The 72,089-nt window shown below is 41.4% G+C and overlaps 4 protein-coding genes across 6 annotated transcripts in view; 1 reads left to right on the forward strand and 3 right to left on the reverse strand.

The window, feature by feature from the left end:
- Positions 1–287: 287 nt before the first annotated feature.
- gpm6aa (glycoprotein M6Aa) lies at positions 288–32,055 on the reverse strand. Its single transcript, XM_084041275.1, has 7 exons — positions 31,698–32,055; positions 11,872–12,064; positions 11,294–11,450; positions 9,720–9,873; positions 9,118–9,194; positions 7,135–7,200; positions 288–2,702 (listed from the first exon to the last, which is right to left on the reverse strand). Exons 1-7 carry the CDS (start codon positions 31,732–31,734, stop codon positions 2,550–2,552), a joined length of 837 nt encoding a protein of 278 aa, XP_083897401.1. The 5' UTR covers positions 31,735–32,055; the 3' UTR covers positions 288–2,549.
- An 8,813-nt stretch (positions 32,056–40,868) lies between these two features.
- On the reverse strand, positions 40,869–47,744 carry spata4 (spermatogenesis associated 4; the record flags this gene model as incomplete). The annotated part of the gene is made up of 6 exons (XM_084042174.1): positions 40,869–40,991; positions 41,692–41,766; positions 42,639–42,859; positions 43,022–43,140; positions 44,251–44,380; positions 47,644–47,744. The coding sequence occupies 6 exons, from the start codon at positions 47,742–47,744 to the stop codon at positions 40,894–40,896; spliced, it is 744 nt and encodes a 247-aa protein (XP_083898300.1). The 3' UTR covers positions 40,869–40,893.
- A 1,430-nt stretch (positions 47,745–49,174) lies between these two features.
- On the reverse strand, positions 49,175–57,195 carry asb5a (ankyrin repeat and SOCS box containing 5a). Of its 3 annotated transcripts, none has more exons than XM_084041185.1 (7): positions 56,914–57,195; positions 54,585–54,664; positions 53,606–53,713; positions 52,634–52,784; positions 51,789–51,923; positions 51,233–51,416; positions 49,175–51,108 (listed from the first exon to the last, which is right to left on the reverse strand). In XM_084041185.1, exons 1-7 carry the CDS (start codon positions 57,131–57,133, stop codon positions 51,051–51,053), a joined length of 936 nt encoding a protein of 311 aa, XP_083897311.1. In that variant the 5' UTR covers positions 57,134–57,195; the 3' UTR covers positions 49,175–51,050. The 3 variants fall into 3 exon arrangements, with proteins under 3 accessions (XP_083897311.1, XP_083897310.1, XP_083897312.1); XM_084041184.1 differs by having other exon boundaries at positions 51,225–51,416; XM_084041186.1 differs by lacking the exon at positions 56,914–57,195 and adding an exon at positions 56,050–56,418 and having other exon boundaries at positions 51,225–51,416.
- Positions 57,196–59,695: 2,500 nt separating this feature from the next.
- Positions 59,696–72,089, forward strand: part of ctso (cathepsin O) — a 25,881-nt gene continuing 13,487 nt past the window's right edge. The window contains exons 1-5 of the mRNA XM_084085797.1: positions 59,696–59,937; positions 63,541–63,643; positions 64,835–64,959; positions 70,199–70,366; positions 70,575–70,696. Coding sequence (XP_083941923.1) covers positions 59,728–59,937; positions 63,541–63,643; positions 64,835–64,959; positions 70,199–70,366; positions 70,575–70,696 — 728 coding nt within the window. The 5' untranslated portion in view covers positions 59,696–59,727. The remainder of the gene's footprint in view (positions 59,938–63,540; positions 63,644–64,834; positions 64,960–70,198; positions 70,367–70,574; positions 70,697–72,089) is intronic.

Raw genomic sequence — 72,089 nt, forward strand, 5'->3', positions numbered from 1 at the left:
TCTAGACTACTGGTTCTCAAAGTGAGGTCCGGGGACCACCGTTTTTTTTTTTTTGCATTTCAAAGATGGCAGATCTACAAGCTCACAATGCGTGGATCTTGTACTGTACATTTTTGAAAAATATCAAATCTTGACAAAATATTTTATTGGTGTTTTATTATAATAATACCTCAGCTACTAATAATAATACCTCCAACTATTTATAGTAACGATACCTAAACTACTAATAGAAACAAGAGCTCCACAATAGAACAAAAATACACCAGAGACATTGAGTATTTATTAACAAGTACACAAGTGAATTTTATTTATGCAAGCAGATTTGATCGTACAGGTCAAATAAGCCACTTCAAGCTGTTGGCACATGAATGTACAAAACAGATTCAGTTTAAAGCCGGCTACTAAGCATTCTTAGTGAAAGTACAAAAAGACTAATACAAGGAGGAAGCTGAAAGCGTATACTTTTTTTTCAGATCATTACCGAGTAAGCAACGTTGGTACAAGTATTAGTTTCTTAAGACATGTTTGAGAGCTCATCACAAACTAAAGAGACACAACTCAAAGACTACAGGCTCTATTAACAGTAGCATAATGCGGTTAGCAGGGACGGGGGTAGGTTTTACTGCACATATAAACAAAGGGTTGATCCAGCAAGACAGTCAAAAGTGTAAAAAATAAACAATTGAAAGAAAATGACTTTTTGAATCAGAAATACTATACTTATTAATGCATGTCCATGCCACGAAAAACATCTAAACTGACACTCGTTATACCTAACAGTACAAGTTATCCAACTCGGAGTTGAACACCAATGATCTTACATCTAGAGAGAGAGAGAGAGCACAGAAATGGTCAAATAAGTGCAATAAACTAGCTTCTTTTTTAGTTTAATTATTTAGAAATACTGACAAAACTGACAAAATATTGCCGGGCAATGAAAAGGCCAGGCCATTGTATTATGTCTTCTGGCGTCAGTGGGATGTGTTAGCAAAACAAACCGGAACTGGTTACTGGTCATGGACAAAAAAGTACTGGTACTGTGACACAAACGTTTCTCACAGCTCATTACTCCACCAAGAAGTGCCATTACACCCAACACTTTTTTTTTATCACCAAGGTTTTGTGATGTTTTTTTCTTTTTTCCACTGAGACCGATTAGGATGGAGAGTTTGACTGACTCTCCGTGATCCATCTTATGCTTAATTTATACCACGCCATGCTGCTGTGTCTCACGCAATAGCAGATCTACAACCTTACAACCTGTCACATAACAACGCATTGTGAGCATGTAGATCGTCTGTATTTGGTGCGCGACACCGGCATGACAAAGTGTAAATCATGCTTTATTCTCACAGGTGTTGTCCTGAAATTCAAGTGCTTCACATATAGGTACGCTTTTGATATATCAATATTTACAGTGCAGAGATCTGCAAAGAAGAGAAAAAAAACACTGGATTCATACTAGTATTATTTATAAAGTTCAACTTTTTAGGAAATTAAAAAAGGGGTTATGAAAGCATGTTTGCGTGTGCTTTTTGTGGCTCATGATTAAAGACAATGGAATCATTCACAGTCCTAAAATACATTTTAAACTGCTGCCATTCCCCTTGTATTACAAAATAACCCATAAAGTAGTTAATCGACGATTACTGTCTTTGATATTGATCATTGTTGCCTGTTTAACAGGCTTGGCACAGCTAGCAAATACCATTGGTTTTCCTCTATTAATTTGGTATCTATTATTGTATTGTCTTGCTATCATTTAGAAAAAGAAAATGGTAAGATTTGAATCCCTTTCTCATCAAAGTGATTTGATCCCTGGGAATAGCATATTTAAAAGGCTTACGTTGATTTATAGTTGCCTTGTGAGATTTTTAATATTTGAGTCATATTTGACTCCATAACTTCCCACCCCGTCTCATACAGTACATAGTTCTTCATCATGAATCTCCACAGGAACACGGATATGAGAGAATGTGCTTGGAACCCTTTTAAGCCCCAGTTGACCCCCTCAGAAATCAGCAAAAAAATAAATACACTGAACAAAAGAAGTGTAAATTTGAATCACATACAAAATTGAAAAAGTAAATATACTGTATATGCAAATTGTAGAAGAAAAAGAAAATATTGCCGCTACTTGTGACACTAATATTTTCTGAACTTACAACCTGATTAAGAGAACTGGTCTTCGGTTAGAACAGAAGATAAAAAAGGGCCATAATGATGATAATAATAATAATAATAATAATAGCACAGTCCATGAGAGAGGTAAAGGGGCTTTCATTTTTTTCATCTTGAAATGCTGTTTGTGGTGGCGGGGGGAGGAGGAGGGCTTTATGTGATGTCACCCCACCCCCACGCCAACTTGGTCATGTGACGCACCGGTGACATCAGCAGTGGCTGCGGGCCCCGCGTGCCATCCCTCCCCATGTTTGTCTGGAGGGGATGGTAGAGAGAGAGAGGAGGAGAGAGAGTTGTGTAGAGAGAGAGAGAGGAAGGAAAGGGTGGAGGGGGGTTGGAGAGGCAGGGCCAGGCCTCATGCTGGACATTTAGGTGTAGGCATTGAGCCGCTCCTTGGAGCGAGTGGAGTGGATGTCGTGCAGCTCCTGCTCTTCTTTCGACTTGATGTCCTCGTATTTCTGCATCCGACAGGCGTCCTTCACGTACGCCCAGTTGGCTGAGAGAACCATCAGGTAGTGAATCTGAAGAGAGAGAGAGAGGGGGAGAGAGAGAGAGAGAGAGAGAGAGAGAGAGAGAGAGAGAGAGAGAGAGAGAGAGAGAGAGAGAGAGAGAGAGAGAGAGAGAGAGAGAGAGAGAGAGAGAGAGAGAGAGAGAGAGAGAGAGAGAGAGAGAGAGAGAGAGAGAGAGAGAGAGAGAGAGAGAGAGAGAGAGAGAGAGAGAGAGAGAGAGAGAGAGAGAGAACACACTGGTGATGATGACCTACAAGGCAATGAACGGCACCCCTTACCTTGACAAGATCCACTCCTACACCTCTTCCTGCATACTTTGATCAGCTAACAGAGGACATCTGTCCCTCCCTTCCCTATGACACCCTTGCCAATACTAGACTCTTCTCCCTCCTGGCTCCCAAGCTGTGGGTCTCTACTGGTTGCCTATTTTGATATATGCTAGTTATGCTAAGCAGATATTGATTGATTGAATTGATTGATTGATTCAATACTTTATTAGCAGTTTGCAGAAGAAAGCACTGGAAAGTACAGTTCAATGCAAGCTAAGAGGATCTAAAACCCAAGAAAGACTATGGCTTGTTTCCATTGGGGTCCTTTGTACTCAATTCATAGAGACATTTAATGACAGATATACACTACTATGCAAAATATCATAAAAACAGTTGACATGTTATGTATGTTATTTAGATAGTCTTACTGTATACTAAATAAGAAAAAGAGGTTGCACATCAACAATGGGTTTTCTCAGTGGAGTGCTAGACCCTATTTCTGGTAGAGGAGCAGGGAGGGGGCGTGGGAGCGGTTTCCTGTTTACCAGTGTTGCCATGTCTGCTTAATTTTGGGCTTGTTTTAAAAGTGTTGTTGCTTATTTGGTCTTGCTTCCTAATGTTTTTTAAACCAGTGGTCCCCACATTTTTTTCATGTCAAAGACCCCTAGATATATTTGTCCGCGGACCCCCATCTGAAAATATTTTGTGCCAGGGACCCCCTTTGATTTGTGATGTTTTTTTTTCTCAATATTTTTAGAAAATGGCAGATCTACATGATGCGTTGTGAGCTTGTAGATCTGCTGTTTTCAAATGGCGGATGTAAAGTGGTAAAACCTTTTTGGGCTTGTTTTCATAGACCAGGCCGCTTATTTCTCTTTCAAAATCTGGCAACACTGCTGATTACCTGCATTACACCTGCATTAGCCTACTAGGGAGGAAGTGGTCAGGTATTGAATTAAGGCAGCACACAGAGAAAAACTCAATGGCGCCAGCCTGTAGGGGGCAATGGCGCCGTCCTGGAGAGGGGCCAGGAATAAGGTGAATATATCAAAAATAGGAATTGAAAAAATCCTCAAAATGTAGCACATCCAACATTTCAAGTCGATGGTACTCACATTTCCACTTTTTCATTGGTGTGTGCCAATAAAAAAGAGGAAATGTGAGTACTTTGTCCTCCATTGATTTGAAATTTTGGATGTGCTACCTTTTGGGGATTTTTTCACCTTTTTTGTGGACAGTTTGCTTGTCAATGTTATTTAGATAGCATTTTGTTTAGACAGATGCTCGGTTCGGTGTTTACCTGGTATCCCAGTGTCTTTGGACTGTAGCACCTAATTTAATATTTGTTTTGCATTCTATCTACTTGACCATTTACCCTGTCATTTGTTGACAGGGTTCATGCCATTTACTCATGTCTCCTGAATTTAAACCCTTCTCATCAAAACATTTAATTCAATTCTCATAATCTTATGTTGTCTAGATTTAATATCGTTTCATATGCTATCTCACATATTGTCATCTATTTCTTCTCAAGATCTTTTCCAACCTCCACATTATGATTAATTTTAAATCGGCATGTGTAGGCTACTGTAAATCTCATTTTAATTGAACAGCGGACCATCATCAGTGGACCAGCAGGTGGCAGTATTGTGCCAAGTTTGGTCTTTATCTCATTGTTTCCATGGCAGCAGAGTGAATGTATTGTATTTTAACGGCCACTCCTTTCACCAGCAAGCATCTTCCTTTAAGAATACTTCTTATTGCCTATATTACAGTAAACAACTAAAGCAGAAAAGCAGAAATACTACTACTACTAATAATAATAATGAATAATAATAACCTGGGCAATTATCACTCACTGATACATTTCTTGATGAGCCATCTGTTAGATCTGATGAGTTTTTCTTGCATGGCTGAACATGAAGCCACTCTGCACTGATTTAGTGTCCAGTTGTGTGAGGCCAGCTGTCTGATGTCGCGTGTTGCCATGTGTCTTTGTTCTATTCTTTAATTGTCCCCATCGATGGTGTTTAGATTAAAAGAGATGTCAGCATCTCCCCACATTTTGCACCATCATCCTCCTCTAAGGAGCACAATTCTGTTTCTCAGAAAATGGCTCCTCACAAATTAATGAGCGATGTTGGCAACAAGCTCTCAGCCTTTCTTTTCCCAGTTTCCATGACAACACTGTGACATGCCCAGCGCCTTGGAGAGAGAGAGAGAGAGGGAGGGAGGGAGCGAGGGGAGCGAAGGAGAGAAAGCCCCTCGTCTTTTCCCTGCGCCAAAATGCTTTCACTCTGATCCTACAGCTATCCACACAGGCAGCCAGAAAGCCAACAGTCACCCCTCCCAAAACATAACAATCATCACAAAGCTAATCCCACCGTTACATTTGTTTATAAAACTATCACTTCCCATCACCATCACCACCATCAATTTGTTGTCACCCTAAAAACCATGTCTTTGCCCACACGAAGAACAAGGCATATTGCATTCGATTATATGCTGATTAAATAAACTTTACACATTAATTATTACAGATTACACATTAGTTATTAATTAGTTATTCCCTGATGTATACAGATGTGAGGAAACAGATATACACACACATTATACCTTGAAACTATTTATTTTTGTATCCGTCAACAACGCTTTAGAAGGTAACCATTTAACCACTTTCAACCTGGCGTCCCTATTGTACGCATGTTATAGACAAAATGTTCAAACCTTTTCAAAAATAGTGAAAATAGCACGTCTACAAGCTCACGATGAGTCGTATCATCAGTTATCAGCTATTTGTGCGTATGGTAGGGTGGTTACAGGCTATTACTAGTGCATTCATGACTACAAATGACCAAGTAATGAATAAAGATTGCATAATGTTGTTGTATAATGTCTAATGCATAATATACCAGTAAAAAAAAGAAAAAAAAATAGCCTAATGCAGTAATAACTCCGGCTAGGCCTGCCTTGTCGTCAGGTTGATGGTCCTTGACCATCGTCGCGCCACCTGTCTCGCCTACACACTTCAAGGACTTTATTGTTGATTTATAATAACATATTTTTGCTGTTTCACAGTTGACGCTGTGTTGGTCTGTCGTTATTCATTTGTGGTTGTGTTTTCTAATGGTGAAAAAGAAGGGTTATGCCAGTACCAACAGGGGTACATGTCATATTTTGAGTATATATTTTAGTTTACCCGCTCAGTCCTCTCGGTTTATTGTTATTAATACAGCCTCAACAGTTCATCATTAGTAATACATGTAAGTGATGGATAATATTGACAATTATAAAATTATTATGCTATATTAACTGTTTTTTTCATATATTTTACTCACATACTTGGCCTGTAATTAAAAGGCTCACTCTTTCTTTTATTGAGTCATTAACCATAAACCATGGATGTTTAATGGAACATGGTGTAAGTAATCGTGTGTACTAAGTACTGAATGACACAATTATGCTTTTAATACGATTTTGTGCAGGAGGTTGAACCAAGAACAGTACAGTAACAATATAACACAATAACTTAACATACTGTACATTGGAGAAGGCCTACATTGTAAAATACAGCACTTCAACTTTTTTTAAGAGACAGTCTTCATTCTGTCATGTATGCCCCCTGGTATGTTCTCTGCTCAACATTACTGTACCATGTGACTTGAGTTGAATACACGTGAAAAAAAACTGGGGGGAAAAACTGAAAGATATCATTCCAGGGTATGGATATTTGTACTGTATATATTTTCATCTTTTCAAGTACTAATTATTTTATCCAGCTAGCTTCATTTATACTCCATTGCCTGGAGATGTGGCCGAAAACAACTGTTAATTTCGGCAAGCAACATTGTCGTGCTATGGACTATGAATTAAATGTATTCATTGTGTTGAGTACCTACAGTGTAAATACACACCCTTACAACCACCTGAGCAGATGTCAGTCCAGGTGGGAAGTAGGACTACTTAGAACATGAACTGTGTTTATGCCATGTGACATCAACCGTATGATATTTACGCATCCACAGTTCTTAGCGTTGCAGATATATAAACAGCAATCTGTGTGTTTGATATCAACCCTAATCTATTTACATATCCATAGTTCATAGTGTTACTATAACAAAGATGTGTGTGTGTGTGTGTGTGTGTGTGTGTGTTTTGTATTGTTGTGGTCTCACCATAGCGATGACAGCAGCTCCTGCTCCGGCCAGAGCACAGATAAACAGGTGGAACGTCATGTCCAACTGTAGACGAAACACACAATACATTATTATTACTAGCCTTCTTAATCTACTCTGATTTACTAGTCTGTGAAGCTCAACATCCACGTTCACAGTTGTTCACACAGTCCTATATCCTATTAAATCCTATAATTAACTGTAAACGATGCTGCCCAGTGTTTCATTATGAATCTACAGTAAAGAGTAGTGATTTCTGTCATTATCCACAGCCTGGTTCATACTGTACTTTGTCGTGCGGCGGTGTCAAGTGGCGAAAATAGCCGATCTACACGCTCCACAAACGACTCACAAGTTTGTAGATGGGCTATTTTGGAAAAACTTTAAAGTTGTTTCAAATGTTTTAAGATCTTCGACTATAATGACAGGCCTATAGGGTGAGTAGAGCACAGCACAGTGCTAGTGTAATGGAAAACCTTTCAGACTTTTACATGTGCATGCATTACAATATCATGATCTGTATATGAAAAGAACATTGATATTATTGTCACAAGTGGCATACATACTCGTTAACCGTTAAAACCCGGTATACTTCGTTGACTGGGGTCCCCCAGGAGTATACAAGGCCCCTCCTTTTTTCGCTCTACACCAAATATCTTGGGATAAGAAATTTGGCCACGCTGCAATGCGTAGATCTGTTATTTTTTGCCGAAGGAACGATAGGGTTCAAGTGGTAGAGTTGTATTGTCCTACATTTCTTGCCAAATTGGTAGTACTGCTGTATGTCTATAAAACACATCTGTGACATTTTTGTTTTTATTCAACCGAAGGTCTGTTCAGTTTCACCAAAATTATTTTGGTTTCCCAAGCTCCACATCTAACTCTAATGCAACAATACAAGGCTGTTTAAGGATCCTATTCGCATTCATTAAAGCCACTGCCTGACTACAGATAACTACGTATTTTGGAGTATTATTATTAGACTCTGTGACATATTTTGTCAGAGAGTCTGACAGCCAACAACAGCATTTAGCTTCCGTCAGTCTTATCTCAAACTGAAGGTTGAATTGCAATTGAGATTACCTGCAAAATGTTTCTGATGTGACATCACAATGAGGGGACATTTTGACTGGCTTGGGTTATTTTAATCACATAAAAGAATATAGGGAAACGGCAAGAAGAACAAGCTTTGTACTTTTACAGCACTTAGACTAACATGATCTTTAACAACCAAATCCAATGCCTGACCAGACAAATGTTGCTTACCATAATACTCCCCCTTTATAGGATCCTTCACCCATTTTCAAACTAATCTTCATATAATTGATGCTGTCTAATGTTCATTATAAGATGGCATATAATGTCTGTCTACTCACTCTGCATCTCAGAGGTGGGGTGTGGACAATTCGAAACTTGCCTGGCTACCAGTGACATCATCATTGTAATTTCAAACTCTTTTTTTTTCAAGTTAATGCAAGAACATCATCATTCATTTTTACGTCTGGAGACTCCAGACGTCCAGGACAGGCTTCAGATTCACTGTATGCCCTTGGTGATGTCGACCCCAGGCAGGGTTTGAACCCACAATCATCTGCACGAAAGGCGTGTGCTCTAACCGCTACGCTTGGGCGGCCAAGTTAATGCAAAAAACTTCCAGTAAGAGAAAGGCTGTAGTTTCTATTGTAATCCCCATTGAGGGGATGTGGCAGTGGCACGCAGACTTCTGAACTGCCCACAGCCCACCTATTAGACACAGAGTGAGTTCTAATAAATCTTGCCATCTAATAATGAGTATTAATAATAATAATAATAATAATAATAATGGATTTTATTTATAATGCACTTTACATTTACAAGAAATCTCAAAGTGCTAGAAATCTCAAAGAGGACCAAGTATAAGATTAGGTTGAAAACGGGCGAAGTGGTCCTCTAAGTAACAATTTATTCATTTACTGTAGTTGTTTTATTGTTATTTTCACCTACCTCGTTGGATTCACACATCTTGTAAAACTTCTCGGATCCAGCGCAAACAGTTTTGGCCTCAGCAATGGGAACGATTCCTGAAAAACAGAACACTCAGGTTCTGATCAACAGTACAGCATCCCTTAAAGTTCAAGTTCACGGCTTTGTAATGTCCGATGTGAAAAAATGAGGGTAATTAGAGCACATGATTTCTACCAATTAAACATCCACAGCCGACAGTCAACTTTCGAGATGATTTCCCTTTCTCTTGTGCAAAACCTGTTCTTATTTTAAATTGGCAGCGTGCCTGCTTCATGCTCAAACACAAACATAACAAGGATGACTAGCTAACAATATAAACAATTAGATAAGTAGGGCTGGACCAACAACAAGACAGATGGAGAGAGAGAAAGACAGACGGACAGAGAAACAAGAAGAAGATGAGAAAAGAAGAAAAGAATCAGAGAGAGTACGTTGAGTAAGAGAGAGTCATTGAGAATGTGGATGAGTAGAGAGAGAGAGATGCAAAACTAGCCTAGACAAATCATCGCCAAGAGTACAGTCTGTGTGAGAGAGAGAGAGAGCGACAGGTCCACAGGGACAGTTGAGGACAGCCTCCTCACCATACTGGCGTGGGTCCAGGCAGAGTTGTGCTCCCTCCAGCACCGTGGTGTTCTGACAGATGGTCCAGATGTTGAAGTACATGAAGACCGGCAGGGACGTGAAGGCTGTCACTCCCAACCAGGCTAGCATGAAGATGTACGTCAGCATGATGAACTGACACACACACACACACACACACACACACACACACACACACACACACACACACACACACACACACACACACACACACACACACACACACACACACAGTTTAATTTATATTGAACAAGAATGGATGGCATATCCTCCTGGCTTTGTGTGCTTGAGCAAGACACTGAGCACCTAACTGCTCCCTGAGCACCCCTAGGTGGCAGCCCACTGCTCCTAATAGTCATTTGAGGGTCGAATGTATAAAACACATTTCCCCACAGGGATCAATATAAGTTACCGAATTGTCATGCTTTCTCGAGGATGACCCCCATTGATTTTGGTGGCCCCATGGCCTTTCTAATAGCACCGCACTTAAGCCAAAATGTACTCTTGCACCTACTGGGTAGACTGCCATGCAACTTGCTGATTCTGGTGACCCCGTGGCCTTTCGTCTAGTGACTCTTAAGTCAAACGTGTACAGAGCAGCACGGCCACTAGGGGCTGCTAGCAGGGACTCTTAGTCTTGTTTGGTGCTGCTCTTCCCGTACAGTGAGTGAGAAGGTAGAGATGGTGTCGTCATCTTCCTCAGTTACACTTTGATGGCTGTTGATGGACATTAATTGGATGTCCTAGGATCTGAACCTGTGCCACAGATATAAGGTGGATTCCTGTTCTAAGAATGAGTCATGCAGTGGTGGCCAATTGTGGGGCATCAAGGGCATGCAGAGGAAGGGCAGACGCAGCAGAACGTACTCTGGTGGGACCTGATACTAGGTCAGCAGCGGAACATATGTATCCGTGTTTGTTTGGTGTGAAAATCTGCTTACGCTCTGCCTTACATAGAATGAAACTAGACACCACTGTACATTTAGTACTTGGCACAGCAGACAACAAACCCTGCCGAGCCCTGCTCAGCCACAGGGAGGAAAAGCAATCGAATGATGTGGTTTTGGTGGTACTGGAGTTCATTAGGTTAGTTGTCCACTTTAAGTGGTTTTACTGGTGCAGCTATTTGCCCAGATGCCAGATATCGTTTGTGTTCTTTAGAAGAGAATTGAAGTAACCTTTTTATTGTGTTTAATTTGAATTTTAGTATACTTTATACTTCCCTGCAGTGTCATTAGGAATGATTCTCTCCACATCTCACACTTAGGGGTCAGAGTGCAGGAGACACCCTGGGTCAGAGCATGTCAGGAAGTGGTTTCGTGGCTTTCCCCAGAGCATGGACCAGGATGGAAGTAACATCCTGCACTCTGCTTATTATTGGAAAAAGTGAGGGATTCTCACTCTGTCTCTCTCTCTCTCGTGCTGTTTTACGACCGACAGTGAACTTCTTGTCAGATTTTTTAAATGAGGCCTCTGGAATTTGACATGTTGCCAGCAAGAATCAATGAAATCGGTATGTTGCTGCTCCATAAATGAGACTACAATGTTCTCTTACCCAGGCGCTGACGCAGCGTCCGCAGGTGGTGATCTTGAAGTCTCCATACAGGTCCTTGATGGCCCCACTGGTGAAGAATCCCTCCACCATCAGCAGGATGCCGTAGACGAAGAACGCAGAGGCAATGCCGTAGATGACGTACTTGATGATATCGATCCTGGAGATGAAAATCACCAGTTAGCTATTTACTGTAAATACAGTACATACAGTATACTTTGTTGTATACGTATATACCTATATTGTATGACTAACTACTTAGTCATACAACAAATAGTGAAAATAGCAAATCTATAAGCTCACAACAGCCTGCTATACATTTGTTTTCCTTAAAATATTTTTTATTACATATTTGGAAATTTGCCGCGTAATTTATAATGACATGCACAAAAACGACAGGGACACCAGGTTTAAAGGGTGCCTGAGCTTTGGTCCGACAGTCCATTATTACGAAACCCTAATAGTCCAAACATTTTTAGGTTAGGTGAAGGTTAGGGTAATAATGTGTGACGTCGGACTAAATGCCATGGCACCAGTTGAAAACGGTTAGTCCGGTCCAGTTGTAAGCCGTATACACTCACATAGTGAAGACGTCGAGTGTGTCCATGGGGCTCCGGGCCACCTCAAAGTAGTTCTGGAGTATGGTGACAGTCCCAGACAGAGCCTCGTGTCCACAGCCGCAGAACAGCGCCACGCCAGCGTACAGCAGGATGGTGGCAATGAGGGAGGGGTACGGGATCCCACCCAGACACTTGATGCAGCACTCCAAGCATCCTGAACCAACACACACATACAGAAGGTTAGGATAAAGGTCAGTTGTGCCAGTCTAAAGTGACTGAAAGTGACGGTTGATTGCAAATTAAGGTGCTCATGGAGAGAAAAATCATGCTTGGCTGGCTGTGACAGAGACCAGGACAACACCGTTTTTTTTTTTCCTTATGTTTTGTGTAGTCCCTGTTACTGGTAACCCTTCCTGTTTGGTCTTGGAGAGGGTATAATCAACCACATTTCCTAGGTTACATATGGAGTCGCCGTTGAGTCGTTTCAACTGACAGTGAGGAGTTTCACCTGGTGGTCGTAACACATGCAGAGGAATCCTTCCAAGATCTGGTACCTGCTAAACAGGCGCCCCTCTAACATGTAGAAGTCACGAGTGCAGATACAGAGAACCAACCGGCTTCCCACCCTTAAGCGTGCCCAACTTTGTGTGTTCTACCTCCTGAGCCGCTGCCATGTCTCCACAATATTTACAATATTTACAATACAAGCCTGTGAGACAATGTCACAGGCTTTCTCTGTGCTACCACAATTCCTTTTGGACAAGAATCAAACTGACACGCCCATACAGTCTATGGTTGACATTACATCAAACTCATTCATATTTTTTGTCAAGATCACAGTGAACAAGGACAAAGTTGTGGTTACAGAGTGTGGCGGCTAAGAACCAGGAAGTAAGGGTTGTTGATGTTACATTCATGGATTTGACCACACTGACATCACTGGAGTAAACTTTCCAGTTCAACTTAAGCGGCATTTCAGAAATGCGCAGAATACTGTACAGTTTTATGACTGCCAATGAAACATTAGCTCTACAACAAATATGCAGAGAGATAATGTTGAAAATTGTGACGGTGTCCCTTTAATAAAAACCACACAGTTTGATACACTACTCAAAGCATTTCGTAGGAACAATTTTTAAAGGAGCACTTCACCCATTCAAACTAATGGAAACTACAGCCTTTGTCTTCCTGGAAAGGTTTCTGAATTGTCCACAGCCCAGCTCTGAGACACAGAGCGAGTAGATGATGGTATCTTACAATGAATCTGTCCTCGCCATTGCTTATTATGAGATAAGTTAGTGCCTCCACTGTTCTAATTGGCAAATTGTGTTTGATGTTATTTGAATGGGAGGTCATAGTAAATCAATCACATATTTTGGTCCAGTTGCGCTCCTTAATATTAGCACATGGTAAAGGTTTAGTGTGTTCCTCCTTAGTAAATACTGTAAGCCCATGTAAGCCCTACACACCTCCTCTTGACATTTAACACGGAAAGAGTGTTGAACTCCGAACCTGGACTTTGATCCCACTCTGCTTAGCCTGGCTTCCTGTTTGTGGTGCCCCTTAAGGTGACTAATCTCCGCTCAGAGCTGGCTTCAATCTGTTGGCATATTGTCGTGTGTGTGTGTGTGTGTGTGTGTGTGTGTGTGTGTGTGTGTGTGTGTGTGTGTGTGTGTGTGTGTGTGTGTGTGTGTGTGTGTGTGTGTGTGTGTGTGTGTGTGTGTGTGTGTGTGTGTGTGTGTGTGTGTGTGTGCGCGTGTGCGTGTGCGTGTGTGCGTGTGCGTGTGTGTGCCCGAGTGCATGCAAGTGTTTTGCATGTGCTGTCTTAAATTGCTTAAATTGATTGCATACTCTCTCTTGGGTGTTCAACCATATGTGTGACTGTGTATCTATTGTCTGCATGTGTGGTGTGTTTGGGAAGAGGATTCTCTGTCAGTCAGAGTAACATCAACTCAACTGCAGTTCATTTGACAGCCACCAGACACAATTTACAAGCTGATCTGAGTGGGAATCAAATGACAAACCCGATCCCTTCGAGAGACATTTGCAAAGGGAGGGCCATTTTCCTGTATACAAATGCTCACTGCACTGCAAAACACAGTCCCCCACATCAATAAAGTCGGCTAACGAAATGCAGAAGTGTAATTTCACGCTCATAGTACCACAGAAAGCCTTTACATCGCCAACAGAATTCCCCTTTGATTAAATGAATTTGCATCGCCTGTCCTCTGTCGACCACACAGTGGGGGCTCATTATCACTCATCATGGTTGTTATCAGCCTCGTTTCCTTCATGGACACCGGCTTGCCTGCTTCACACCTGCATCACAAAACTAGAGGGGCATCCCTCGTCCTTCCTCCTGCTCTCTGCCTTCCTTTGCCCTGACTTGAATATCAAGTAGTCTTATACAATACTTGGTATCAGCACCGGAAATAGTAATGATCTACAAGATCGGCTATTTTCAGTGCTCAACCCGGCTGTGCGGCCAACTGTAAATCAGACATGAGGCTCAGACACTCGCTGCTGTTCACAACCCCTGCCTGGGGTTCGCCCAGATTATCTGCATCCTGGCAGATGTAATACAGCTGCAGACCGTGTCGTCACAAAGCCGTCTGCTCAGCGGCTTCCCCACTTCTTTTTTTAAAAATCTTTATCCAAGTGAGGATTGCTGACACACATGCTCTTTTACTGCAGTGCTTATAGTGTAGAGATTCACCCCAGTCCACTACAACCACTGACTTCTAGGCCAGGTCGGATGTTGATCATTCTTATACTGCCTTTTTTACCCTTTTGTTAACTAGTGTTACTACTTCTCTACCCATACCTGTATTTTTATTTCATCCCTACTGTGGTACTACTTTGACAACTGAATTTCCCTCTGGATTAATTAAGGTCTGTCTACTGTATCTATCTATCTTTCTACTGATGGTGACTAGGAGATGCCCAGTAAGCTAACCCTGTGGGTTAATTCAGGTGTCATAGCAGCAACAGCAGTAAGCATGGATCTCCGGATAGCAGAGGTACAGGTAAAAGTAGAGATAAGAATACAGATACAATGTATAGACATACAGTCTGACACCACACATTCACACTGGGACTGAATTAACATAATTATAACCACAGGCTTCTACTGTTGGTAACTGGGGCCTACCTGCCCAGTACATCCACATGTTTTTCTACAGTTGGCAACTGGGAGCTGCCCTGTACAACCGCTTCTCCCCGCAAGTGAATCTGTTAGTTATGCTAACATTATTCATGAGAAGCACGTTGGTTCTTATAGATGATTTCCATTTGGCCAAACCAGGTGTAGACTGTCTCCTAACTGACATGCACACAAGCAGCCTGTATAGTGTGGCTGTGTGATTTGTGTGACTTCATTAACAAACTGCACACAAAAAGTACTTATTAGACTCCCTGTGTTTTGTTCTCCACTGAGAGCTGCCCAATACAACCATAGTGTTCTACTGGCCACTGGGAGCATCCCAGTGTAACCACACTCTTCTACTGTTGACCACTGGAAACCGCCCAGTACAACCACAGACTTCTACTGTTGGCCAGTGAGAGCTGCCCAGTACAACCACAGTCTTCTACTGTTGGCCACTGTGTAGGAGGACAGCTCATTGCTGGTGGTCGAGGGAGGGGTAATCATTACTTATTCAATCTCTCTGCCAAGAAGAAAGTCTGTACAGTAGGTCCATTTAATCAACCTTATCGCCTGCGTCTGGGAGCAGGCGATGACAGGGGCTGTCCATGCTGCAGTGAGTGTGGCCAGAGGAAAGCAGCAGAGCCAATCACAGCTGTACATGCTGCAGTGCCAGCAGAGGAAAGCAGGAAAGCCAATCACAGCTGCTCTCTTTTCTCCCAGATCCATGTCCTCCTTTTTTCCCCATAATTACAGTAAAATGCTCAGCATTCATTTAACACAGAGAGTGTACACATATCCCTTTGAGTTAAATTAACACTGAGAATTTTACTGTGTAAAAAGACCCCAAGGCCTTTCTAATCCTTTGCGGTGAAGATTTTTTATCTCAGAGAAACTCAAATCACCCCCACTTTAATTCTTGATAGGAACAGTCTCTTGTTATTTGATTTCAGGGTTTCATATCAGCCTCATACTGAGGTTGATATGAAATTCAAAGAAATGAAATGAAAGGGTCATTGACAATGACATGATGAGAGAGCTGACTGCCACGGTGTCATCATGTGCAGAGGTGTATATTGTAGCTTTACATACTGTAAGTGGAGACTACTGCACAGGAAGGCAAATTCAATCATTAAACTGTTGTCTCTTGCAAAAAAAATTCTACAATAATGATGGCGGCGTATCTAGTGTACAATCTGGTGCTTCAAATAACTTTATTGACATTGTGAACCAGTAATATCAAGGTCTTAGTTTATCAATGGAAGAGTAGGGAGGGAGACCACCTCCAACCACTGAAGATGTGCTACTTATATTGTATTAACGTACTCTACCATACAGACTGGTGTAATTTGCATTCTAGTGGCAGACCTGTCATTACATCTTCCTCTAGTGCTTGAATAACAGCATTTGAGTGTTGCATTGCCTGAGTCTGAAACAGTAATACTCTGTCCATCCTAGCCATGGAATTCAATCGCTCGTTGCATGTAATGAAACTGTGGTTGCGGCTGTAGCTTTGATGGAGAACACTCCCACTGCCTGCAATCAATAGGCAGCTGCCATTACTGCATATAGGAGGGGAAAGGGAGCTAATTGCCACTAGGGTGAGATAAGACTAATCATCTCTGTTAATTTGAAATTACATTATTTTATTTGCGTGATATGTCGCAGATATTTTATCACCAGACAAGTCGTTATGGATCACACACTTGAAGCACAATCATAATAATAACACTGCGTCTGAGCGTCGGCTCGAAGGAAATGTGTAGTCTCCATGGAAACGGCGCAGGATAAAGATCCGGGGAAGAGAGGGAGGAATGGAAGAAGAGAGGATTAGAGGAAGGAGGGTGATAGTTTATTGATTAGTTCTGTTCTAAATGTTGTGAACGGAAATTGTGTCTGGTCACATGGCAGCACATGATGTATGACAACCAGTTAAGCAATGGATGCATTAGTCAGGGTGTGTGTGTGTGTGTGTGTGTGTGTGTGTGTGTGTGTGTGTGTGTGTGTGTGTGTGTGTGTGTGTGTGTGTGTGTGTGTGTGTGTGTGTGTGTGTGTGTGTGTGTGTGTGTGTGTGTGTGTGTGTGTGTGTGTGTGTGTGTGTGTGTGCGCGCAGCATGTTATCATCTGTTTGCTCAAAAAGTATTTTCATTTCACATAATCGTTAATATTTGTCAAACTTGTACCACACATGTGACTTCTACAGTATATGATGATGACTTTGGAAGCAAAAACCTACCAAACCACCAGTATTGCAGTATAGATCTATGATTTGTATTGGTTTCTACAGCTTTGATTGAGTTTCAGGTGTCTGTAGTGAGCAGCCTATACCTTGCAGGTCTCTCTCTCTCTCTGTAGCTCAACATTGATCTTAACTCACTCTGCCAGATGGGAGTTGGTGAAAAATGACAAGAGCTGGTGAGAATTGACAGAGGGAGCTGCTGGGCGCTTGATTCATAATTTAGCGTGCAGCAAAGCTCAGTCAAGCACAAGCCTCTAGCATTCATTATTTATGGCTTTCTGCATTAGTATGACATTACCTGTGATAAAGATGAAAGATGTGTGGTTCATAAGTAGTCGATGCGATTCAATTCTACCTCGCCCATGCAGTTTGTAGCATGGTTGTAGAACATGGTCTGTTTCAATGTATTGACTCCACGGTCACTCCGGTTGAAAGGTTGGCCTAATTGACTTGGTGGAAGTCTGATGACTAATACAAGCTCCCATATACATGTAGAGGTAGCATTTGTTCTGATTCTTTAAAGGGATAGTTCACCCTCAAAATGACTTTTTTCCTATCGATTAGTGACCCCATGGAGACTTGAATTAATGGATATTTGTCTCCGCCAGGCCGAAAGGCATGGCGAGAGAGTATGTTTTACCCCTTGTCCGTCCGTCCGTGTGTGTGTGTGTGTCCGTGTGTCCATCTGTCTGTGAACAGCTAATCTCCGGCACCGTTGGCACGCTCGCTGTGAAACACACTCCCTGGATGCCAATTCAGAACCTCTGCCATGCATTTTTCACATGGGCCTGTTATAGCGCCACCAGGAGGCCGATTTGTGCAAAACATTTTTTTTAATATTACTCCTACAGATTTTATCCAAACATCACGCAAATACACGGTACACACAGTATCTCTATTATCTCCATTGGCTTATTATAGCGCCACCAGGAGGGCACAATAACCTACCTGATCTGGCGGAGACCTGTGCTCCGAGGAGCACTTTTTCTGGCAGCGGTTCCGGTAGGACACAAAGAGTCTCCTTTGTGTCTCCTACCGGAACGGCTGCCTACCGGTCCGCTGGTCAACAAATTATTGGCTTAGGAATGTGACAAAATAAAAAAATATCCATGAATTCAAGTCCTCATGGGGTGACTAATTTATTTTTGGGTGAACTATCCCTTTAACAATCACACAGGATATAACGAGGAGCTATTTTGATGTTCTCTGGTAAAAAAAAATAAAAAATATGTTTATTTCAGACCAATTTGTGATGGAGAATTTCTCTTGTAATTTTAATATGCTTTATAGACAGACAAACCCACAGTTGACTAAAGACGGACACTAATCTGCATGTCCATACAGCGTGTAAATTAGCTGCCAGCGAAGCAGTTTGAAAGATGTCTGTAATAATTTACTAAATTAATAAACCAACTAAGTCAAATCTGGCAATAGAGGGATTAGTCCATGGCATGAATGCTGAGTGACGACAACGGATGATGAAGCTTTTGCACTTAAACACTCTAGACTTCGTAAAACAGTCCTGTCCTGAGTTGGCTATGTACTTGGACCGCTTTTCCCCCATGAGCTTGTAGATCTGCTATTTTTGGCTAATGCCCCACCCCCCCCCCAGATGGATGCTGGGGTTCAACTGGTTAAAATAAATATTTTATCCCCATCACGAAAAGCTTCTTTTTCTTTTTACTCAGGCTGTAATTTACCCATGACCCCGAACCTCCTCCATGCTCCAATCAACAGACGGCGTCTCTCTGCCATAAAGAGAGAGGACGACCCCCCATCCACCCAGAACCGCCCACCTCCCACCTCGCTCCATCTGTCACCGTCACGTCCGACAGGAACACACATGCACGCGTACACACTCTCTCACGCCAACTCACATACACTTTTAGGCATCAGCACACACCCTTTCACTTCCGACTCTCTACTCTATTCCTCTTCTGTGTTCTTGACCAGAGATCAGTGTTAAAGGAGTACTTCACCCATTTTCAACCTTATCTTCATATAATTGGTCCTCATTGATGCTCAGAATGAGCGGGCACAATTTCTGTCTACTCACTCTGTGTCCTGTGCTACCATGTTTAAAAAAAGATAGCCGGGCAAGGCTGGCATCACATATGTCCTGAACGTTTATGGAGTTTATGGAGTTATGATTGATTTGTGTAATCATTCATGGATGATGGCTTCAGGCTCACATGGCTAAAGAAATGCACTTAATAGCTGTAATCCAATGTGTCCATGTCCATGGCAAATTGTTGACTTTGATTGTTGATTTGACCATGATAGTGACATGCTTTTATTTTTAAAAAGTAAAAATTATAATGACCATATTCTTTTACGTTTTACATGCATGTAGTGTAGCAGCACTGCATCAGTCAAGTTACACTTAATATAGGGTAGGCTAATTGACCAGGGTCCTCCAGGGCTCCACCTATTTGTGGGCTATGGACAGTTCAGAAACCTGCCTACCAATGACATCATCAATGGGGATTCCAGGCTAATAGAAACTATACAGCCTTTCTCTTACTGGAAGGTTAGCATGTTGAAATAGAAGAATAATTGAAATCGTGTTTGAAATCGTCACCCTCCTCTGAGACAGTAGTGTGAGTAGACAGAAATGCTATAATAAGCATTAGCGAGGACCAATATGAATATAATTTAGAAAATGGGTGATGTGCTCCTTTAGAGATCTCTGTGCTGACTAACATCTGCCTACATCCTTCTGGAGACAGCAGGTCTGCTGTATGAGATGAGCACAAACTAGAAAAAGTGCTCCTCGGAGCACAGGTCTCCGCCAGGTCAGGTACGTTATTCTGGCCTCCTGGTGGCGCTATAATAGGCCAAAGTGAAAAGGTTGCCATTTATTCTTAGGTCTTTCACGGCAATCAGACACTGCATTCATGATTTGAGGCATTTTGTTCCAAAAATGTGTTTTGCTAAATTAGACCTGCTAGTGGCGCTATAACAGGCCAATGTGAAAAGGGTGGCATTTCTTCCTCTGCCTAGTGGGAATGTGCGTGTGAAATTTCACGGAAATCGCAAGCTGCATGCATAGTTTGAGGCTTTTTGTTCAAAACGGACCAATCCTGCAAACTTTGGAAGCCAACCATAGGCAATGAGGATGGAATATGGGAAATCGGACAGATCCGTGTTGATCACATGACTATAGGGATACTGTGTACCGATTTGCATGACGTTTGGATAAAATCTGTAGGAGTAATGTAAAAATATGGGTTTTGCACAAATCGGCCTCCTGGTGGCGCTATAACAGGCCCATGTGAAAAAAATGGGGCAGAGGTTTTGAATTGGCATCCAGGGAGTGTGTGTGCACAGTTTCGGAGTGACCGGGCCAATAGTGCCGGAGATTAGCTGCTAACACACAGACAGGACGGACACACACACGGACACACGGACGGACACACGGACGGACACACGGACGGATGGACGGAGGGTAAAACATACGCCTTCGGCCTGGCGGAGACAATTAGTAGCCACCTTAATCCATGCTAACAGGCTAACATGTCATTAGGGCCAGTAGGGAGGGGGAAGGGAGGAGGAGGGGCAGAGAGAGAGAGACAGGGAGATGGAGACGATGATGGGTTTTCAGACTTCATAATTTCGTAGGCCCCCAAAATGAGGCCATGGACCCCCATTTCATGGTTCTGTCCTAGGGACCCACTGGTAAGACAGAATGTTTTGGTTTTAAATTTAACTCTTTAAATTTGATATGACAAATACAGTAGATTCACAGTGGTGATATTTCATTTGTTTTGGTATTGTAATTATTCCAATTGAATTATAGTTTAATTCAATTACTACTGATTTGGCCAGGGACCCCCTGGAACACCCCTCAAGGACCTCTGGGGGTCCCCGGACCCTAACGATTAAAACCACAGGGAGTTTCTAATTTGACTGGGGACCCCCTGCTGGAACACGCCTCAAGGACCTCTGGGGGTCCCCGGACCCCACGTTTAAAGTTTCTAAAGCACTCTTTAGCACATCTATAACATAATAGGGGTAACATTACCCAGAGTCCTCTTCTGAGTGGAGATATTTTTAGTTGTATAAGTAGTGCAAACGTTGCAAAGGAGAGCTACGGTATATGTACTGTAGCTAAAAGTAGGTCTGAGTAAAATGTATGAACAATATGAAAACGACGTCCATTTTATAGAGATAGTTCACCCTCAAAATGACCTTTTTTTTCTATCTATTAGTCACCCCATGGAGACTTGAATTCATGGATATTTTATTGTTTTTGTCACTTTCCTAAGCCAATAATTTGATGACCGGCAGCGGTTCTGGTATAGGAGACACAAAGAGTCTCCTTTGAGTGTCCGACCGGAACCGCCGCCTACCGCTCCGCTGGTCCTCAAATTATTGGCTTAGGAATGCGACAAAAAATATCCATGCATTCAAGTCTCCATGGGCAATTTTTTTGGGTGACTATCCCTTCAAGATATTGAAAAATATAGTATGATATCAGTAAATAGTTAGGACAAGGACATATACATTGTGCAGCTGTGTAATTAGGGAAGTTTAAAGAACATTTGATAATATGACAACATTAAAGTTGCAATCTGTAAGTTTCACTCTATCCGGGATTTGAACTGGGAACTTTTACTACTCTATCAAGACAGAAGCCCTGCTTCATGGCCCAGGGAGCGGTTGTGCTTATGAGCTTAAGCACATTAAGCAGACTTCTACCAGTCTACCAGTAGGTGTCCTGACACAATGGTCTAATGTGTCAATGGGATAGCAGGGAGACCACCTCCAACCTCTAAGTAAGTAACTTACTTTAGTCATTAAAATAAGTTACAGATCGCAGCCTTAACCTTTGTTCCGTAAATATTGTACAGACACCACTTGTACTTCCTATACTGGCCAGCACTGCCTCCAAGTAAAACAGATAGAGATGATCTGCTCATTGAGGTACTGTCTTTGAATCCCTGTTGTCCTTAGGGTTACCATGACCACAGACTGAATACTCCTCTATGACTTTGACCTATAAGTACATACATGCTTCAGTTAACGGTTCATGTAACATTCCAACATACCAATAGAACCACTGCCTCTAATGTTATGATCAAAGCGAATGAGTCAAGCAACATAAATTAACAGAGAGAGAGGGAGAGAGATTCAGTGACAAGCGTCAGTTATACGTTTTCTCAAACCACAACACCAATCACAGCCAAAAGATGCACAGCTGATCTTTATTGGATCCCAAGACTCCCAGATGGGGGTTGGGTGAGAGAGAGAGAGCAGTGGGGGATGTGTGTGTGTGTGTGTGTGTGTGTGTGTGTGTGTGTGTGTGTGTGTGTGTGTGTGTGTGTGTGTGTGTGTGTGTGTGTGTGTGTGTGTGTGTGTGTGTGTGTGTGTGTGTGTGTGTGTGTGTGTGTGTGTTAAAGTACGAGTGCTCAGTCTCTGTGCTTCCCTATAACCCCTCCACCTCCCCTCCCCTGAAGCAAGCAGGTTCTTTTTCAAGTATACCCCCCAACACACACAAACATCTATCTCCTCAGCGCGTGTTTAATCAACCACTATGGTTGCCATGTCAACCACAGCGTGGAACAGGACGAGAATAGGCCGGGCTACTTCAGCACTGTGACCCACTTAGCGTACGTCAACAAATTCACTGGGACAATAGTGAGGCAGACACATTACACAGATTAGCCCCACGGTCCCAGGAACGAACGTTGCACGGGCCAAGGCAGAAAAGACTTAGCCTCATTTCTCTCTCTCTCTCGCTCTCTTTTTTTTTTACTTTCCTTTTCCCCCCCTCTTCCTCCCTCGGAGAGACGGAGCGCTCTGAACCTCTGCGTGTGACGACTGAGCATGGATGTGTCTTTTGTCTGAGCTCTCTTAAGTCCAGGCGGCCGGAGTGACATGTCACTAATGTAAAGACATGAAGGAGTCTCTTTTTCTTTCACTTAACCACTTGAACCCTCGCGTCCCTATTCTGGGGGGGGGGGCGAACATTCGCAGACTCGAAAATAGACTATCTATGATGCGTTGTGAGCTTGTAGATCTATTTTTGGCAAAGAGATTTGGTGCATACGGAGAAAAGGAGGGAGACTAGTATATACTGTAGACCCCTGGGGGCTTCCAGTCAATGAAGTATAGGTTGTACTAAGTGGTTAAAGGGCCATACCAGCCTTTTTTGACATGTGGGTCCTTTGTCACTCTTACATGTATTTTAACATGATATCATTCATCCAAAACCATTTTTGATATATTTTTCTGTTACATACTATGTCAGCCTATTCAGGATTCTTATTGAAGTCTTGTTATTTGGGATTGTTCTCTGGTAATTTAGGTCCATTGTGCCATAGGCTAACAGACGACAGATTATCTTTTCACCTATCCCTGTTTCATGATTAGATCACGGCTATGATTCATATCATAATATATAATCCTTGAATCATCATTGCATGTTATGTTACAGCTCACTTCATATTGGGTCAAATTCATTAAATACTTCGCAATTCTAGGATCAGACCTTTAGGCCACTGGATAACAATTAATACATTACAACACTAATTATTAGTGTTGTAATGTAGCCTATTCAGTATACAATATCCATCTCCTGAGCCCTATAGCTGCTACCATTAAGGAGAGTTAGATCCATTCTAGACACAAGGAGTGAAAATGAAAGGGGCTTTTTATTATGAATATCAAAACGAAACTGCTGATGGGAAATAATACTGTATTTACGGAGGGTGGACGTGACCACTTGACCACTGATCTGGTCAGCGCAATATAGGACTAGATTTGAAAGCTGCATAGCGGCCTGAAAATCTAGTTTCACTGACAGTTGTCAATGGAAAACCCAACCTACAATCCTACATATATCCCACCACACTCTCCAAAAGGCAAATATCAAATATCATAAATAATTACGTCATAGGCCCAAACAAAGTATTAAACAGCGTTTGAAAGCCCAAAAGCAGAACATGCAGTGTGTTTTCTGTGCATCATCTGGGACATATTGCTTTCATAAGATAAGATAAGATGAGCCTTTATTAATCCCCACAGGGAAATTAGCAGCAACAGCAGTAATCGTGAAACACAGGACGGGTAAGAGTAGAGAGATAAGTGTAAGATAAATCAAAAATAAAGAAATAAAATAAAATAGACTTTGGACACACATGGACGTCTGACTGAGTTGTATATTCTATCAATAAATAGTATAAATGTACAATCTATCACCAGTGAATCTATGCATGAATGTACATCCATCCCCAACGAATATATTATGTCCAGACTGTTATAGTGAATATGAGACTGATATATGTACAGTGCCAACTCGTCAACCGGCCTTTAACAGTGGGTAGGATAATATGTGCACAGTTTATCAACAGTAAGAGACTATTACCGTAAGAGATCCAAGCAGACTCAGATGTATGCATTTATGAGGTTCTCAGGATCAGACCTTTGTAAAGCCTGATTTGTAATATTTATCATGAGGCATATGGGGTAGAGACTAGAGAGGCTCCCCTGGAATGTCCTCGTCTGACATTATGTTTTCAACACCTGTTATCCCATGTCCTCAGTCTTCACTCTGGCCGCTGAGTCATTCTACTCGGAACAATGAGAAAACCTTCAAAAGTATTGCACTAATAGCCCTGGAAAACCCTGCAGAAACAATTGGAGGAACTCCCTCAACACCCAGTAGACTGGGGGCGAATGAGGATCAGAACAATAGGCGAGAGAGAGCGAGAGAGAGAGGGTTGTGGTTTTGTACCCTGACCACAAGAGTTGTATTTATATTGATGTTGATCTTTTAACTGTTGGGTAGTCCTGAAACTCAGCACTTTATACTTGTATGCAGCACTTTGTTCAGCACTTTATTCTGGTATTCAGCTTTTTATTATTTAATGTGATTTTTAGGATTGGGAAGGTCAACCTGAGACCACTGTTTCCCCTGAGTCTGCTATATTCAGGCCCCCCACCCCACCCCCACTTATGCAGGCCTTTTGTATTTTATGTAATTGGCTTCTATTCGTCAGTACGCGGTATACATTATTATCTTGATGCAAGACCAACTGCACTCTGGGGATAAATACATTTGAAAGTTGACGTTTACTGTGTAGCAGAAGCTAGATTGTCTAAATCCAAAGCGACTTTTCATGAAGCTTACATGATATACTGTGTCTTAACCTCTACGTAAACGTGACATTGAAGGTTTTAAAGAGCACGGAACAGACATGATGTCTCAATGGTGGACTGTTGGTTGAATACAGTAGTACACCTCAAACATAGCAGTCCTGAAGGTTGAACAATACAAGCTGATTTTCTGCTTATGGAATTCTGTATAATTTTCCCACAAGGTTTTAACATGCAAACAGTAATAATGTTGAATGAGATACACCCCGCAATATGGGCCCATTTTTGCACTCCCAGGATTAAATGAACACACTGGATTTGAGTGTGTATAAGACACTATCCAATATCATCATGTTATCCCAGCATGTCTTGCTAATACCTTGATGGAACCCTTGAAGCAGAAGGGGCACGGTGATGACTTGCAGAGTGGCCTCTTGGCGCAAGAAACGCTAACAGGTGTCTTTTTTCCATTCAGTTTGAACAGAAGCGGAGGCGTTACTTGTGTCATTATAGACCTGGGCAATATTAATTAACCGTTTTAGCACAATCTGTAAACGTCCCTAATTAGGCAATTCCGCAATGTAGGCTACTTTTATGTCTTTATTTACGGTCAGACTTGTGAATACCACAGGTTAAAAGCAACAGGGAGACGATTTTTGTGAATGCTTTTTCTTTTCACTGAAAACAAACACTGTTTTGATATCTCTATGCTGAAACTTTCATATCAGTCATGAAAATGTATTTATTATAACAGAGAATTCAATCCCGGAACGGCTTCATTTTACACGCTCCACAACCAGCTGGGAGGTCTGTGTAAACTGTCAGTCAATGCAGGTTTATAGCTCAACTCAGTGTGTGGTACCGCAGGACGTTGGTTCGAGTCCCGGATGGCTCCTTTGGCTCAGAGTGTGCACACAGCTATTTGGCCAGCAGCTGAAGTGAGCAGAGCCCACCTGCGCCTCTGACTCATAATCCTGTATCTATAGCCTCACGGAGGAAGACAGACGGTGCGAGTGCACTCACTGACATCAACACCACTTTAACAAAGCCACTACCTGTCTATTTCCATTACATATGGCTTCTTTCCAGTGATGTCATCATCATTAACTGACTGTTGGATAATGTCAGTACATTTTCACAAGAACAAAGATAAATATTTATAGTGATTAAGAAAATGCACAAAACAGTAATAGGGAGGAAAGACTATAAGCCCATACAAAAGCCTGTATGAGGCAGGCAGCCATTAAACAAGCAACACAAATCATTACAGACTCTCAACATCCCCTATTCTCTGAATACAAACCTCTGCCATCAACCTGTGCCAAAGTGCAACTCAAACCACTTGAAGCTTTCGTTTTGTTCCAGCCTTCATCAAGCTGCTAAACTCAAGATCCTACTGCAATAGTGCAATGTGCAATAAATACACAAGCACATATGCACTAATTAGGTCACTAATAACTCTTATAGTTTCGTTTTTTTTAAGCCGTCGTTTTGCTGATGTAAAACGTGTAGTCAGAAGTCTCTTATGTTTTAGGCATTTAAGTGAAGCAACTATCTAGCTTATGTTTTTGTGATTTTTAAAAATATAATGTAACAGACTACAGCAGGGGTTTTCAAACGTTTTGTGCCAAAGGCACACCAAAGTTAATATCTCAAGGCACACCTCTATTCATATCTGTGCAAAATAGCCTCTATAACACAGGTAATCGTCAATTTTTAAACAGTTTAATCACTTGAGCCATATTTCATACGTTCACTTTTTTTTTAAATAGAGGAATTAGCCAATCTATAAGCTCACAACATGTTGTATTGTGACACGTTGTCAGCTTATGGAAAATAAAATAAGATTTTCACCTATAATGACATGACCGAAAAAGGGATGCCTGGTTGGAAGTTGAATCTTTTTTAGGGTACAGTATATAATTTGTCTCTGTATTGGGAAATGAGTGCATACACTATGCAGCAGTAGATTAAAAGATAATTCATAACCTGTTGTATATGTTGCACTAATAATGTGTGGTTGACACAAAATCCACACCTGGACATGTCTCACCTGGACAAGCCTCGGCACAGTGTTTGGGAACCACTGAACTATAGCACTGTGCCCAGGACACATTTCCCCCTGGAGACAATAAAACTTGCTCTCCCTCTCTCTCCTTCCTGCATTGACAGCAGATAGAACCCTCTAACCTCCGCTGGCCTATAAAACTTGATTCATGATTTGCGAGCTTGTAGATTGGCGTGTATAAATTAGGCATAAGGAGAAAACAACAATATGGGACATTTACAGGCTTTTAAAACTGGCCTGGCTATGGACAAATGAATGGTTTGTGCTGTTGGTATTGCTTAGCTCAATGCCCAGAGCTTTTAGATAAGAGTTATCTTCCACTGCCTGGTCCCATGCTGCTCCACACTGAGACTGTAACAACAAGAGACCACAATGCAAACAAACTGGGAACTTTCGACCCGGAACGTTTTTTTTTTTCATTTCATTTAGTAAATGAGCACAGATTTTACACTGTTGAACAAGTACAGGGAGATAAAGTGAGGGAACAAATTCCTGGCCTCCTCACAGTAAAAGCAGAGCCAAAGCTGGGATCCTGTGTTCCATTCACTGAGCTGAAAGGGAAGTTATTGGAGAGACATCCCAGTTACTATAGGAGCACTGTACCTCAGTACGTTATCGCAGAGATGCCTCCCAGTTAAAAGCAACCACACTCACAGTACCTCATCTCAGAGAGACCTCCCAGTTAAAAGCAACCACACTGACACTGCCTCATCTCATAGAGACATCCCATTTAAAAGCAACCACACTGACACCTCGCCCTGGAAAAACCTCCCAGTTAGGAGCAAGCACACTGACAGTACCTCACACTGTTGAGAGAGACATCCCAGTTAGGAGCAACCACACTAACAGTACCTCATAATTTTATTTCTTACAAAGTCTGACATCTCACACACACACTGTCACTATAGAGACAATATGGAACAATTATATTTAGCAAAAAAAATGTAAAAAAGGAAGTGAAAAAAAAGAAACCGGCAATGATTTTTTGTACTGGTTTTCCAAATCCGGTAGCCTGAAATAACACCTAAGATGAGCCAAAAGGTGACAGGAAATCTCAAAGCTTGTGAAAATGTATGGTGTTAGTCACGCTATATCAGACCAGTCAATAACGTGTCTGGCTGCTATGAGGATTTAATTTCCCTTCGGAGATTAATAAAGTTAACTGTGTTCCGGGCGATCAGTGATCTACAGTATCTCCCGTCATCCTGTTATGTTGAAGCCACTGGAAAGGGAACCTGTGTCCCTCTTCTACAACATGTTCTCTAACAACAGAACCTCTGAGCATGAAGTACTTCCTTCGTTTATTCCAGACTACCCATCTACTCCTAACTGTGCTTCCATCAGCTGATTAACGAATAAATCTGCCGAATTAGCACCTCGTATGATCTAATGGCACTAAAGCGACTCTAAATCTACTGATGACATTAATGGGTCACCCGCAGGGCGAGTGGAGCGTACAGAGGCCCGCTGCAAGTCAAGGATGTTTCTCATCACAAAGTGCTGTATAGAGGAAAGGACACACAGTGACATGGGTTTAAAACACTGTTTCTCAACCTTTTTAATTTCAAGGACCCGCAGTTTGATATGCATTAGGACACCCATTTGATGTGACGTTTTTTTATCTCTGTGACTCCAATCTACACTGAAGAACGTTGAGAAACAGTGGTTTAAAACATAGAAGTTATTAAACATATTTAACATATGAGGCCAGGGTGTCTGAAGGCTGTACTCACGTTCTAAGAAGCCTTGAGCGAAATTTCCACTGTATCTGATTGCAACTTTAGTTCAAGTTTTTCAAAGCGATGGGGAGTGATAGCGAATGAAGGGAGAGGCTCTTATTGTTCATTACACAGGGCGGGTGTCACCTTCTGTAGTAACATATTCTTCTCATTTCAAGATTCACGATTCAATTTTCAAAGATTTGATTTGTCACATGCTCATACAGTACGTGTATGTGCAGTTAAATGTTGGTGTGGCACACTCCACCAAACTGCTACAATTAATGCAAGGCATAATACAAGTAGTAATACTGATTAATACACTTTATTCTTAGAAAGTAATAAATTGTTGGTAAATCTTATAGGTTAAGTGTGCAAAAACAGCATCAGTCAGACATTAGTGTAGTGATGCAACTCCACCTGCGCAATATATTTGGATTGGGCTGGGTGTCACAGTTTTTATCATTTGTAGACAAATGAGCTGTTCATTATTTCATAAGGCTTGTCACAGTGTAGTGTGGTTAAAACGTCTTGCACTTAACAAATCCTTGTTTTCCGGGGAAATACCGATGCAGTTCATCATGGTGCCGACTCACCGCAAGAAGTGCATTAATGAACACACCATTAATCCACCGCTCTCAGCCAGCTGCTATGACTGCATATTTTATGAACAGCTAACAAAATCTCCTCCAGATATGACAGGAGACAAGATTTGCCAGAGAGACATATTTGGGCCAGAGGGACCACTGGAGATCACAGCCAGGGAATGAGTGCCCAACTTGGTAATTATGGATGTTGATTTTAACAAGCCAATGCTTCATTTCTACACGCCATCGTACAGCGGTATCGCACGCAACAATAGCAGATCTACAAGCTCACAACGAGCAGCTATTTTCAGCATGCAACACTACCATAATGAAGTATAAATCAGGCTTTAAATGAGGGGACGTGCTGTTGAGATGCATGTGCAGCTTGTGTGATAGCCTATTTCAGTTGGCTGAGCATCATAACCTCGACTGACTAAATCTAGTGCCTGAATGGGAGAAGGTTGGGGGGCGGGGGGGGGGGGGGGGGGGGGGTTGTGAACACACCTAGTAATGGCGACTGAGAGCTATTCAGTCATAATCTCCTGTCAGGGGTTCAGCAGCAGGTGTTTGTTCCACAGGTACAAGACAGCACACAACTGGACTGATTTATTTGTCTTATTGTAAAATCACAAAGAACTGGTCTCATTACATCATTGTATCCATGGGTGATGCACCTATACTGTATAATAACTCTCTCTCTCACACACACACACACACACACACACACACACACACACACACACACACACACACACACACACACACACACACTTACAGTACTTCCATGGACAAGCACATGCTTATTCATACTCAACATGCACCCCACACACATGTTCAAACTTATCTCTCTCTCTCTCACACACACACGCACACGCACGCACGCACACACACACACACACACACACACACACACACACACACACACACACACACACACACACACACACACACACACACACACACACACACACACACACACACACACACACACACACACGCTCCCTCATTCAGTAGCGTGAACTATGCCCACGCTACTGAAATGTCATGAGCAGGAGAAAAGAGAATAGATAATGACTGGAGTCGGGTACTGCCATGGCAACTGTTCCATCCCTGGCTGCCTCCCTGCCTGAGAGCAACACTGGTCTTTAAAGAAATGAGGGGAGATGGAAAGGAGGGGGGAGAGGAGGAGGAGAGCAAGGAGGGGAGGGTTAGAGAGAGGGACAAACAAGCCCTGTCTCACACAAACTGATGGAAGCAGAGGGAGAGGCGAGGGTACATGAAGAAGGAGAGTTGGATGCTTAATATCGATCATCAAACACCTTCATATAAAACACTGCCGCGCTGCTAAACAGAACAATCCCTCATGTCTGTGGAGAAGCCCTCATCAGACACACTCAGCAGCTCATATGGAGGGCAGGGTGAATGGGAGGGGGGAGGGTGGGGGGTGTGTGTTCATAAACAGCACAGCATCCCACTTTCGCACAAAGAAAACAGTTCCCCTCCATTGATTGAACGACAGAAAGAGAACCCCTGCTCCCCCCTGCGTCAAAACCCTCACAGGGTGCCACGGACGATACCGTGCACGATTAGTGCACGTACTGTACGGCATCTGGGAGTTTGGACACAAAGGCTCCGTGCACAGAGAGAACAGAACAGGGTTCGGTTCGTGTTTCCCTCTCATCAGCTGCCGCGACAAGCGTGAAACCCCCAAACAAAAGACAGTCTGCCCCCCCCCCACCCCCCCCCCCTCCACCCCAACGCAGTTCACACCCCTCTAGCCACCAAAACACACGGACACGCTCTTCAGTCAAGAGCTCACACTCAATGGACAAAGGAATTACTCCGAACAGCTGCTCTCCTGTTCAGAAAAATTATAATTAGAAAAAAAAGGCTGCATTTTGCACAACAGTCTTTGCAGGCGCACAACTGACGCACAGACAAAGCATCAAGTCACATCTACACAGATGGAAATAAACCCCTATATTTCTCTCACCTTTCTGAGATTGGCCTTCATCCATGTCCTCTTCCATTGTGCAGGTCCTACAGTTTTATAGACCCAGGGAGTGAAAACAAAGGTTGCTGATTCACAAAACCTGTGTTTTTCTCTTCGGGTTGCCGGCTGATGAATATAGTCCACAGATCACCCTTTCCTTCTCGTTATGCCTTCCTCCCCGTCTCTATCTCTCACTCTATCTCTCACTCTTTTGTCTACTGATCTCTTCAGAGTGGCTGACTGTCAGCTGTGATCTCTGTCAAGGGAAGCGCTGTCTGTGAGGGAAGAAGCGGTTGAAGTCTACCGCGCTAGGCGCTGGCCATCACTGTGCACACTCTGTGGCAGAGTGCTGTGAGCCTCCCAGTCTGAGACGGAGGAGAGGAGAGGAGAGGAGAGGAGAGGACAGGACAGGAGAGGGGAGGGAGAGAGGGGTGATTTCTGTGATAGGCAGGGGGGGGGGGGGCTGTTTGTATGAAAGGAGGAGGGAGCGATGGTGGGTAGTCAATGCAAAAAAAAAGAATGCTGTTTACAAAGGGGATATAGAGCAGCTGTGGAGCACAGAGTGAGCAGTGAATATAGCCTTAAACCCTCCTCATGCTCCAGAGGGGAAGAAGAGAAGTGGTGTCTGTTATTAGACTTCCTCTCCCAGCCCACCCTCGCCTAGCCCCCAGAAAGTATGAAAGAGTGGTAGAGGCTACCCCCCCCCCCCCCCCCACAACCCCCAACCCTCCGAGCATTGGTTCTACTGCATTAAGTTAACCTCTCCTTAAATAAGAGGAGGGGGTCTCTGTTTTCCAAATAGGATTCTCCTAATCTTATTAGCCGTCCAGATTCAATTATACCATCACAAAGGAGGTGTCACTGGATTCTTATCATGTTCATGCTTGCAGTGATACGGCTGACTAAGGACGCACAACAGACTAACGTAACTAAATGTTACGGTAAAATGCATTGTACTACTGCTACTGTGTTAGAACAGTGGTGCATATAGATCTGCTCATGTATCTATACCATGCAGGAATGTCCATTTGTTACAACACTGAGGTTGTAGGGGCAGTGGCGGATTACCCCTTTATGCTGCCCGGTGCTTGGACCCAGTTTGGTAACTGACTTATGACTTATTCTTGTCCTGTGGGTATGATGTTCTCTCTGCTGCTGGGTGGGTGTGATGTGCTGCAGGTGTGTTGTGCTGATTGAGTGAATAGGTGATTGAGAATGGTGCCTCGGAGCTGACTGGCTCCAGCCTTCCAGCAGAGGGGTATAAGTGGCCGGTTATGACTGAGTTTACAGATGGGTTTTGGTAGGGGTGGGTAGCATTTATTTTGGTTGACTTTTTCTTCTGTTTTGTGGTTAGGATTTTTTAAGGTGATAAATCTGGGATTTAAGATGTGCAGTAGATGACACTATGACAAACTACATAGTCATACTGATAAGTGTGTTACGCTAACAATAAAAAAATAAAAAAACCTCTACTAACCATTTCATTCAGTGATTACGCATGTCGCGCGTGTGCAGGGAATGATTATGGTATACCCTCCGAAAAAACCTAGAACACACCACTGTTTGAAACTTCACCAGAGTGTAAATCACTATCTTCTAGTACCTTCTCTAGTTTGCTATAGCCTATGGTTGTATCTGTAGGAGTTAAACCGCTCTCTGTTATGTTATATTTACGTATAATAGTGGGCGATTGGTGATCTCGGAGAGGTCGTACATTTCACTGCACATACAGTATATGACTACAGTATGTGACAAACACATTCTTTGAATCTTGAATCTTAGGCCAACTAATCCTCTACATTGTTATGTAATATCAGATTATATAACGGTGGAAGTAAAGCTGGCAGTAAAGCGATAATTCAAGTGTGATAGAGACTAGTGCTTGTTAACACTCATTATTATAACTAAGCCATGTGTGGTAGATTTATTACCAAATTAGCTGTAAGTGATTAGCTCTAAAAAGAACTAAACTAAACTAAAAATGAGAAAATAACATTCAAATAACAGTAATAGAATGAATGTCAGTTGTAATACTACAGTGCTAGTTTTAGTACTGTAGTTAGATGTACAGTAGTAATAATAATAGGCTACTACTGTAGTTGTTGTAGTGGTAGTAAATGGTGGCAATAGTGTTCAGTGTTAATAATGGTAGTAGTACAAATTTCGCCACGATTTGATAAAAAAAAAAGAACATGTACCTTTAATCCATTTCAATTCTATATTAAAATTGGTTCAAGGGAGGACGGGCCGGCGGACCTCTGACGGCACGCTCATGTCACCATGACTCAGCCATAACCATTTAAGGACCGTTCCCAATGCAGCTATGCCCAAATATGGAGTGTTGTCTAACCTCAATGTGTCGTCATGGCATCAGGCACAAACAAATCAGTCAGATCCATATATGGGCACAAAAGGGGGGCATGCATTTGTACACCCTTAAATATTCATTTGTAGGTCAAATGTATAATTCTAATAATCAGAGTGACTCTGCCAGTCTGTATTTCATACCACATGTTTTGTTTTACATTGAAGGCAGTATGATATAGGCAGAATGCTCATATATATAATTGTGTTGCCCTGTTACATATTTTGTCCATCAGCAGACTACCTCCATGTTGCAGTTAGTTGCGCTAAGCAACTAACACTTTATTCACAGGTCTACTGTTGCTATGAGACGATTAAAACCTGTTTCAGGCGTCTGTGAACAGGAAGTTGAGATATTTTTAACTTGTAGTGTTGGCTGCTCCAGCTTCTGAAAACATGAAAGATCTCAGCTCTGTTTGAAAACAGAACAGTCTTCCCATGTATTTATTCAGAAGAAGAAAGAAGAGAGAAAGGAGCGCATCTGTTTGGCTGGAGTAAAAATCCCCAACAAGGTGCTCTTTGGTACAAATGGGTGACAAAATTGATTTGCAATAAAGGGAAGAGACCAAGGCACTCTTGTGGAAAAATGTAAAGCCTCAATAGTCTGGCTAATGCATCGATGGAAAGCATAAAAAATGCTTAGGTGTTGCGGCAACAATGCCTTCATCAGGGTGACTATTGTTTTTTAATGTTTATTTATTTATCGGACGACATATGGAAGGCAGAGTCCTCTTTTTCAATGGTGCAGAGTTTACCAATGTTTAAACAAACACAAGGCAAAAACAGAAAATAAAAAGTTATGTCCTCTATTTAATATACATACTGCTGTATATACTATAATGTTATATTTAACTGTATTTCTCTATCTTGCAGTAGACTCTAGTCTTTGCTGTATAGCCTAAGGGTCTGGCTGAGAGTATATTACTGTTGAACTGGAGTTATCTTGGTTTAACCACTGTATCAGAGCCGATAAGAGCATGCATTTGCATCTTTTGTTATTATAGGCAACTCCAAAGATTAAACTAAAACTGTGTTGTGAAAGAATGAACACGTTTGAAAAGAACAAAAAATGAAGTCAGAGAAGAAGGAGAGATTTTCATGGACTGTGTTTACCCCTGCACCAGAAAAGACTGCATCTTATACCTATACTGATATCACTGTAAAAACAGTGGTCTTGGAACTCTGGGAAAACTGCTTATGTACTCTTGCTGTAGGTCCAATAGCAGCTCATATCTCCTGGTCTACCTCAACATCAAGTAGAAGTAGATGGAAACCTAAAGAAAGTGCTTTACGGTACTTCTGATGCAGACAACACACACATTTACATGACCATATCACGAGGGGACTACGGCCCAATACAAACGCTGAGTAAATCCATTGAACACTCAATGATTGGATTTGTCCGAATTTTCTTTAATTAGACAAGGACAAAACTGAAGTAATTGTTTTTGCAGCGAACGATAGGAACTATTAAAAATCAGTTCTTGAGCTTCAATCGGTGATGATCAAAACCACAACCCAAGCTACAAATTGTAGTATAGTCATGGACTGCATCAACAGCCACATCAACACAATTATTATGTTAACCACTTGAACCCTCTATACTTAGTTAACTAATACTTTTTTGTTGTTGCTTTTTTCTCCCCAATTTAGTCGTTATGCCTCCCCACACACATTTGTGTTGTCACTGCTGTTGTATCCTACTGGCTCACCTGCCAGTGAGGAGCCCCCACCGGGAGGACGTAGAGCCTCCATCCTACTCCTCCCGCCCATGGCGCCCGACACTCCCTGCTGACAGGTGCCGCCTCAGCCTATAGCATTACGTGCAGTGAGAAATATCACCCTCCCTGCTCGGCTTCCCTTCCCCGAGCACAGGCCAATAATATTGTCTGTATACATGTAGATAGACGCTCGACAAAGCCGGATGCACCGCAGTGGATTCAAACCATCAGTCTCCACGGTGGTGTGCAGGCACTTTACCACTGTGTCACCCGAACGCCTTAACTAATACTTATGTGACCTGGGTCGGCTCTGTACTTGGGCTGCTTTTCCCCCCCCCCTCTACGCCAAAGAGACTACTTCAGACTACTACAGACAGGCAGTCGAATGAAGTCGGGGCGGCTCTGGAGATCAGTTGGAGGAAGGTGTGGAAAAAAAGTAGCTGAATGTGCACCTGAGAGCCGACACCAACAGATGGCTACTATGGTGCTATAAATAGCCCATGGTTTGATGTCTTTTCCAACAGCAAACACATGATCACATAGATGCTTAATTATTTGAAATATTATAAACATAACTACTGCACTGCAGGGTGCTTAGGGCATCTGTACAGTATTTAGACTATTTTGGTGTAGCCTATATCTTTTGTATTTACAATAATTTGTACCATAAAGTCCCGACGTTTGCATCATAAGGCGCGGAGGGTTTCTTGTCCTTAATGTTGTCTCTGTTTACCGAAACCCACCCGTTTTTGCATCGGGTACCGCGCCTAGCCTATAACTGTGTATTCTTAGCTTAGGCGGATTGCAGTTTTTCCCTGAGTTGAGACACACACACGTGTGTGCGTGTTACGCATACTCACGTTTTTTTCTCCTCGCGGCTGTGCCGTATTGTTAACTTGTGCGCTCTGGGTGAGCAGGTTATGAGATCCCTCTAGCCATAGCGAGTGATCTGACCAAGAGTGTGCTTTGTGTTAACCTTGTGCGTTCTACGCGAACGGGTCTGAGCCTTCTCGGCCTGGCGAGCGGCGTACTCTTCGGGTTGTAAGCGCACTATGTGCTCCCTGTATGAGGCCGCGGGCTACAACTACAGGCGAGTGACTATATATGCTCAAGTGTGTTTTGTGTTAACCTTGTGCGTTCCATGAGAACGGGTCTGAGCCTTCTGGACCTGGTTTTGGTTTATAAAGTATTGAATGGTTTATGGCCAAAATAAATGTCTCTTCTTGTGCTACACTATTAAACATTCAGACCTCTCAGGTCATCTGGGACAAGTCAGCTTTCTGTCCCAAGAATCAGAACTAAATCTGGAGAAGCAGCGTCCAGTTGTATTTTTTCTCCGCACCACATATCTGCAACAAACTCCTAGAAATCTGCAGGTCTGCTACATCTCTCAGTTCATTTAAGAACACTCTCTTAATGTCTTAATGCTTAATGTTTTGTGTAAAGCACTTTGAATTGCCCTGAAATATGCTGTAGAAAAAGAAACCTGCCTGGTCTTGCCTTAATTGAGCCTTTAAAAGCACACAGGCCGTATAAAGGTTTTATGAAGCAGAATAAATAATGTAATTGAACTTCTATTCAAACACTGTTTCAATTACGGTTGGATTGTTGTCCAGTCTAATGAATAATAATGGTTTCATTTTTTTTTTTGCTTCTCAAGTTTCACTTCTTCACCTGCACTATCGTTGCTGTCGGGCAGAAACCTTGTATCTCTATTTTTCAACAGAAATGTAAATTAATAAATGAAGGCCCTACTTCGTCGAACATCAGTGTCATGCAAAGGTAGTGAAAATAGATGATCTACAAGCTCACAACATGCACAAGGTGTTGTAGATTTGATATTTTCGTTTTATTTTTGAAAATGTTTTAACATGAAAGTCATGAGTCCATCTGTGGATAACTGAACAAATATCTTTGGCACAACATGTTAATATGTGCCTTGAACACACACACACACACACACACACACACACACACACACACACACACACACACACACACACACAAAGCGCCCCACCCATGGCTTGGATAACATGCCCGTGCTAGCTTACCGTGGAGGTGGGATATTGTTATTATGATCAGGGAGGGCAGGGGGGCTTCCAGGGGAACCCTTCACTTACAAAGCCCCACCCCTCCTCCAACCTCCCCCCGCTGGTCCAGTTCCTCTGATGAGGTCTGAACCCCTACACATGCACGCACGCGCGCACACACACACACACACACACACACACACACACACACACACACACACACACACACACACACACACACACACACACACACACACACACACACACACACACACACACACACACACACACAGCGTCACTAGAGCGCCTGTTCCTGTGTGGATAATGAGAGGGGAGAAGGCAGCAGATGGTGCATCTCTCTGTGAGGGCATGATGATGGCCATCCACACTGGCATCATGAGTTTGCTGGCATCTCTCTCCTCATATGTAATGATGTGTGAAATATACACTGCCCCAAACTCTGTGCGTGTGTGCGTGTGTGTGTGTGTGTGTGTGTGTGTGTGTGTGTGTGTGTGTGTGTGTGTGTATGCGTGTGTTTTATGCAAGTCCATAGAGGTAAGCAGTACATGTTTGAGTGTTTGTGTTTGTGTGTGTGCGCGTGCGCATGTGTACATGCATGCATGTGTGCATGTGCATGCTCTTGGGCAACAGAAGGAACCAAAGAAGCTCTCAGTAAGCTTATTAATGTCTCCTAGTCGCACTCCCGGTACGGGCTCGGTAGTTGCCATGGCAACCCATGAGCAGCCCCCTGATATTGTCAGTTTGCAGAATAAATAACAGCACTGCTGTTATATAAATATATACATAATATACATAATATACACTGAACACCCAGGCAACATTGCTTTTCAATTAAAGCAAGATTATTATCAGGATTATGGGGAATGACAGTGGGTGAATCATCAAATAAGATTTATAAATGAATTTAGAGAACACAATGTAATATTGTCACTGTCGAGCAGAAATCTCCATATTTCAACTTCTTATGTTTGTTTGTTTTTGGTAAATGAATGCCCTACTTCTTCTTGCAACAATGTTGCACAAAAGTAGAAAAAAATTCTATCTACAAGCCTGTGCACAGAGTTTGAAGTTGCTCGTCCCATATATGCACGACCTTTATATGTATAGTGGTCGGATCTGTGGCTCTGGACAACCGGACCTCTAATGCATATATATGGGTTTGTTTATGGTTATGTCTGACTCATAGTGACATGCCTATATATGAGCGTATCGGGTTTGTTTATGGTTATTTCTGAGTCCGAGTGACGTGGCCGTGATCCGCCGGCCCTCCCTTAAGCCAATTTTAGGATAGGATATTGAACCAATGAGAAGTAGCCTATTAACAAGAGCTTCTTGTGACTAAATAATAACTACATTGGATCCATTGTTTTTTCCCCTCCATTTTCTGAAAAGCAGCAGTTTGGACGTACAAGGTTTACACACAATGATAATTATGCTTTCGATGACACGGAAACCCCAAACCGAGTGTATTAAAACACCCTGAACTGTATTTTATTGTGTTGACGCCCCGCCGGTCAAGCTGAGAGGAATCAGAATCAGAAGACATCAGGAGATTAAGGAGGTGACGTTTTAAAGCACCTCTCAGCTAAAAGCTGTTTCTGACGGTCTCCATGGTAGCCAACACAATGGGAGAAGCTAATTGCAGCTGGACTGGTGGGTTATACTGATAATTTGAAATGCCTTGGAGCGGAAGATCTACTTAATAGAGACCTGATCTGTACAGTAAAATCCTTGGTGTTAATTTGATGTTGATTGATGTTATTATTGACAAAACATTCATATACATATATTTGTACATAATCTGTCAAATGGATAAAGATTAAAAAACTAATAAAAACGGCCGTTAGACACACACCTGGGAGCTGACCAGTACAGCCACAGTCTCATATTGGCCACTGAGCAGCGCCACTGTTTGTCAATGATGATGGGTGGGGGGGGGGGGGGTGGGGGGGGGGGGGGGTGTACTATTCACTTCCCCACCCAGATTTCTCCTGCCGGTCTGGGGAATCAAACCGGGACCCTTCCGGCAACAAGCACACTCCTCTAACCTTTAAGCCACCGCTGCCTCAAAGGTGTAAATCAACACTGAGGACTTTATTTTGTACAGACTCACTTCCAATTTTCCGCTGTAGTCTGAAGACCCACCTCTTCAGACTCCACCTCACCCGCTATCACTTCTCTCTCCTTATATCCCTTCTTCGAGAGCAGATGCTAGCTTACTATGCAGATATATCTTAGTCACTTGATCTGTTTTTGTTACTCAGATTTGTTTTTCTTGAGCACACATGTTAAGAATGTGATTTAGAAAGATAGTTTTAGACAGACGCTAGGTTCATTGTTATTGTACCTGGTATAGTTTCTTTGAGGCACTACATGCTTCTCACTGTGCTCTATCAATGTGACTATTTACCTTGTTTATTGCCTGGGGTTCATGCTTTCTTTTATGTATCATCCATTTGACCTCTTTTTTAACTGTTAATACATCATTCAAACAATCATTAGTTCAGTAGCAGGGGTCTCCCCAACTCTCCTGCTCTTGAGTAAACAGAAAATAAAATTTCTGGTGGGCTGCAAATTTCATCCAATCAGGAGAGAGAATCCCACAACAATAATTTATCAGCTTGTGTTTCAGTTCTTTTTTGTTCACTAAAGCCGTAGAGATGGGAGACCCCTGTTACCGACCAATCACTTACAGCATGATGTCTAAGACTATTCAGTTACACTTTTAGAACAGAATAGGATTATTAGTTATCTACAGAATTTACCAGCCCTGGTAAAATAAATACTTTGTTGTAGACATTACATACCTTTATTGACCCTTGATGGGAATACAGTGAACAATATACAGCTCAGCACAATAAACAACACACACAGATCCATAGGACTGTAGTTGGATATATAAAAGGTTAAAACATAATTTATGGATGTTTTATCATAAGAAATCATCACACAGAACACTTTGCAGCCTGCTCCCCACCCATGAGATTAAATCATAGTTACGCAATGCTACCACCTGCTGGCTCAAATATGTCAGAAACACATGGTGAGAAAGAGGAAGGGTCAGTCTAAATGGTAAACCAGAGATCGTCTGGCCGGCTGTCGAACCTGGATCTCCTTAGAGGAAACACTGTCTCTGCTCTGTATGGACCGCCACAGTTCTACAGCAAACAGACAGATGAGCAACAGCATTAAAATACAATTATTTAAAAAATGCAGAAAGCTTCTCAGATTCAAAAAAACAGAATGAATGACAGGCACCACATCAGCAGGATGACAACTGAAATCCTGGTGAAATCACATTAAAAATCCACACATTGAGATACTTTAGTGTACATTGTAAACCCCCTCCACACATGCGCACACGCGCGCACACACACACACACACACACACACACACACACACACACACACACACACACACACACACACACACACACACACACACACACACACACACACACACACACACACACATACTCGAACACATGCACAACAAAAGAGTAGGGGAGATTTCTGGAAAGCGCCTTATGTCACTTTGAGGATCTGTACTCAGAATGGGACCACAGCCTCAAAGAGCATCTATTTATAAATCAAATGTACTGGGACATAAAAAAAAAGTTAGGTTCTGAGACAGACGCTTCAATAGATGTTACATAACATTCTTCTTCAGTAGAGGTTTCTCCTCTGAAGACGTTTTTTGGCAACCTGCGGTGTCAGTTTATATACTCTGCGTGCTCACAACTGTTATTTGTCAAACCAGCTTCAAATGCGACAGCAATATAAAGATGCAACAGAAGTTCATACCATCAGATAATGTTATATTAATATTCAAAGTCTATTTCTGTTCACGGGACTTACTTGATGTGTTACTGGTGGAAAAGTCGACATGTTGGCTGGCCTGCCTTCCCGGTGTCGACTTCACTCTGAAACGATCTGAGACCAAGTAAAACAAACTGTCACTGATTGTGTTAACCAGGTTCTTAACATTCAGAGTAACGTGATGTCATTTGAATTGTAAAGTTTTCTTTTGTTGAGTCCTATTTTCTTTCAGTGTCCTTAAAAGTAAACGGCTGAATCACTGAGTCAAAAGATGGATTCTCTGTTGCTCGAGGGTAGAGCGAGGCACTAACATTGACAATACCTGCCCAGTGTAGTTATACAGTACTACGTCTGTACCAATATCAGGGTTAAAGTTTTGATTCCCGCTTGGGTCACCCATGCTGAAAATAAATGTGCTCATGGTGTTCTAAGGTGTTTTATATATAATCACCTACTAATATGCATTGATGTATAAATACATTATTACTATTATGCTACAACAGGCTCAATGTCATATATAAGCCACTACGCGGACTGAAGATTCAATAGTTCATGGCCATGTCAACCGAGGGCGCTGGGAATGCGATCAGGTTCACATACTTAAGTGCATGAAACCCTGGCCATGTTTTTATCCTTCTGTAGTTTTTAACCTGTACAGGAAAACAAACTCTGCCTATGGTTTCATGCCCCTTTAAATCTACAATCCGTAAGGGTTATGTCCATTGTCTCCCTGTCCCAACAGTCCGACGGAGGGAGATTGCCATGATGTGATGTCCGAACTACATTATAAACATGGCGGTACATCTAGTGTCGTCCAATCCAGTCTGCTTCAAATAATGTATTAACAGTTGTCAAGAGTCGGTGTTCCACACAACACCAGGGTTGAAATATTAGCGAGACAATATTATTCATTATTATTATTATTCATCATTAACATACTCTATACAGATCGGTTAAAATAGCATTTTATCTCCACAGATACTGACCAGGGTTGTGCAGCCGGTCCGTGGCTCTGTGCTCCAGGTGTTTGTGTATGATGTCCCAGACCTTCCTTTGGTTGGTTCTGATGTCGGGTTCAGCCATCACCTCACTGAGGCTCAGGTTGTTCTTGATGGCGGTGGATGCAGTGGAGCGAGCCACCATGGGCAGCTGGTTCTGGTACCGCCGGTCGCTGAAGTCAAACTCTGTGTCCTGCAGGCTTTTAATCCTGAAAGGACAGACCTGTGTGATCTACCCATCCATACAAAATAACAACAAAAAAACAATATACGGTATATGTCCAAAAGTTTTAATTATTTTTGCCATTTTTTGTATATTTTGAAACCTGTGTCATATTTTTCTTGCTGGCTTGGTGCTCTGTGTGTGTGACCTGTGGTTGGTTAGTAGGCCATAGACGTCCTGCACCAGCACCTCTGCAGCTCCTGGTTTGCAGTGGATGGTTCCTTCAACGGCCTCCTTCGTCAGCTGGAGGCTTCGCTTCTGTAAAAACTGAAGCATGAAAAACATTTAGCAAAAAAAACTCAACTTTGCAGAAAACATTGCTTTTTCATGTCGCCTAGATGTTGTACACCAGTGGTCCTTGGGGAGCACTAGACTAGAACTAGCTTATCATCCTACTCCTATCAGATAGTTTGTTGCATGTCCTGGTCATTCTATCTCTCTAATCAGGGAGTGGTTATAGAGGGGTAAGGACGGGGAGAGAGAGAGAGACAGTGAGTGAGTGGGACCGAAAAGGAGAGAGACAAATTGAGAGAGAGAGCCCTACACAGTAAAATTACAGGTACATTTGTGCACTCTCAGAGTAGTAGTATGTTAACACTCAGGATTTTTGTGTAATATCATGGCCTGTGTGATAACTGAGTCATAACTAGCCAAGCTCACTGTAGAAATGACAAAGCATAGCGATAGTTTAGGTAGGCACGGAAGGCAGGAGGTGTACACACTCTGCCACACTCCCCCCCCCCCATTCTCAATCGCTAGCAAGTTAATACATACATAAACCCACGGCAGTCAGACAGTCTCACTGCGTTCAACCTCACTCATCTCCCTTCTTTCTCATTCGATAACAAGCTAACACATACTGTGTACTGTACGCCCTCAATCTAATGGTTCATTTAGGCTGTCTTTTTAAGCAGAACACTGCTCACTCTTCATGTTCGGCATTGGTCAATAAAACCCTGTTCCTGCAGCTGTCTGTGATCAAACTCCATCCAGCTCCCCAGCCCCCTCCTGTGCCATCTTAAGTTCAATGTATGATTTTGCGGATTGTATGATTTTATATCTGTGTATCTTTACTTATGCCCTTGCAGGGTTCAATGTTCATGCAATATCTTATGCTCTGCTTCGGGGGGTTAGTGATCTCGATTCTGTGTCATCTTTGCACAGATAATCTGTAGTATCATAGGAGCAGAGTCACACGCCAAACTGAATGCAATATAGCATTGTAATGAATGGTTAATCCTGAGCTGAAGCGTCTGAAATGGATGTAGATGTGATCTGTGACACTGACTGCTGGAAGAGACCAATGTTAGTGATGATCACAGCCATGAAGTTCTGGCTGGCGGTTGGGGGTCCATTTCCTCTCTTGGCACAGCTTACCCGCTCTAACTGGCTCCAGTTCCCCAGCTTGGCAGTAAGTGATGTCCCGTTAATAAATGAATGCATTGAACAGTCCTCAGGGTAGTACAAAGAGAAGATCTCTGCCACAATGCAACCATTAGCGAAGTCTCTGTGAACATACAGGGATACACACCAAGACTTGAAGTAGTTGAATCACTGTGAAATTCAATTTGAACAATGACCTCTAAAGCTGCTGACAACAATGAAAACTAGCATGATGGTAGTGGTCAGAATTTCTGTATTAGGTCTTGGAAATGATACAGTCTAATGGTTAGTTGAGATTGTTTTGAGTACTGTTATGTGAGTGATGGAAGACCAAATTCACAGCCCAATTTTATACTTATAAAAAAAAATAAAGCGGGAAAAGCTAACAATGCGCTGCATCACGTTGCTTGTAGATGTGCTATTTTCGAGAAAAATAACATTTTCACTATAATGAGTAATGCCAAGTTGAAAGTGGTTAACAGTGATGGGCAAGCTACTTGGAAAATGTAGCAAGCTACACTACTAGTTACTCTCGATTAAATGTAGCTCAACTACAACGGAAGCTATCGTCAGAGAAATGTAGTAAGCTACACTACAAGCTACATGGCAAAAGTAGCTAGCTACATTGACACTACTTTAAAAAAATTTTTTTTTTATCAACTTCATGATCAAAAACAACTTTCCACCAAACAAATAGGCAGGCAAAAAATGCTCAGTTTGATTGTTTATTATAATGTATAATGTGTGATGTCAAACAAAACTGACATTTTCAAATAATATTCCTATATATTCCTCATTTTGTAAGTAAAATCAATTGATCAATTTAGACTGTATTTAAATCCAAATAAATGTATATAAAAGATAGGCCTGTCAAAAAAATCGATTCATGAATAAATCGCGATTCTTAATGCCACGATTTTTAAATCGTTTCCAAATATTAAAAATCGATTTTTTTTTTATTTATTTTTTATAAGTTAGTACCTTTTTCACTGGCACTTTGTCTGAAATCAATGTCAGAAAGACTGACTGACATGATCTGGCTGCATTGAAGTGTATGATTCAACTTTTCATGGTTTATATTGTTCAGAATTGTTAGAAAATCGCAGAATCGAATCGAATATTTGTTAGAAAATCGCAATAAATCGCAGAATCGAATCGAATATTTGTTAGAAAATCGCAATAAATCGCAGAATCGAATCGAATATTTGTTAGAAAATCGCAATAAATCGCAGAATCGAATCGAATATCAATTAATCGCAGAATCGCAATTTTAATCGAATCGGCACCCTAGGAATCGATTTTGAATCGAATCGTGAGGTAAGTGAATCGTGACACCCCTAATAAAAGATATGAATTATCAACACTGCTCTAGATCAGTTATTCTCAACGTTTTCAGGCCGTGACTCCCCAAAATAATCAAATTTGAACTGGGGACCCCTCAAAATAATCAAATTTGAACTGGGGACCCCTCAAAATAATCATATTTGAACTGGGGACCCCCCCAAAATAATCAAATTTGAACTGGGAACCCCTCAAAATAATCAAATTTGAACTGGGGACCCCTCAAAATAATCATATTTGAACTGGGGACCCCCCAAAATAATCATATTTGAACTGGGGACCCCCCACCCTGACAAGCACTTGGAATGTAGGAGTTGAGGCATTATTTAGTTTGACTTGGTTCCACAGATACAAATTGTGAAAATAGCAGATCTACAAGCTCACAATGCCACACAATGCGAAGCGTTGTGAGCTTGTAGATCAGCTATTTTCAAAATGTTTGCCTCTTTCTTATATTATTTGACTATTTGGCCAATATCTGACACAGTTTTTATAGTATAGTTTGTTGATTGTAATGGTCTACTTTTTATTAAAAAGGCCTTAAAAGTCCATAAATGGTCACTTCACTGTCATCTGGGGACCCCCCAAAAATCATGTGGGGACCCCCCTGGGGATACCGACCCACAGGTTGAGAACCACTGCTCTAGATGATCTTTTCCCTCTTATGTAGCCTACTGTATGTATTTATTTTAGTTTGCCTTTTCTTTTCCCCACCCCATAATGTTATTCATTTTCTGCCTAAAGTGAAAAATAGCAGCTATCTATAGACCAATTATTTGTTTACTAACATTGAGCCTGGACGCACAGGTGATTGTTTCACGCAATCAATTCCCAACCTGTTTCGGGGTGCACTGGTTTCAGCACACCCCAACCCCCTCTTGTGTGTGTTGGCTAGTGAGACGCGTCCTAACGAGACCTGATATAATGGGTTTCGTTGCGCGCATACTGGCTGCACGCAGCCAGTATGACGTCGTCTGTTAAGGGGTCTATTAGTTATCTGTTGACAAAAAAAGGGCATTGACTTGTGTGCTGTTTGGAAACAGTTGACAATGGTTATGTAAAGCTTTTCATCAGCTTATTTGGGGCTTATTTTTATAGACCTGGTTGCTTGTTTCTTTCGCACAATTTGGCAACACTGCTTCTAATGGCTAACAAAACTAGCTGGCTCCGTCTGTGATCATAGAGTTATAATATATCGTCTGTGATCCATGCTCTGTGGTTGCTTTCAACAGCCATGGCTGGGACGGTGGATAGATCTTTCTGTTACTGTATGATCCATCTAAAAGTATCACACACAGCTGAAAAGTATTGCGGACACGTTATTATGGATCCCACTGCGCATCGCGGACTGATCTTCATGTGGTCTCTGTGTTTTGCTTTCCTTCCTGGTTTGGCATGCATGACCCGCCCTATGCTGACTCTGATTGGCCTACCCGTAATGTTCCTTACCCAATCGTGAGTCGTCATATCTAAACCAACCAATCACCTCCGTGGATTTCTTTTTTCTTCACAAAACTATTTTGCAGTCAACTTTTCTCCAGTGAGAGTAGCGTGTAGCGATGATGGACGTTACATCACTACTTGGGTCTAAAAATAGCTACACTACAGAAAACGCTACTTGGTTCAAAAGGAGCGACGCTACCGTCACGCTACTGGGAAATGTAGTTAAGCTATGTAGCGTCGCTACTTGTAGCTCGCTACTGCCCAACACTGGTGGTTAATACGTTTGGATTTATTTATTTGACATGATTTTCAACACCCACATAACAGGAGGCTTTTTTTTAAAGGAAAGAAAATAAGGAATCAAAAACACTAGCATCAGAATTAAAGTTATTAAAACAAAGACACATGATCAGATTCAGAACAATAAAACCAGTCAAAAATGTTAGACTGTTAAAAACATATCATTGCCACAGTAGTTTTAGAGTTTAGACTAGAGTTTTGCCCTGCTAAAAAGACAGACTGCATTGGGACAAGTCAGTCACCATCGGCTTGTGTAGCTTGGGTACTAGTTTGTTAATCAAGAGGTGCCTGCTGTGGACCCACCTGCGTACATTCCTTGGAGAAATGGACAAATCGAGGCCTTGAAGCCACTTCAGGACGTCTCTTGGGAGCCCTGACTTTCTGGGAGGATGTGAATAATCCATGATGTGTAGCGTCTAGCTTGTATAGTTGTGTTAGATGTTTCTTTTCCTGCTGTGTTTCCCAGAGGAGTCTGTTTGTCTAGCCTTAGAAGGTAAAGCTTCTCCAAGCTTGTACTGTTTACTGTAGCTGCGTTAGCTAATGCTAACAACATTGTGACTTGTTTACCTTTCCATGGCAACACAGTTTCTTCTTCGTGGTTGTGAAGGTAAGGTGTCATGTGGTCGGCAGTCGGCACCCATACAGAAATAGATTAAATGTTCTGAAGAAGAATGTACAGGAATTGCGTTGCTAGGGAACAGCTTGGGTCCAAGAACTGTCAAGTGTTAAGTGGTCTATAACAATATTAAATAATTAATGAGTTTAATTCAGAGAGAGAGAGAGAGAGAGAGAGCGAGAGCGAGCGAGAGAGAGAGAGAGAGAGAGAGAGAGAGAGAGAGAGAGAGAGAGAATCATAATTGTAGTTAAACTGAGAAAAGGCTCTCTCCAGTCTGTTATCTTGCAAAGAAAAATTGGTGAGAGATCAAAGTTCAGAGACTTGTCTGTCTATAAAGAATACATCACATGGATGCACCTGGGACGTATCATCAGTGTTGTAGCCTGGGGTCATAGGGTTTTTCGGGTCTCGCAACATACACCCTCGCCCAGGTGACCCAGCCGGGGTTGATCAAGCCCCAACTTACGTCCCAGGTAGCTACCCACGGTCAGTCCTATAGGGAAAGACAGGGCTAATCAGTCCGCTTCTCCAGAACTACTCTGCCAGAACTCGGGGGAGGCTCTGGCACGTGGAGGGACTAGGCTCTGTGGATGGCCTCCTGGCCGGGCTCCTCCTTCGTCTCACCAGGTCCAGGACCTGAGCGCTGTACCAGATCCTCTGCACCATCCCGATCCAAACATTTCCTTCTGGCGTGATGGTTCCTTGGGCCGATACCACTAGATTGGGCCGTCTAATGGTATTAGCTCCACTTGCGGTTTGCTTGAATGGCCCTCCTAAAGGCCTCACCGTGGGTTTGTTGGGCTTCTTCCTCACGGAAGACACAGGCTGGGGCGCCAACCCATACTGCTCCCTGTATGCCGTCTACATTCCGGCTGTCACCCGTCTCTCCGGTGGTCAGCCATCTGTGAGTAATATCAGCAATTTTTCTAAATTTTTAAGACCCTTTGGGACATTTTCACCTATAATGGCCAGGGTTAAAGTGGTTAAATGCAACATACTGTAACCCAGGCTAAAACTCTATTAAGAACTGCTATGTTCATTACCTCCACCAACACATCCACTCAATCAGCTGTGAAAGAAAAGCTGCCATCTTTTCTTTAATCTTATAGATAAACAGCTAATAAAGGAAACATATTTTTAACTGCAAAAGTTTTCAGACCTTTATTATTTATCATCTGAACATGCCATATTTAGTCAAAAACACAAAACTATGCATGCTGGGTGTCACTCAGAAGCCCATGATTTTCATGCTCAAAAGACTTAAAGGGGTATTTCACTTTAAAACACTTCTGTGATAATTGTAACGTCTACTCTGGCTTTTGTGTGTACGCCAGACAGTTACTTGATTCAATATTTAGATATTTGATATTAATTGTACACGCTACACAGTTAAAGCTATTGTAACTTAACTCAATTTTAACCATGTTAGACTCATTAAAAACATATGTCCCTGGTTCTGGTGACTGTTCTTTTCCTTCTAGTGCTTGAGCGGGCTGTTTTTTTAGCCTCTGCCAGTCTTTTCTAAGCTGGTACTATTATTAATATTATTATTTTTTAACATTGAAGTGAATGGAGCAGCAACTTTTCGGAAAATGTTATCTCCTGGTTCTTTGTGACGAACGGAAAAACGGACCCCCCCCCCAAATAAAAGATTAGATATTTTTTTGGTAAAACTTTTGTTTTTTTGCAAAAAACTTTTATAAACGTTTTTGGCAGGCAATAGCTACATTCTCAAAAACGTTTATAAACGTTTTTGGCAGAAAATGAGTTAAACTTTCTTCATAAACTCACGCTTAGAAGTACGATATCAGTCAACAGAACCAAGGATGAGTGTTTTCAATGAATCTAACATGGTTTAAATGGAGTTTGAAGTTACAGTGGGTTCATATGTGTCGGATCACATGAATGACCAATAAGGGTGAACCTTCTTGCTCGGCTCTCTTTTTATCACAACAGTGCGGTACAGCAAGTGCAATACCGCTCCTCCTGCTCTAATTCTCCGGTGATCTCCAGCTGTGTCCTCCCCTCAACAGTAAGTTCTCATTCCCTACCCAGACTGGGCAATCCACTGGCTTCCTGCTGAGACCATGGCCTCAGATTCAGAGCTGCTGATCCTCATCCCAGCCCCTTTAGCCATCCCAGCTGGAGGTCACAGACTGATGATGCCATTAGGACCGCATCATCTGCAAAAAGCAGTGATGCAATCCTCAGCTCACCAAGCTGTAGACCTTTTCCTCCATGATAGTGCCGAGTCGAGATCTTGTCCATGAATATCACAAACGGGATACGTGGCAATGCACCCTGGTAGAGGCCATTGCCCATGCACTGAGCGGAGCAGGGGGGCTTTAAGATTATATGAGCTGTAAGAAAGTTGGTATATTGGCACAAAGTCAAGCTGAAACAGTTTTACATAAGCATATGTTTTTCATGTGCGCATATCAGCCAATCACAATGTTGATGGGGATGGGATTGAAGCTCAATTTTTATGTGCAAACTTTCTTACAGTTAATATAATCTTAAAGCCCCCCTCCCCCCGCTTTTTCCAAAGAAAGACATTGTTAGCCCCCCTTTTCGCAAAAGGTTGTTGCCCTGCTTTTGATACCCAATCCCGCGGCATGCATCTATATTAAGCTTGAGTGCTCTATAGGGGAAGTCTTTATTAAGGGGATGTCTTCTCAGGGTTCGATTTGCTGAGAGGGATGGAGGTGTTTGATATCCCCATCTGGTCACTCATTTCTATCGCCGATGGGGATATGTTTTATATGTTTTCCCTTGTAGCTCCCCTTGAACCTGTACTGTAGATAAGATATTTTCTGTATTTGGTGTGCGACGAATAAGGCTGTGGTAAAATAAAAAATAAAAAACTTTTTTACAAATCACACCCTGATCTTTATTGAGGGGATGTCTTCACTGAGGGGATGTCTCTATTGAAGGGATGTCTTTACTGAGGGGATGTCATTACTGAGGTGCCGTGTAGTGTTTGTGTCATAAATAGTTCTTGTGGCAACCCAGGCAGGCAGACAGTCATCTGTAGCGGAGGTAGTTTTGGAGCGCGTTGGGCAGGGGAAGGTGTGCGAGAAGGTGGAGTCTCTCTCTACCAACGCAGCTTCTGATACAATGACGACACAACTGACTCAGTAGTCGAGGGGTCGCTGTAGAGAGACAGAACAATGTGTTTTATTAGTATACTACCTTTTACAGAGCCCAAGGACGGTGAACAGACCAGTAAAACACTAAGTAAAACACCAAAATCAAGTGAAACTGGTACCTTCATACAGGAGTAGGAAGCCCTCTGTGAGACTGCTAGGGGGAGCCACCTCCACAGGTCTCTGGTTGTCCAGGTTCCTGGCGTTAACGTCAGCCCCAAAGTCCAGCAGCAGTTTGGCGATGGCGGTACAGTTCTTCTCTGCTGCCGCGTGGAGAGGAGAGTCCAGATACTTCCCTTTCTGGACATTGGCCCCTGTATGGAGAACAGTTTAGTGTGCCTCATTATGGAAACATCCCCATGTTGTATTCTTGTGGGATTATTGTGCATGCCTGGTTGCATGACATGTACTGTATGTATACTTGTGCAATGCAAGTGTATTGGTTTTGGTGTGTACATGGAGCGCATATGTTGTGAATGTACACATGCATTATACTACTTTTTGCCTATATTTGGTTTTGTAACGTATATGTATCTTTTGCAAGCACGCTTCAATAGCATTTGCATACCTACAGTATGTGTAATAATATTTTGAAAACAGATATTACAGCTTTACAGCACAGTCTTTTAGAGAAGAGTTTTCAAATGCACGGTATGTTGTAATGAGTTAATAATAATTCATTGAACCTTCTCTCAGGAGCCTCCTGGCACACTCCAGCTCCTGGTAGACGCAGGCTGTGTAGAGCGCTGTCCCCAGGTGAGGGATGTCCATGTCCACGTCTGCTCCCCACGTCACCAGAGCCTCCACACAGCCACTGTGACCTGAGGAGAAGGATGAAACACACCCAAGGATGAAAACACACCTCTCTGGTTGAAGGTGTGTTTCTTTAATACATTCACTGCCATTGACGGACATCTAAAATCACGGTCATTTAAAATCAACCCGTTCAGCGCCATTTTTTTTTTACAGAAGTACGGTGATTTCCTCCGTGACCTGATTTCCCAGGTCTGATGACCTCAAAGCCACGTTTTGCGTCATTGGGTGTGCGTGTCGTTTTGCATTAGCAGGCGTTAGACATCACAGGTGTGCACGTTCCGCATTTTGTGCGAGAAATACACAAGGACTTTTTTTCCACCCCCACACAATATAATTTATAAGATGTCAGATGGGTTCAGATTTTGGTTCAAAATCTGCAAAGTTTCCCTTTAAGTTTAGTTCAACTTTATGTGTTTGATGAAACTAGAAAATGCCTATAAACTAAATATTAGGTGTGAGATTGGAAGAAGGATTTTTATTTTCAATCAACATGTCAACAAATAGAATAAATATAAATCAAAAACAAAATTTCAAGGACCCCCAGTTTGATATGCATTAGGCCATGGAACCTCATTCGATACAATTTTTATCTCTCAGACCCAAAAGTTACAAACCCCTAAAGGTCCATTTGGTTCCCAAATAAAAATCGTTTAGCTGGGGATCCCCTGGGGGTCCCTGAACCCCATGTTGAGAACCAGAGCAATAGATAAGATACCTTTGCTGGTGGCTTCATGGATGGCTGATGGCTGGTAAACAGCAGCCTGAGGTTTTGCTCCATTCTCCAGGAGGAGTTCAGTGCAGGATACGCTGCCCACTGAACAGGCATTAAACAGCGGCGTGACACCATCAATGGTGCACACATTGACCTGGACAACGACACATTTTATTATCCTTAAAGGACAACTTTGTTTTTTTTACAACAAGGGTTATTTTATTAGTTTGTAATGATAATAGTTAAAAGATGAGCGTTCAAAAAAATCCTCTATTGCTTTCTATCGTTATAGTGATTTTACTGATTTTTAACTGGGGGGCGGGGGCATTCGGTCCATTGGTAAATAGTCATGAATGCTCCGATTTCTGTGAAACTTTGAACGCACATCCCCACTAGGCCAAGGAAGAAATGCCACCCTACATTTTTCAGCCTCATGATGGCTCTGTAACAGGCAGATTCACGTTTTGGCCTATACAGTTCAAGAGTTATAGGCCAAAACGTGAATATGCCTGTTATATTCCACCAAAATAACTAAGAACACCTTTAACCCATTCAATCCGCATCTACTGTACAAATGTCTAATAAATCGTAACAGGTTTCTGAAAAACCTATGTTGCTACTGTATATCAGTGGTTCTCAAACCTTTTCATGTCAAGGACCCCCAAAATGTATTTAGCCGTGGACCCCCATCTCAAAATATTGAGTTCCAGGGACCCCCAGAAGCAAAGATTTGAGTTACAAATGTTCGCTTTAAAAATATATATGTTCAAAGAACAAAAAAAATGTAAGATGTTTAAAAAAAAAACAGATCTACACTCGTGCCGCGCTATGAGCTTGTATATCTGCTATTTTTGAATAGCCAAAGAAATGTAAAATTACACAGATGTGTTGCCGGATTGAATGGGTTAAAGTTACAGCAACAGAGTAATGTATTCACACACACACACACACACACACACACACACAGGGACTTACATTGGCTCCTGCATCGATGAGGAGCCTGACACACATCCCATGGCCTCCCAGACAGGCCTCATGGAGGGGTGTCACATGATCTATGGTCATGACGTTCACATTGTGACCCTGAGGTATAGAAACAGTCATTGATCCAAAGGATATTTCCATTACCTGCCGTGCATTAGCACACAGAACAATGTACTGTGATCATGGGTACGCTGTTGACCTTGGGGTCATTTGTATAACCCTTTCAATCCGGGAACGCATCTACAAATGTCTTCTAAATCCTAACGGGTTTCTGAAGAACGTATGTTGCTATAATATCAGTGGTACTCAAACCTTTTCATGTCAAGGACCACCCAAAATTATATGTATTTGGCCGCGGACCCCCATCTCAAAATATTTAGTTCCAGAGACCCCCCAGAAGCAAAGCTTTAAAGGAGACACACCATGAATTTCACTTTTTTTAGTATTTTTTGGGCTCCCCAGTGTCTCTTGTACCCCAAAAAATATTTTTTTTTAACATTCAGTCATTCATTCTCATTTCAGAGATTTTCAGAATGGGCGTGTCTGAACAGGCCATCTCAGAATGGGCATGTTTGCTTACATCACGAAACTTTCTGCCCATGTATTTTGACAGACAGGATTGCTCAGTAGCACCCCTCTGCCCAACAGGACGTTTTGGTATTGCAGCTAAAAGTGCTTTATAAGCCTGAGAGAATTGACTTGGGATGAGTATATCTGAGTGTTTTTTTAAAAATCATGGTGTGTCTCCTTTAAATTACAAATGTTTGCTTTTTTTATAAAAAGAAAAAAGCAGATCTACAAGCTCATAGCGCGGCACTCTGTGCCTAGCTATGAGCTTGTATATCTGCTGTTTTTGAATAGCCAAAGTATAAAATAATGGTTTAAGTGGTTACACAGACGCGTTCCCGGTTTTAATGGGTTAATCACATTCTCTGCCTCTATGTATGAATGTTGTGATTCTGGCTCCCACCTGTTGAATGAGGTTTTTGAGGGGGAGCAAGCGGCCCTGACACGCAGCATCATGCAGAGGCGAGCGGTCGGCCCAGGACCCTGAAAAAGAAACGACAGCTCTGTATATATCAGTGGTTCTCTAACATTTCCATGTCAAGGACCCCTAAATTGAAATGAGTTTAGCCACGGACCCCCATCGGAGAAAAAAAAATGTCCCAGGGACCCCATAAGAGAAGATTTGTTGCATATTTTCTAAAGTATTCCTAATTATTCACAACTTATTAAAAAAAAACGTTTTTTTGCTTTTATGCTATATTACAGTAACTAGTAATTTTACCCTCTGAAAGACCCCTGGGGGTCCCCAGACCCCACTATCATAACCACCGCTGTAGACACTACAGCAAAAGCTTTTTAACATGGAAGCGACTAACACACCTATTAATTCATTTGTTGTTCATTGGAAGGCGTTCAGGTAAGGAGGCACAGAGAATCTGACAGTGGGCGCACTTCCGTCAAACTTACATGCACACACCTGCCTGCTGTAACCGTTGTCCGTTGAAATGTGTTGGAACTTTTTTCTACACGACACGTAGAAATGCGTCTCTTCACATGAGTTGTGCCACCTTCAGTGAATCCCCACAGATCCAAGAGAGACGATGCTCCCCGTGTGATAACAAAATACGTTCAGACAGGCCCCTTAGAGCTGTGACAGCATAGAAATAGAAAAAAATAGAATGGCCTTGTCCATTAATAGCTACACTGTGCTTTCATCTTGTAGGGGAATTTTTATATTTATTCTTAATCTGGGCCCTATTTTTAGATCATTTAGACCAAATGAAGGGTGGGTGTAAAGATTATTGGAATTGGTCCATTTGGACTTTCTGCAAGCTTACACTGTCTCCCTCTCAGCTTTCTGTCTGTCTCTCCTACACTGTCCCCCTCTCAGCTTTCCAGCTGTCTGTCTCTCCTACACTGTCCCCCTCTCAGCTTTCCAGCTGTCTGTCTCTCCTACACTGTCTCCCTCTCAGCTTTCTGTATGTCTCTCTTACACCGTCTCCCTCTCAACTTCCATACGTTGTCCAAATTAAGAAGATTATATAATAGAAGTAATCTGCCACATTGACCTTCTTCATGCTCTTCATTTAGTTTTCAGTCACGGACCACTGTCCTGGCACATTATTGGTAAATTGTCATGGTGGTATAGCCTGTTGGAACTCTGACCACATGCTCTTTGTGAGTTACACGTTTTGATTCCTGTAACTCCTGTTTGTCTTGCATGTGTCTCTACACTCTTTTATCTAGATAAAGCAAAGTAAACTACAAAATAACTTAACTAAACAAACAAAAAAATATTTAACATGTGTGACTACACACATTTTGTATGACATACCAACAAGACAAACTAAGGGAAATTAATTTGCAAATGCTGTTAGTGTGATGCAAATATGGTAGCGTGTATCACAAACATCACAAATAAAACACACCTGGGTCGATGTCCATAATCACACCGTATGCATTCCATACAGCTTTATCATCATCTTCTTCCATACCTCTCAGTTAATATACAGAAACCAAACCAGCTCAATTTCCTCTGTTCAGTTCATGATGCCATTGCATTCATGCAGTCTGTTCTGCTCGATAATGACGGTCTGACGGATGTCAGTTTGGGATGAGATCACACTGCAGCTCCAAACATCAAACATAGTTTGAGGAACGAGGGAGGTCTGAACTAAAAGAGCGTGACTAATGCCCTGAACCGACCTGATTAGTATTCTGTAGAGTTTCCATTTTGAATTATTAGGCTCTCGTCTGCTCTCTGGATCTCCCCGGAAAATGTCCATAAACTGCCCGACCCTGACAACAGCAAATGGTGTGTGTGTGTGTGTGTGTGTGTGTGTGTGTGTGTGTTTGTTTTGAGGTACAGTTGAGAATGGAAAGTAGGCCGCTGGGGGGGGGGGTTTCATAACCCTGTTCTATTAATAAATTAGAGAGGAAAGAAAACACAGCTGACTGCATGGGTCTCAGTTGAGTTGTTTGTCCACTCTTAGAGTTAAATTAACACAGAGGATTTGACTGTGTAGATTTCAGCAGATAATGGGCAATTGAAGATAAAAATAAATATATTATATTATGCACTATAGTAGTGTTGTGAAAATCTGTACCGATACAGTAACTACACAGTAATTATTCACTGAAGCCCCACACTGAAATGAGATGCATGTCATATTTCAGATAGTATCAGCAAAGTATATTTTTCATGTTAAATATATTTTTTGGCATATACTGAAGGGCATGTCTTAACTTCAGGCCTACCTCTACCTGTCTTTGAGTTGGTGTTGCATACTCACTGTGTTGTTGACCATGGTCATAGAACTCTGCAGAAATCCTGGCTGCCTCTTTACGGTTCCCTTTGACCACGTAGAAGTGCGTGAGTATGCTCAGGGAGATCTTTATGAAGAGTTTGAAGCAGAACAGAGCAAGAATGCTCAGATAAATATTAGACAGCTGCACCGCAAATGGCTTGCTGTAGAATTCTTCTTTCGCGTCTGGCATTTTAACCCCCGACATGTTACAGTCAGTCAGTGAGGTAGGGGTCAGATAGTAGCTATAGCTTCAAATGCACTGGTCTACTATAGATGGCAGTCTAGTTTTTGTTTCCTCCTAGTCTCTGACTGAAGCTGTCAAGTGAGCCACAGCTAAGCTACAGAACAACAGGAAATATATGGATTTCACAATCAAAATAAAAGTTTTTGACCTTTTGGAATTTTGGATAGTAATTGGATGGAAATAAAATTGTATATTTTAATGCTGTTTCTATATACTGTACTGCACTGGTGGAACATTAGCCAAAAATAGCAGATCTCCAAGCTCACAGCGCATTGCGTTGGGCCGCGTTGTGAGCTTGCAGATCTGACATTTCTGGCAAAGAGATAGCTGCAAGCAACTCAGATGCTATATCCAAACTGGAACACTTAGGAAACAAATCACCAGCACAGAATGTATTGACAGGAAGTAGCTCATAACACGGTGGATTTTTATGAAACAAAAACTTGTTAGATATAAAGAGGATAATCCAAGAGTTCCGTACAACTGCAATATTGGTGAGTTTAACGTTGTTCAATACGATCAGATAGATATTGCTAGATGTTGCTTGCGTGGCTAGCAAAGAGATTTGGTGAAAATGGAAAAAAGCGGTCCAAATAGCCTACAGTTGTAACTCAAGTCCGTTTTAGCCTACTAAGAATAGTGGGTTTAAGTGAAGTATATTTTTGACACGTTTGACTTCACCTTCATCCCTCACCATCGCCCACCATCCAGTGTTTAATAACGTGCTTTAAAGGTAGTTTAAGAGTTAAAAGTTGAAATAAGTGTAATTTAGCTCAATATTCTGATGTAATCATTGCTATAGTGTTTGTTCAGTATCGGGGGTCTCCCTGTCACTCCGACACCTTAGTAAACAGAAAATAAATGTTCATGTCGGGATACCAATTTGTTATAGTTATACAGGATACAGGCTAATTGGGTGATATTGGAGGTGATGATTGATTGATTGAATACTTAACAGTTTGCAAATAGTACAGTGGTACAATTATACAATGGTGCTAAAAGGATAACACAAAAGCCCTATAAGGGCTTTTTTCCATTGTGGTCCTGTGTATTCAATTCATCAAGACATACATTCATGAATACATTCAATTCATGAAGACATACATACAAGACATCAACACAAGTATCAATAAACGTATAGTAAACAGTTGGAGGGGGGGGGGGGGGTCATTTCTGGTGTTATAGGCTTAGACCTTTCTAGGACACAAATAAATGAGTTGAAACTGGAACACTGTAAAATTGAAGTATGATAATACATGAGTAGGCCTACTCTCTCCTGATTGGATGAAATTGGCAACCCATCTGAAAATGTATTTTCTGTTTATTAAAGAGCTGGAGAGACCCCTGTTACTAAACTAATACTATGGAGCTTTAACCTTTTCAGAAAAAAAGTTTGTTTTAACCAAAACACTTGCACACCACCATGCAAGCACAGCCTCTCATGGTTGTGTTTGCTCTGTGCAGCTGTCACTCATGCTTTGATTTTATTATTTAAAACACATTTTGGTGGAAATATAATAAAACAGTTGTCGTCCCTCTTCCCTTATGTTTTTAGTTTGTTATAGTTTTATTAACAAAATAATATATATCAATTACAAATAAAAATAATAATAATTAAATAACCAAAGAAAAGGCTCGAGGTTATAGTATATTCACCACAGAATATTGTGGTTTTCATAGCTTTAGCTGTTTAAACCTTAAACAAAGTCATAAGGTTTCCTCGTTTGTTGCATCACCGTCAAGGCTATGATTGCGTCAAAAGGTAATTTCCTTGGTTGGCGTGCAGTGTTTCGCAGAAAAGGGTAACCTGTCGAATTATGTGACAGATCGAAGTCGTTGTTCCAACTGTTTCACTCCGCCCACAATGAGCTCCGCCCCGACCTGCAGGCTGCAGTCAGACCCAGGGGCTTCTCCGCTGTTTTGGTAATTTCACTGTAAGTACAAAATGTACTCAAGTACTTTAGTTACTTAAGTACAATTTTGAGGTATTTTGTACTTTACTGGAGTATTTCCAATTTTCAGTACTTTTACTTATGCTCAACTGCATCCCAGAGGCAAACATTGTACTTTTACTCCACTGCAATTATTTGAAAAGTTACTAGTTACTTAGACATACATTACCCTTCTTCAGCCGTACATACATTTCGGCCATTTGAAAAATAGAAATGCTATTTTCAAAATATATTTAAAATTATATTTGAAAACTTGTGAAATGGGACATTCTGCATAATGAGTACTTTCTACTTTTGGTACTTTAAGTACAATTTGATACCAATACTTTTGTACTTTTACTCAAGTACATTTTGAATTACGGACTTTTACTTGTGACAGAGTATTTCTCTACATTGCAGTATTGATACTGTAAATAAACATCCTCAAAAACCAGATCAGCGTCTCTTTTCCAACGGTCTTTTCAGGTTCACTTCTACACAGCGACCTCTTGAGTCTCATAATTCAATTGGGGTTACCAATATCAGCGTAACAGACATGTCTTAAAGTCAGCTTGTATATTGTATTTTAACACTGTTGATTAAAAGCACACAACTGTCTGTCAAATGAGGGGTGGTGGATTCTCTGTATTTATAGACTTTGTAGTCTCAGTCTCTCTGTTTTGGCGAAATGCGAGTTCGATGGAGCAGTTAGAGAAGTTGAACGTTTCAGTGATTGGAGATGATAATAGTTTCGTTTCGTTCAGAGAGAAGTTTAGTCGCACATATAATGAGCTCAACAGTCTGGAGTATTACCATCGTCACGTCTATTTCCAGGTAGGAGAGAGACAGAAATGATTAATTGTGTCCAAATTAAACACTGTAATATTGGGCGTGTGCCCAATATTACAGTGAGGAAGTAAGGAACACATATGATTTGCATAATAATTTCAGGCATTTTAATTTCTTCAGTTTTTAATCACACTCCAACATAGCTGGCCCTATCCCGTATTTCTCCGAACATGTACAATATATAAGGCGCCCAAAATGTTAACTTGCACTTCGGAATCTTTGTGCAATGTATTAGTCCGTATTTTTCAATCTATATGTGTTTTGATCCCATCTGTGTCTGAACGCCATTTCCCCCCTCCTTTACTCCCCGTTTACATTTAGTGTAATACCGTCTTTCACCATATGCGCCCCGTCACTACCGCCCATTGAGGAATACAGGAAACTTCCGACAGAATCCGACACAGACGGGATTAAAACACACAGCTATTGAAACATACGGACTAATACAGTGCATACAGGTTCCGAATGTTGAGTTTACACCCGGGGCTACAGGGCCAGCACTTTATATGATTTTTGTACATGTACGGAGAAGTACAGGCTTTCCGCGTGGATGTCTAGTGACAATTTGGGGGTAAAGCCCAAGACTATCATACGAAAGTAAGTCAGACTCGATAAACATCTATATAGTCTTGATCCAAGGCTAACCAATGCAGGAGTAGTCTACTGTTCCCCTTGTGTTTAAATGTGTTTTCATTTGTAGTAGTAGGAACAGTAATTGTTAATGTTTAAATGATGTATCAGAATCAGATGCATATTGTAACGCTGGGGTATGTCCTGACTCCTGTTACTTTGATTGAGGGAGGCGTCACTGATTTGGGTATTGGCTAGGTCACCAGACGTCTCGACCCAGGACAATTCGCCCAGCCGCGAATTTGTGACAGCTCGACCCAAATCGACCGGGTCTAATTGTCTGAAGTAGTATCTCTGTGTAAGGGTAGTACAAGGTACAAGGTGACGGTGAGGGAGGTCCTGAGTATATATATAGTATATTTAAGAGTAAATATTGTAAGCATGCTCCCCCAGTTGCATACATTTTTTTAAGAAGTGTTTTTGTAAACCTTCTTTTCTAAATGAAATAATAATGTATGCCTTATTGTAATGTTGTCTGTTTTGTCCTCCTCTCCTCTAAAATAATTTGAAAGTAGCAGATCTACACTAGTTGCCATCATTAAACACAACACAAGAGGTGAAATGAATTAACGTAACTGTTATTTTATTTGACAAAACAGGGCAGTGTAAAACAATTTCAATGATTGAAAAAAATGTCAAAAATAGTAGTATATACAAAAAAATGTGAAATAAAATGTATATTACAAAAAGGCTGAGTCTGATCGAATGTGCACTATTTCAGTCATGATTAAGGACACGGTCATATGCTGTGTAGCCTACATATTCACCTTGTAAACAAAATGTAAGTAAGATAAAATATGCAATATAAATGAAATCCCAATTATAATATTTGCATCTCATATATGATGCCTAATTCTCCATATTCAAGATTTAAGATGGGGAACATATACAGTTGGAGGAGGGTACAGCATTGTGTAAACAGAGCTATGTTCTATATGGGAGAATAAAATGAGTGCAAGAATAATTGTCAGACAACACAGAGCTGCTGCTAATGTGTAGACTGAACGTCACTTTATGACTGAATGACAAAATAATCATTTCCATAACACATACAAATAATATAGTGTATTCAAAGCACAGCATACAATCAATAAAGGCATTACCATTATAACTATAACTTTTCTTATATATCAGACTTTTATACTTCATGTGATTATTCACAAAACCCCTAGGAGAGGTCATACTCTGCTATGGGGATGGATGATGGTGCTGATGATGGCTGCTAGCCTTAGGAATGTGATTGATGTTGTTGATGGCCAGTGTCTCTGTGTTTCTCTGCATATAGCTGCATTCTATATACAGTTTTAACTTTAAAGGGACATTAAGCATGTATACAAGTCTTACATCCATCAGTGTTTGAGGTGATCAAAAGGAAATAGGCTGAAGCTAAACATTTATGACAGCCTATCCTTCCTTAAACATGATTAAGGACACGGTCATATGCTGTGTAGCCTACATATTCACCTTGTAAACAAAATGTAAGTAAGATGAAATATGCAATATAAATGAAATCCCAATTATAATATTTGCATCTCATATACGACAACACTGACTGAGCTGCTGCTAATGTGTAGACTGAACGTCACTTTATGATGTTCTGTAAACATCCTCTGGGTGGCTCCCTTTAGCTTCCATTAGCCTCCATTAGCTTTGTAACGAGTGCAACAAAAACACCAACACAGTCCCACACCAATACAGTCTTGAAGCTAAAGCATTCATAGAAACTTATTATAACATGGCAACTTTGCACTTTACCTGAAAAGGGGAGAATAAAGTGAGTGCAAGAATAATTGTCAGACAACACAGATTGAGGATCGCCAGGCTGAACCAATTGATAATAGACACACTGTAAGGATTTAGAGCTGAGGTAAGGAGGTGTCTAATGGCTGTGCTTGAAAGCCTTATCACATCAAGAAGACAATAGACAGATTTCCGCGCGACGTCATCACAGAGCAGAATGCGCAATCTGCGCATGCTCGGGGGAAACGAAAACGAGCGCCGTTCACTTTGTTGTTATGTTCGGGAGTTAGACAGCCATAATTCTGCTATTATAGGCATAATAGGCATAATACTGCTATTATATACAAACAGATCCAACTTTCGACAAATCATTTTTATTGAGTAAACAAGGTATTACAAACTGCATAATTTAATCTACTTTCATTAAACCCGGTGAAGATCATTGCTTTTATGAATGGACATTTGACCAGAGCTGCTGCGGGTAATGGCGCCCTCTACCGGACCTATAGGCTTCCCCCTCCTCTGCGCGGTCATATCCTCTCAATGTTTACAAACATGAAACCCGTCTATAGGGCTTGAGGTAAGGAGATGTCTATCTCAATGGCTGTGCTTGCTTGAAAGCCTTTGGGCTTGTTTCACCCTGACAGACAAATAATAATTGTTTGGTAAATCAATGTACATATTATTATTATTATGTCTCTGTCTCTCTCTCTCTCTCTCTCTCTCTCTCGCGGTCCGGGTCGAATTTGGGTCGAATTGTCGGGTCCAAGCGGGTCGAAAGCGGGTCGACCTGTCTGGGTCGAATTGTCCCGGGTCGATACGCCTGGTGACCATTGGCTACATGTGTGCCGGAAAGGGGTGCTCTGGGGTGTTGAAAGACGGACTGAGTTAAGAGACAGCACACGTCCTCATTATCATTAGCCTTGGGCTAGCCACCCTCTTTATTGTTTCATGTCCAGTGACCCTCAACCTCGGGTTAGCTTTGTGCTGCTTTGGCAAGGGAATACATCTGGGCTCAGTGTGTTTTGAGTTGGCAACTTGCACAACGCCTCCTCGTCATTCTAGCTACCCCGCAACGATATCCGCACAATATCATGACACCTAGTCAGCTATAAATCTTAGCCCGATTTGTTCGGCTATGTTTGGTGCTCGACACCGTCCCACCACAAATCATATTGTTTTTGTGTGCGTGTGTTATTGTGTATTTTTTTGTCACAGGAGTCAGTGAAAAGACATGAACACTTGAACTCCTTCCCAGCAGGGCAGTCTGCCCAGTATGGCATCAACCAGTTCTCTGACCTGTCACAGGACGAATTCAGAGGTAAATGTGGTGGAAAATGTAGGCATGGCTTACTCAAATTCTTTACTGAGTAAAAGTATCAATGATGCAATGTAGAAATACTCTGTTACAAGTAAAAGTCTAGTATTCAATATTTTCTTGAGTAAAAGTACAGAAGTATTGGCATCAAAATATACTCCAAGTACCAGAAGTAAAAGTACTCATTATGCAGAATGTCCCATTTCACAAGTTATTTTTAAATGTATGAAAATCCTTTGAAAATTGATATTTGCAGCCTTTGACCTGACCTGAGCTCAAATAGCCAAAATTGACATAACTAAAGCTTTCAAATTATTGTAATGGAGTAAAAGTACAATATTTGGATCTGAGATGTAGTGGAGTAGAAGTTAAAGTATTGAACAATGGAAGTACTCCAGTAAAGTAAATATACTTCTTTAATTAATATTTTACACACACTCTGCTGGTCTGGGGTTCTATAAATCTCACCATGCTTATTATCCTCCTGCGGTAAGAAAATTAAAGAGTAGGCTTAACAATGTAAAGAGAAATTATTGATAATAAAATAAAATAAATACTTTCTTTAAAAATAAGTTTTATTTTCACATTAGATTCTGTTGTCATTATTTGAAATGGAGCACACTTAATACATAATTAAGGGGGAGAATGTACCTCCGGGGATCAATGTGTGTATTACAGACACAGTTAATTGTCTCAATGTATGTTAATGTTTTTGTGTCTTTGTGGTTTTTAATTTGTGCTGGGAATTTTATAATGACGCTAACAAGAGAGACAGTTCAGAGAAACCGCAGTCATTGTTTATTAAACTCTACTATTATCACCCTGACTATTTGAACGGAACCTGCTGGAATTATTGACAGCAAGATACAAAAACACACAGTAATGTACTACACATAGAACCAAATGGACCCTTAGGTTCCATTATTATGGTAATATAAATATCCAGCATATTGTATATTAATAGCCTTGATAACTCACCCATATCAAGTTATGGTGTAACACAGGATCTAATGATAATTTTTTTTTTCTTTCTTTTTTTCATCACATCCGGTACACACCACGCTAAAATATAGGGAAACAAATGTTTTTTCCACCACACTGTTCATTTGAATTTGATAATTAAAAATAATCTTAATGTCTTAACACATTGCCTATATGCTGTAAACTTAAATAAGCTCAATTTTATCCACCCAGCTGCCTACCTGCAGGCCAGCACTGAACCAGTTTCTGTCTACTCTGGACTGAGGAGAGATGGTCTACCAGCCCGCTTTGACTTGAGAGACCAAAATGTGGTGGGACCTGTACAGGATCAGAAAGCTGTAAGAAATGATGGATGGATGGATTGATGAATGGATGGACAAATGCATGAACAGATGATGGATTGATGAATAGACGGACAGAAGGATGCTCCTTGATGTTTGGTAGAGCTTCAGCTTCAGTTAGAATCACAATAACATGTCTCACATGTACAGTAATGTTAAAATCTCAAGGCCTGGTGATGCACAGAGGACAGACGTTTATTATGAACATTTATTATGACTCTTTATTGTATTCGTTTTGTAATGGCGTTTCATTGGCTTGATCCAAACCGTCACTAAAGTAAATAAACCCACTGGATGCACCTTGAGACTTGTCTTGTTCGCAGGCGAAAGAACACATTGTTCACAACAACTTGAATTTTAGTTTTAATATTTACTAATCCCAAATGTGCATAGTACAGCAAACAGCTTCTCATGGTCATTGTTCTTGGCTCGTGCTGGTAAAAAACATTTGTCCACCCATGTGCATGCCCTTTCCCATTAACCAGGCCTATAGAGAGGCGTGCCCTTGGTGCCCAAAAATAATAATCTAATAAACCAATAACCCATCAAAACTAATACAACTAATAATGTCAAATAATAATAAGCATAATCATAATAGTAATCGAAACAAAAAAAAGCCAACTTTATTGAAAAACATAAAAATGTACGATTGTTACACAAATACTTTGCTGAATATTTATTGAAAACTAAATGTGTCTGAAAATAATTGTTGGAATTAGAAAAGAAATGGTAATAATTCAAGAACTAACTGCTGTTGAATATGAGATATCAGAAGTTAAGATCAATACTACGTGTTTGGACTGAAAAACATCCCAAATCACAATCCTGACACTAGAGGCACTTTACAGACTGCAAGACTCCAGTTTCCAACAAAATTGTGTGAGCTCCTTCAACAAAGTGGTACTGTAGACAGTAGTGATGCGCGGGTCGGGTTTTTTCATGACCCGCCCCGCCCCGCGACGGAACCCAACCCGCCTCAACCCGCCCCGCGAACCCATATATAAATCTATGGCTCAACCCGCCCCGCGACCCGCGATTTTTTTTAAATTCTGGAAATTCATGGTTAGAAAATAATCCCCAAGTGTATTCAAACTGTTTTATTGTTATTATTCTTATTCTTATTAGGAATAAAGACAAAACAAGAGCATGTGATTTTTTTTATTTTTTTTGCGTGTGAGAGCGGCTGACCCGCTCACCCGCAGCCCGCATAATTGCCTCCAAAATTCTGACTTGACCCACCCGCGCCGCGGGTTGACCCGCGGGTTACGGGTCAACCCGCGCATCACTAGTAGACAGCCTCAGGTCAAGGGCTGCACATATCAACTTTCTACTTGGAGATTATTCTCTCAATTACTTTTTCAGTTAATTGAATTATTTTTAATATATCAACAAATTATCACCAAAAAAAAGTAATATAATCGACTAAATTGATTTAGTCTGATAAACCACAAACCCTGTTTTATACTTCATTGTAAAATGGTGCCATGCAAACATTGTGAAAACAGTCAATATATAACCTCATAACAAGACAATGTGTTTTTCAAGCCATTTTCTGTATTTTTGAAAATCAATATATATATGATGGGGCTTTATCTTTACGTTGTTATTATTAATTTTGCTTTATTAACGTTGTTATTGTCCTTAAGTTGCTGTTTGCACAGTATTGTGGACCTACCACACCTGTTTAGTAGTGACAAATAAACCCTATTGATTCTTGAGGGCTGCAAATCAACTTTCTTTAGGGTTTTTTTGCGTGCAATTTTTTGCTTAATAGATGGTAGAATGAGGTCAAAGAGAAAGGGGTCGCGCAATACATGACAAGAGTTGGATTCAAACTCAGATCCTCGCCCCTCACAAGCATGTGGAGCCACCAGGCACCCCCCAAAAAAAACAATCTTTAATGTAATTTAATTCTAACTAATCTATCAGCAGTCCCCTCCGGTTTTTAAACTTTTCCTAAACAAAGAGGAATACATTATGTGGAAAAGTATTAGATAACGTATCACTTTAACCCATCCAATTTGTGCACATTTTTGAATATATATATTTTTAAAGCGAACATTTGTAACTCAAATCTTTGCTTCTGGTGGAACAAAACATTTTGAGATGGGGTCGGCGGCCGAATACATGGGGGTCCTTGACATGAAAAAGTTTGAGAACCACTGATATAGCAACATACGTTTTTCAGAAGACAGAAGACTTTTGTAGATGCGTTCCCAGATTGAATGGGTTAAAATCATGCCTCCTTGATGTACTACCACTAGATGGCAGCAGATAACAATCCGTATCAGTTGACTGCAAATAGAAGCTCATGCCATTCTGATACTATGCCTGCATCTGTACTGGTTTAAGAACACAATTGAATGCATTCCGAATAGCTTCTATGTTGAAACTAGTCCCTCAAGCCTGTCCGATATTAAGTGTTCTACTCAAGTAGAACGAGATTCAGGTCAGGGGGCTGTGTATTTCGATCTTCATGGAGCCCTTACTGTAACAGTACCTCTGGGCTGACTGCACAATACTGTAGGAGTCTAGAATAATTATTTGAAATACACAGTCTGTTTTCTATGGGTTCTGTTTTATTTTTGAGCCACACTCTGAGGATTTCTTCCCCCAGAGGTTTGCTGAAAGCATTTTTCAGTAGAAAAGAGACCCTCATTTTTCATCATTTTGACAGAAAAAAAGCAATTGCACAGACAAAAAATTCCTATATGAGCCCACTAAAATAAACCCAAAATGTGAAACCTTCAGCCTCCACTCATAGTGATTTATAATGTGAACTAGACCAGAATACATTTATTTAAGTTGATCAAAAACATATTGCAAGAACAATCAATAGAACAGAATAATTTTAGAAGTCAAAGCACACATGTTAACATTGTAATGTTGAAGAACCACAGAGGGCATTTTAGTTTTTTGTTAACCTTCTAGTGTTGTGTACTTTGGGACAGTCCATGGAGAAATCATTTAAAGGGAAAAAAAATAAGTTTGAATGCCACTTTTCAAACCCGAGTTAGAACATCTTTTACAGATGACAACACTGCCTAAAGAAGGCCTTGCGTGGTCGAAATGTTGGTTTCCAAATAAATCCTGCATCGTGGCCACGAGTGTCCGGCCTTTTTCTTTACTTACAGATGACAACACTAACAAAATAATAGCTGTGCAGGAAAACAGCTGAATAGCCAGGCATGAGTTAAAAACAAAAGAATAAACCAGACAAACACAACAACAGTAATAAAGTAATTGCTTAAGAGATTATTTGTTAAAGGTATTAGATAAAGGTTCTTCTAACTAACCTCTGTAACGTGAAGATACTGATGTATTATATAGACACACACACACACACACACACACACACACACACACACACACACACACACACACACACACACACACACACACACACACACACACACACACACACACACACACACACACACACACACACACACACACACACAAGGACGGAATATCTCTTTATATTTATGGAGTATGCTGTTTATTTTTAAACCTGTTGGCCTCAGACTGAGGCCCGAGGCTCTTATCGAAGGTCAAGTCATTTTTATCTTCATATCTCTATTCTTCATGTTTATGTGTGCCAGGCCTCCCTCTCATGCTTGCACTCGGACCAGAATGCTGCAGCTTGTCTTTTAACAGGTCAACCCAAAGCAAGAGCACATTACACCCTGTACTGACCTCCATTCACTGGCTCCCTGGACGTTTTAGGATTTTATTGTTTGCTTACAAATCATTAAATGGGCTAGCGCCAACCTCTCTCTCTGACATTTTACAACCACACGTCCCATTATGGTCACTCAGGTCCACTGACCAGTTGCTTCTGGTTGTCCCAAGGTCAAGGTTGAATCACAGCGGAGATCACGCCTTTGCATTTGTAACCTTCAAATTCTGTAACGAGTAGCCCCTAGACTGTTTTTAAATCCTGTCTTAAAACAAATCGATATTTCTTGGGTTTTAACTCCGTATGAGAGTTGTCTTTCTTTTTATTATGGTCTTTTTGCTTTTATTATTTTGTCTGGGAATTGATTTGAATTTGGATCAGGTCACACAGCCACATAATTAAATACTGTAAGCCTTCATAGAGGCCAAGGGTCGCTCATGATACGTTTTTTTTATTAATCTAGTTAGTTTGTTGCATACAGTAGTTTGAACAATGACATCTTATATTTTGCTATGAGCAACATGTAGATGTATTAATCACTTAAAGCCTACGTATATACTTAGTTGACCCGTGGTCCCCCCAGGGGTTTGTACTCCCTTTTTCCTTCTACACCAAATCTTTTCGTTGAAAATTGCCGATCTACAACCTCACAATGCACGCATGCAATGCATGCAATGCACCGCGTCGTCAGCTTGTAGATCACTGAATGTGTTGTTAACCAACAATACAATTGAGAATGAAACCTAAGTGACATTTCACAATAACCTTTTGACAGTACACTTACCTGACTATGTTTGTATTGTGAAAGAGCACAGATGTACTGTAAATTACTGTTATGAATTATGTTATGATGAGATGTGATCAGATTAGTGGTGTACATCACTGGTTCTCAAAGTGGCGTCTGGGGACCCCCAGGGGTCCTTGAAGTGGTTCCCAGTAAAATGAGGAACAGTTTACTTTGGCCCTATTTTATTTTTCAGCTTTTCAAAAATGTTGATAAATCCTGACAAATCTTTTCTTTTGCTGGTCTGTGGCGCATAATCTTTTCAAATAAATGTCATAATAATAATAATACCTGGAATTTATATAGCGCTTTTCTGAGTACTCAAAGTCGCTTAATGTCATATACACACTGTACCAATTTGGGGGTCCTTGACATAAAAATGTTTGAGGACCACCGGTGTACAGCACTGAGACGCTGTGTTCAGGGGCGTCAATTGGGTATGGCAGGCTACTGCAGCTGCCATATCCTAAAAAAAAAAGTACCTTTTTGATAATAAATCGGGAAAATCAGGCAAAAATAAGAATTAAATAACATAACCCTAACCAAACCCGAATCCTAACCCTAAAACCGAAATAAAGTAACCAAAAACTGGAAAAAAACGAACCCAACCCGCCCAGAACCGCACAAAAATTTCGCGCGCGCGCTTTGCACGCGCGCGGGGGTGACCTCATGCACGCGCGCTGCGCGCGCGCGTGCATGAGGTCGCGTGCATGCTGCCATACCCTAGCTTTTGCTGAACTGACGCCACTGGCTGTGTTTTCTGGGTTCCACAGTGTGGCAGCTGCTGGGCATTCAGTGTGGTAGGAGCCATGCAGTCTGTCCACGCTGCAGCGGCTCGGGATCTGGTTCCACTCAGCGTTCAGCAGGTACTGGACTGCTCCTACCAGAACCACGGCTGTAACGGAGGATCCACGGTCAGCGCCCTGAGATGGCTGAACCAGGTCTGGACTCAAAAGTTTTTTTTTAAACATTAAAAAAGATATATGGCCTTTATTAATTCCTGAGGGGAAATTGGTCTGAAATGCAGCAGTAAAGTAGAAAAAAAGTATTTTATTTTAGCTTTGAAACAATCAAAAACGAATGTCACCCACTGTTATACACCTGTACATTTGTGATGTACAGTATGTTTGTATGAAACGTGATCCTTAGACCTGCGTGAAGTTGGTGTATCAGACAGAGTATCCCTACAAGGCCCAGAATGGTATCTGCCATTTTTATTCTCAATCACATGGTGGGGTTGTTTTGAAGGACTTCGCTGCATATGATTTCAGGTAACACACACACACACACACACACACACACACCCACCCACCCACCCACCCACCCACACACACACACACACACACACACACACACACACACACACACACACACACACACACACACACACACATGCTATGTTCATAAACTAAAAGGGAACACAGGGCGGTTTTATTTGTCTCATGTTTACTGTGTCAACAGACACATGTCATGAACACTCAGGTCATTGACCCCGGCAGGCTTGTTGAGACCCAAAGGGTCCGGTCCAGCTTTGAACGGAATCAAATGCTCTCTGTTTATTATCCTCACTGTCAGGTGGAAACCTTGTATGTCCAGAACCGTTACTTTTCAGGAAATGGAAAAAATAACTGAGTGCCAATGAAATAAATGCAGTTATTATGTAGTTACAAGCTTGTTAATACTTTTCATTTGTTCAATATTTATAAAACACACAGACACCACTTTTACAATGTTTCAAAAATGGCAGATCTACAAGCTCATGTCGCGATGCGAAGCATTGTAAGCTTGCACATTTGCTTACTTTTTTTTACCTCGTATTACTTTTGTAATACGAGGTAGAGTATTACTTATATTATTATTATATTATATTAATAAAAAATTATAAAAAAAGTTCAAATATGAAGATACAAGGTTTCTGCCCGACAGCGACGATATTCAACTGGTACACAGACCCATGCATATAATGGGATGTGAATTCAACAGTACATGTTATGCGGCATCATTGTTCATATCTGAACTCTAGCATAAACATGTCAGTACAAGGTTTTCAAATGACAGCAGTTCACACAACCTCTGTACCAAGAGAAGAGAGGGATGGTCACTTCCTGTTTGTATTTACGGTATTTCTTTATTGAGACAGACACTATAACACACGTGACTCTCGATGCCCATATTGGCAGTTGGCACCCAAGATATATGACACACATGGCATAAGCATGTATATCGTATACAGTACATATACATAAACAAACATGCTCAGATTGTAGAAGCACTTTATTTTCAATGAGTTTCACACAAGGCATTTTATTTTGTGTTGCTGCAAAGACACGCATAACAACATAATGCAACTTACATTGACATAATACTGTAGGACTCGCATAGTGTGTTATAGTAATGCAACAGTGGTTTTCAACCCTTTTCATATCAAGGTCCTTTATTTATTCAGTATTGGAGACACGGACCACCATTTGATGAGATTTAGACTCTAGAGTTAGAATATTGGCCACAATTCCATGCTGTATTGATGTTGGTACCATAGGAGAGATAACAAGCAAACGTTGATCAAAATAACAATTCTTTAATTAAGAAATGCAGATGTTTAACAATAATTTAACTCTTGAGGGCGTAAAATGAAACCAAATGGACCTGTAAGTGTCCATTTGG

Source organism: Gymnoscopelus microlampas (assembly GCF_963454915.1).
Source record: "Gymnoscopelus microlampas genome assembly, chromosome: 18".
In the NCBI taxonomy this organism is placed as follows: domain Eukaryota; kingdom Metazoa; phylum Chordata; class Actinopteri; order Myctophiformes; family Myctophidae; genus Gymnoscopelus; species Gymnoscopelus microlampas.

What these genes read in the sequence shown, in the direction of transcription:
- gpm6aa (XM_084041275.1), bottom strand. Translation starts at nt 31,734, where the DNA reads ATGGAAGAGGACATGGATGAAGGCCAATCTCAGAAAG. An exon ending in TGAAGGCCAATCTCAGAAAG is followed by an intron (nt 12,065 to 31,697) that starts GTGAGAGAAATA and finishes GTGTTGGTTCAG; the next exon opens with GATGCTTGGAGTGCTGCATC. An exon ending in ACACTCGACGTCTTCACTAT is followed by an intron (nt 11,451 to 11,871) that starts GTGAGTGTATAC and finishes TTTCATCTCCAG; the next exon opens with GATCGATATCATCAAGTACG.
- asb5a (XM_084041184.1), bottom strand. Translation starts at nt 57,133, where the DNA reads ATGTCGGGGGTTAAAATGCCAGACGCGAAAGAAGAATTCTACAGCAAG. An exon ending in TCAAAAACCTCATTCAACAG is followed by an intron (nt 53,714 to 54,584) that starts GTGGGAGCCAGA and finishes TCTATACCTCAG; the next exon opens with GGTCACAATGTGAACGTCAT. An exon ending in CAGGAGGCTCCTGAGAGAAG is followed by an intron (nt 51,417 to 51,788) that starts GTTCAATGAATT and finishes TTCTCCATACAG; the next exon opens with GGGCCAATGTCCAGAAAGGG.